The sequence below is a fragment of the Oryctolagus cuniculus genome, chromosome 2 (genome assembly GCF_051225735.1).
Source record: "Oryctolagus cuniculus isolate XC-2025 breed Fujian yellow rabbit chromosome 2, ASM5122573v1, whole genome shotgun sequence".
Lineage (NCBI taxonomy): Eukaryota > Metazoa > Chordata > Mammalia > Lagomorpha > Leporidae > Oryctolagus > Oryctolagus cuniculus.
The window spans coordinates 177,701,470-177,771,681 of record NC_142868.1 but is presented as its reverse complement, the minus strand read 5'-3'; the positions used below and the strand labels follow the sequence as shown (position 1 = coordinate 177,771,681).

The 70,212-nt window shown below is 51.2% G+C and overlaps 1 protein-coding gene across 2 annotated transcripts; it reads left to right on the top strand.

Annotated features, from left to right (window-relative positions):
* Nucleotides 1-31,099: 31,099 nt before the first annotated feature.
* LBH (LBH regulator of Wnt signaling pathway) lies at nucleotides 31,100-61,734 on the top strand. 2 transcript variants are annotated; one of them, XM_070069734.2, is made up of 3 exons: nucleotides 31,100-31,217; nucleotides 38,431-38,533; nucleotides 59,210-61,734. In XM_070069734.2, exons 2-3 carry the CDS (start codon nucleotides 38,456-38,458, stop codon nucleotides 59,396-59,398), a joined length of 267 nt encoding a protein of 88 aa, XP_069925835.1. In that variant the 5' UTR covers nucleotides 31,100-31,217; nucleotides 38,431-38,455; the 3' UTR covers nucleotides 59,399-61,734. The 2 variants fall into 2 exon arrangements, with proteins under 2 accessions (XP_069925835.1, XP_002709982.1); XM_002709936.6 differs by lacking the exon at nucleotides 31,100-31,217 and adding an exon at nucleotides 35,750-35,983.
* Nucleotides 61,735-70,212: the final 8,478 nt, after the last annotated feature.

The following is a 70,212-nucleotide window of genomic DNA, read 5'->3' as shown; positions in this document are numbered from 1 at the left end:
CCAGCCACAGACTTGAGCCCTGGATCCTGAGGCTTGACTTCAACAACAGACACTGGTGTGGGCCCTGAGCTCAAAGGCGCAGCCTTCAGGACTAGGCCAGCTGCCTTGGGTGGTGCAGAAGCAAAGGTGGCCATGGCTGCGATGGGTGGAGAGAGGCTCTGGTGAGAGAGAGAAAAATGTCTGGAGCTGCCTCTTTCTTTCCCTTCCCTTCTCTTTCCAAGATCTGTGCCTCGTTCACATTTCCCTGGGCTCTTGTTCACAGACACATCTTCAATACCCACTCTGTCCCTGGGATAACTTGGTTTTGCTTCCAGGGGGCCTGCACACATAGGATAAGCACCGACCACTGGCCTAAGCAGGCCTGGCTCCCAGTGCCTGGGGAGAGAACCTGCCCATGGCTACTGCTTGGGCCCTGATAGCATCATTGGTGGAACATGCAATGGTGACTTCTTATTCTCTGTTTTCTCAAGATAGGTTTCTCAAAGGGCAATTATTAAAATGGGAGGGGTGAGGGTTTTTAAATTATTATTATTTCCTGCGTGCTGCTCATGTGCCTTCCAGAAGGCCTGATGGAGGAGCTGCCTGGTGGGGTCACACCCAGTGAGCCAAATGCCCCTTCTGGGTGGAGCCACACAAGCCTTTGCACTTCCAGGAGTGACGGTCGGCTGTGGGGCAGGGGCGGTCGTGCCAGCAATGGAAGCTGCTCCTGGGGGACTCCTGGGGGACTAGATGCGGGGACTGCGGTCAGCTGAACAGGATCCCCCCAAAAGTGTCCATGTCTTCATTGCCAGAGCCTGTCCGCTAAATGATGAGTGCCAGATGTGGAGCTGGTGATTACACCAGAATCAGCAGGTTCCTTGCAGGAAGTCAGAGACAGACAAGGGGATGTGACATTGGGACCAGAGACCAGAAGGACTGTAAGTGGAGGGAGGGGCCGCAGGTCAAGGGAGGCAGGGGGCATCAAGCTCCCCACGGAGCACGCGCTCTGTGCACAGGAGCTGTAGCTCAGAGGGAGGCACTGCCGCGAATACGTTAGGTATGCACCACTTGAACTCACATCACACAGCCATCAGTGCTGGCGGCCCAGGCACTGTTGGATCAAAACATAAAAAAGCAACACCAAAGACTCATGCTGTTTAGGTAGAAGTCACCACAGATGTCTCTCAAGAGCCAGCAAAATTACTTTGATAAAAATCCTCTTCTTAGTAATGGTGATTTTCATGAAAATGGTAAATTCATTGAATAAGTACATTGCAGGCTACAAACACAGTCGCTGTACTTTGAAGCTCTTCCCATCCAGAGGCAGAGTGGATTCCCCCCGTGGATCTGGGCCTACCACTTGCTTTGGGACACAGTGGACGTGAGAGCGCAACACTTCCCAGCCTACATCTCCAGGGCCCTGTAGCTCCTGTTCTCTGGTAGAAGCTAGCCTTGCTGGGAGATGGGCATAAAGGCACAGAGACAAGGTGGAGAGAGGCCCCAGCTCACCCCGTCTGAGGCCCCAAACATAGGCGTGTGTGTGGGTGAGAACAGCACAGCCTAGTCCGGACCAGAAGGATCTCTCAATGAGCCCATCACCACAAGCTGAATAAATTATCATTGTCTTTAGTCGCTAGATTTGATGCCGTCATGTTGTGCAGCAGAAATGGCCCAGAGGGAGTAAACACTACATTGAAAGAAAAAAAAGATTGATGATTGATTTGAAAGGCAGTGTGTCAGAGGGGTGGAGGTTGGGGGGGGCGGATAGAGAGAGGTCTTCCATCCACTGGTTTACTCCCCAGATGGTGCTAGGCCCAACCAAAGCCAGGAACCTGGAACTCCATCCAGTCTCCCACGTGGGTGGCCAGGGCCCAAGGACTTGGCCCATTATCTGCTGCCTCTCCAGGTGCGACTGCCTGCCCCATGTTAGATTTTCAGTCTGCTGGATGCCCAGGTCCCTAAGCTCCCCTTTCCAAGGTCTTTCTGCCGGCAGATGGAGTCCTCTCTGACTTTCATGGTGGGTGCAGACAAATCTTCCTCCCCTAACAAACACATATTTTTAATATGGAAAAGAAACATGGAAAATATGGAAAAGATTAAGGAGACAAACAGAACCACAATTAGATTATCTAGATAGGTGCTGTTAGCATTCATGGTTCTTTCCTTTACATAATTATCTATTATCTACTGTATAGATACACTATAGATGCACAATAGTAAGTCTACATAAATTTGTAAGGATATATCAAAAAGTTCATGGAAAATGGGATTAAAAGATGTGATGTGAGTTTAAGTGGTACAAAAAACTTGAAATCCATGCATTTTTTTTCAAACTATGTTGTCCACAAACTTTTTGAAGATCCTTTACATGCATGGACTGCAAATAAATCCAAATAAATGTAACCTTTGAATTACATTTTCCCATAAACTTCTCAAAGTACCTGGCTACATTTACACACATATATTACAGTTTCACATTTGTGATTAACTTGTTTGTACAGTTCTGAATCTCACTTTTCCTCTTAACGTGACTTTTGTATATCCTCAGCCATTAAATGTTTGGAAAACATCACTTGTAACAGGTGCGAGTATTCATCATAAAGCTACACCATCATTTAACCACTCCCCTATTATTGAGTATTTATGCTATTTCCGTTTTTTTTTTTTTTTTTTTTTTTTTTTTTTTTTTGCCATCCTCCGCGGCCACGTCCTGATCACCTTGCCCCTGCTTTGTTCACCTTTCTGGACGTGTCCTCAGGATGACAGGCTGACTGGGTTGAAGAGCGCCACACGGAAAGCCTTGTCCCCCAAAGAAACCCTAACCCAAACGTTCGAGGAGAAGTAGCTAAGGAAAGTCCTGTTTATCTCTGCTCGGATTTCGTTTCGCGGCTGCTGGGTGGGAAATGAAGAGCTGCTGGTCGACACCCAGATCCGCCTCTACAGCAGCCAAGCTCTGGACACAGGGACTCGGCTGAGGTACTCCGAGCCCCTCCCTCCCTCCGCAGACGTGGCCTCGTGGCAGGGTTCAGGGGCCCCTCCCCATGTCCCTCTTAGCGGGGGCTCTGCATCCCTCCAGGCTGGGAGTCCTGCCAGGAGCTGGAAACCGATGTTCCCGAGCCCAGTACATCAGATTTTTTGCTCTTGGCTGGAATTCAGAGCAGGGAGAAGTAAACCCCATCTGGGCCAAGGTGAGCCTGTCTCGTCGAGGTCCTCGGGCTGAATGGAGGAGAAAGGCAGGCAGGAACCAGGGGCGAGGGCGGAGGGGAGGGCTGTGCCGAGCGAGAGAATCCAGGCCATGGACTGACTCAGGAGCTCTGCCCGTCTGTCAGTCTGCTGTGCCCAAGTCCTAAACCACCACCACTGACACTTTGAGGCCAAGGCCGGCCCCTGCATTTTGAAAGGAAGAAGGAGGAGAACCAGGATCCGCTGGGGATTTGCTGTGTGCCAGGCACCTTACAGTACAAAGGAGGCTTATTAGTATTCTCATTTTTGAAAATGACCAAGCTAAGGCCTTGATAAACAAGATTAAAGATTGATTAAAGAGCTGGGACTGGAACTGGGTGCTTCCCACCCCTGTGTATCGAGGCAGGCACAGTAGAGAAAAGATCACCAGCTTTGGATTCCCTCCGAGCTCTGATTCGCATTCATATTCATTCTTTGAACTTAGGGCTGGTACAGCCCCCCTGGGCCTCAGCTTTCCTCTTCTGTGAGAAGGGTGACTGCCTAGCTTGCAGGGTTCCTGTTAGTAACAGGGAGAATGCTTGCTAAACACCTCGTGTCCTGCTTGGCCCACAGAGGAGCCCTCTAAAGCCAGTGCAACATCTGCCACTTCTGCTTCTGGCACCTGTTCTGGGAGCCCTGACTGGGAATCCCGCCCAGGTCCGGGTTGCAGGGATGTCTGGGAGACCTCGGTCCCCGGAACAAATCCCTCTACTTCCTGGTCATGCCTTCCCTGGTGCTGGAGGCGCTGGGGTCCTCCACAGCACTCTGGCTTTTGCTTCTGAGAAACAGCTTGACAGGAACACCAGTGAGAAGGCTCAGGACTAAATCATTTCCTGCATCCCAGACAGCCGGATGTCCAGACAGAGGACAGAAAAGGCCACGGCTCAGAGCTGCGCGCAGGGAAGGTGACTGGCAAGTTACCTGTGCAGGGTGCCCTGCATCCAGGCGACATTTCATCCTGCCCTCCCTAAGGTCTCGGTGGGTAGCCGGGCTCTCGGTGACTCACTCTGCCTTTCCAGACCCTGTGGGGTTTGCTGAGCACTCCTGAGACCCCTCCTCCCCGCAGCCATCAGCCCCAGGGTTTCCTTTAAAGGCTCTGGGTCTTGGAAGGGATCGCAGAGGAGCAGCCGAGCAGCCCGCCTGGGAAACATTTCATTTTCTATTTGCAGAATCATAGATGTTGACTCCCTTTTCAAAAGCAAATCCTTGAACTACAGAAATCCTTATTGGACAGGATTGAAAATCTCTCTCGTGAAAATGAAATTTTAAGGAAGAATCAAAATGAAACTCAGAAACTAGTAGAACAGGAAAGTGTGATAGTGAAGAGAAATCAAAATGAAATGAAGAGCTCAATAGATCAAATGACAAACACATTAGAAAGCCTTAAAAACAGAATGGGTGAAGCAGAAGAGAGAATATCGGACTTAGAAGATAGAGCACAGGAAAACATACAGTCAAACCAAAGAAAAGAAGAGGAAATTAGAAATCTAAAAAATATTGTTGGGAATCTTCAGGATACTATTAAAAAAACCAACATTCGAGTTCTAGGAGTTCCTGAAGGCATGGAGAGAGAGAAAGGATTAGAAGGCCTTTTTAGTGAGATACTAGCAGAGAACTTTCCAGGTTTGGAGAAGGACAGAGACTCCCAATCTGTTCCTCCCTCCCCTTGGGCCTCCAATCAGTGGTGACAGCGATCTCATTGTTTTTTATTTTTCCCCCTTTTCCCTATAAATAGAAAGAGTCAGGAGGGCTCAGAAAGGTTTTGAAAATACTCAGGGGCCGGTACTGTGGCGTAGCTGGTAAAGCCTCCGCCTGCAGTGCCAGCATCCCATATGGGGACCAGTTCAAGTCCCGGTTGCTCCACCACCAATTCAGTTCTCTGCTGTGGCCTGGGAGAGCAGTAGAAGATGGCACAAGTCCTTAGACTCCTGTACCCGAATGGGAGACCCAGAGAGGTTCCTGGCTTCAGATCAGCACAGCTCCGGATGTTGCGGCCATTTGGAGAGTGAACCCGCGGATGGAAGACCTCTCTCTGTCTCTCTACCTCTCTGTAATTCTGCCTTTCAAGAAATAGATAAATCAGGAAGAAAGGAAGAAAGGAAGAAAGGAAGAAAGGAAGAAAGGAAGAAAGAAAGAAAGAAAGAAAGAAAGAAAGAAAGAAAGAAAGAAAGAAAGAAAGAAAGAAAGAAAGAAAGAAAATACTGGAAGAGTTACAGACTGGCTACAGGGGTGAGAAAGAGGATATTGAGCCCTCTCTGCCCAAGCTCGTGCCATTATTGCACATGGGCTGGGCTGGGTGCCCTTTAAGGCAGCGTTTCCTAACTGGTGGTGAGTCTGTAAAACTCCCAGGGCCCTTACGGGGATGCACATCGGGTTCAGTAGATGCAGTGCACTCCCAGAGGAGGCCTTCGCTGCTGGCTGGGGATGGCAGGCAGGGAGCAGGTGTCTGAGGAACAGGCGTGGAGGCCCTTCCATGCTTCCAGTCCATCCCAGTGCTGCAGTGCTGTGGTCTGCAGACTCTTCCCTCTTCCTCATGTGGCTGGGTCTTTCCAGGCAAGACGCTGGCCACCAGACACTTCCATCTAATTAAACGCATACTTTGATTTGCCTCATTCTTGCTGCATTTAAACAGCAGGACTTTCAGCTCTGTGCAGATGTCCAAAGCAGGCATCACGTGATGACTCTGGGGTGAACGTGGGGGCGGGGACATCTGCCTCTTGCCCCAGTCCCTCCCTTTGGCTTTTTCGCCCCCTTTTTTTTAAAGTAACATTCAATTTAATGTGTCTTGTTTTTAAAAATGACATTCAGGTCAGACATTCTAATGTGTCATTGTGACACATGACATTTCACAATGGGCAACCTCTAAATACTCAGTGAAAATTACCCTTTTCTTTCTTTTTTTTTATTTTTTGCCAGGCAGAGTTAGACAGTGTGAGAGAGAGACACAGAGAGAGTTATAGGCAGTGAGAGAGAGACAGAGAGAAAGGTCTTCCTTCCGTTGGTTCACTCCCCTAATGGCTGCTGTGGCCAGCACTGCGCCAATCCAAAGCCAGGAGCCAGGTACTTCCTCCCAGTCTCCCATGCAGGTGCAGGAACCCAAGCACTTGGGCCATCCTCCGCTGCCCTCCTGGGCCACAGCAGAGAGCTGGACTGGAAGAGGAACAACCGGGACAGAATCTGGTGCCCCAACTGGGACTAGAACCCGGGGTGCTGGTGCCACAGGTAGAGGATTAGCCAAGTGAGACATGGCGCCGGCCTTCTTCTTCTTCTTTTTTTTTTTAAGATTTATTTATTTACTTGAAAGGCAGAGTTACTTACAGGCAGGGGCAGAGAGAGAGAGAGAGAGAGAGAGGTCTTCCATCTGCTGGTTCACTCCCCAAATGGCTACAACAGCTGGAACTGGGCTGATCCAAAGCCAGGAGTCTGAAACTGCTTCTGAGTCTCTCACATGGTGCAGGGGCCCAAAGACATGGGCCATATTCCACTGCTTTCCCAGGCCATAGCAGAGAACAGGATTGGAAGTGGAGTAGCCGGAACTTGAACCAGTTCCCATATGGGATACTGGCACTGCAGGTGGTGGCTTTATCTGCTATGCCACAGTGCTGGCCCCCTACCTTTCTAGAGCTCTAAGTTAATTTATTAAAAAAAAAAAAAAGACAAGTTCTATGTGTTTTATACACAGGGGCTGAATATCAAGAAAATGCATTCTTTCTATGATGACTTAAACACGTTGCCATGGATAAATATGGTGCACTAGAAATTGATGTCAGTTCTCTATAGAGATTCATGGCAGTGTTCTGTCAAGGGATGACAGTGAGAGAGAGAGAGGTCTTTCATCCGCTGGTTCACTCTTCAAATGACTGCAACCCCCAGGGCTGGGCCAGACTGAAGCCAGGAGACAGGAATTCCACCCTGGTCTCCCACATGGGGTGGTAGGAGCCCAAGTACTTGGACTGTCATCTACTGCTTTCCCAGGCACATTAGCGGGCAGTTGGATCAGAAGTGGAGCAGGCAGGACTGAAACCGGCCTTGTGATATGGGATGCCTCTATTGTGAGCAGTGGCATAAGCTGCTGTGCCACTTCTTCAACATTTAACCATGAAAACTATCAGAGAATCTGGCTTAGGTGGTCTGAGGAAGAACAAGGGCATTAATATATATGTTTAAGTTTCCAAGATGATTCTTATGTACATCCAGGTGTGAGAACCACTAGATTAAACTACGTGAAGTTTCCAACTTCAGGCTGTTCAGCTGGTGTGCTGTTCATTTCAGTCTGGCACACGTTATTAAACACCTGTCATGTGCCGGGCACTGCATGAGGCTCGAGAAGGATGAGTAGCTGGGTTGCAGTTACTGCCTGCGGGTGTGTGAAGTCAGGTTGGGGCATATAAGGGAAGCAAACACCTGGGGTCGGGGTTGTATGTAGTCACAATGATGCTGGCATTCTGTATGGGCAGGGGTGTGTGTCCTGGCTGCTCTGCTTCCAATCCAGCTCCCTGCTGATGGTCTGAGAAGAGCAAGGGATGATGGCCCAAGTGTTTGGTCCCTGCCACCCACATGGGAGACTGGGAAGAAGTCCTGGCATTGGCCTGGCCCTGCCCTGGCTGTTGCAGCCATCTGGGCAGTGAACCAGCAGATGGAAGATTCTCTCTCTCTCTCTATGCCTTTCAAATAAATAAATAAATCTTAAAAAAAAAACAGAATTAATTATATCTGGAGACTCCACAAATGGTGAAACAGGGAACTATTGCCTCTATGAGGGGTTTCTAAAGGTTTGTGGGAGATGGAATCGAAGCAAAGTTGGTACAGAAAATGTGAAATCCAAGGGTATGAGCAGTCTTCAGAAGTTTCATGGAAAATGCATGTGATGGAAAAACTATTCATTGATAGCAAACTCTGTGTACCAAAATAAACTTATCTTTAAATTTCCTTTTCCACAAACTTTTTTTAAAAAAAGATTTATTTATTTATTTGAAAGTCAGAATTACACATCAGAGAGAGAGAGAGAGAGAGAGAGGTCTTCCATCCGCTGGTTCACTCCCCAATTGGCCACAATGGCTGGAGCTGTGCTGATCCAAAGGCAGGAGCCAGGAGCATCCTCTGGGTCTCCCACATGAGTGCAGGGGCCCAAGGACTTGGGCCATCTTCTACTGCTTTCCCAGGCCATATAACAGAGAGCTGGATTGGAAGTGGAGGAGCCAGATCTCAAAACCGGCGCCCATATGGGATGCCGGCTCTTCAAGCCAGGGCATTAACCCACTGTGTCACAGCGCCAGCCCCTTCCACAAACTTTTTGAAGTCCCCTTATCTACACACAAATAAGAAGAGGAGGAGATGGAGCTCCCTATGCGTATAATGTCGAGGTCCCCCTCACTTTCATCTGTTTCCTTCCCCCCCAGGAGGCACAGACCGTGGGTCCAACAGGAGCATCTGAGCTGCAGGGCAGGTGCTGGGTTCTCAGCTTTGGGTCCTGGAGAGAATGGGCGGGGCTGTGGGTGGCTGGGCTGTGTAGTTTCTGAGGCTACTGGGTGATTTCTTTTCCTTCCTTCCTTCCTTCCTTCCTTCCTTCCTTCCTTCCTTCCTTCCTTCCTTTCTTCCTTCCTTCCTTCCTTTCAGATTTATTTATTTATTTATTTGAAAGGCAGAGTTAGAAAGAGAGAGAGATGAGACACATACTCACACATACACACAGAGAGAGAGAGAGATCTCCCATCCTCTGGTTCACTCCCAAATGACCTCAATGGCCATAGCTGGACAGATCTAAAGCCAGGAGCCAGGAGCTTCCTCTGGGTCTCCCACGTGGGTGCAGGGACTCAAGCACTTGGGCCATCTTCTACTGCTTTTCCAGGCCATAGCGGAGAGCTGGATTGGAAGTGGAGCAGCCGGGACTCAAACCAGCACCCATATGGGATGCCAGCACTGCAGGTGACAGCTTTACCCGCTATGCCACAGGGCCAGTCCCTCCCTAGGTGATTTCTTAACACAGAAGTGCAAACCCAAGCCCGCCAATGGCATGGGCTGAGCAGCAGGTGCCTCTCAGCATCTCCTCTGCACAAGCCATCAGGGAAGCAACTCAGGGCCGTCTCCTGCTCCTGCTCCCTGGCTGTGTGTGTCTTCCTCCCAGGTGCGCTCGGCCGCTTCCCTCCCTGCCGGAAGGCCTTGCCTCACCTGGGCTTCCCTGCCCCAAATGGTCTTCCCCCTTTGCAGTCCTGACCTCGCCCGTGTTAAATGCAGGGGTGGTTAGTGGGCTGCACTCCATGCTGAGCACAAATGGTGTAAGGACTCTTGCAGTGTGAGATAAGAATTCTACTCCCAAAGTGGGGAGAGTGCAGGAGTGAGATATTTTAGGAAATGGACAACCATGCTCCCAGTCTAAATCAATCCACCGAAGAGTAAACGGATCCCTGCCTTCCCTGCCAAAGACGGAAGAGGCTGCTCCACTTGGAAGGCAGATGCTTTGTGGCCGGCCTTTAACTCTCCACCAGTCTTAGGATGCTGAATCTAAGAGGACCTCCTGCAGGTGGAGGACCAGGGACAATCCTGCTAACAGGCACCCCCTGGGATGCTGCTTGGCCCCAGCTCTGGGACATTCGCAGTCCCTACACCCACTGTTAGAGGGAGATGTCAGGATGCCCATTCTAGAAATGAGGACTCCACGGCTCAACAGAGCTAAGAGACTCATCCTGCATCCCGCCAGAGACAAATGGCTCAAGTCAAGGCTTCCTGGTTTTCAGTCGGCTGCTCACAGTCTGACAAGCATGATCTGTGTTCTGTTCAGACAGAGGAGGAGCTGAGAAAGTCCTCAGGATGCTAATCGGACAGAAAACCGCCTGAAAGAAGACACGGATTTGGTGGACTTTGCAGGCCAGCTTGCCTGTCTGGGCAGTGCTTGGGAGTCACCAGCAGGGTGCAGAAGCCTGCTGCTCTACACGCTCTCTTTCATCCTTTTCAAGCCAGTAGAGGTCTGGGCATGAGTGTGGAAAAACAGAAAAGAGCCTGCACGCACTGCTGCGCCTTGGGGTGCATCTGAGAGCAGGGGTGAGGGAAGAGGAGCCCTCCCTACTGTGCCTGCCCCCGCGCCGAAAGCACAGATTTACCCCAAGGCCTAGAGACAGGGTGAGAGCCCAGCCCAAGCCCAGGTTTCAGGAGTGATCTAAGAATCGGGGACTCAGCGTGCTGCATTCTAGCCCAAGACCTCTCTGTCTGCACCTGCTTCTGCAACCTTGAAGGTGGGAACACCTGCTCTTATGAGGACTGAATAATCAGGGGAGAAGCCCTCGGCAGCCCATCAGGTGTGCGTGGAGATTAATCAAGGGGAGTTCCTGGGTTGCTCCCTTGAACTCCTCTCCTTAGCAGTGGGCTGGTGTCAGTGAGGCCAGCTGGACACTGCTGTGTTAGGAGGATGGGGCAGGGGTTTGGGGGCTGGCAATGAGGCCTAGGCAGCTGGGAAAGGGAGAAAGGAACATTCCTTCCTCTGGCTGGCTGGGGTGGCCTTGACCTCAGGGTGTCCACCCCAGTTTCCTGTGCTTCAGGAGGGCTGCCTGTCCCCAAGGGCCCCGTGTCCTCAGATGAGAGCCCTGAGTCCCCTGAGCAGCCGCTGGGGAAACTGAGGCTCAGGGGTGTAGCTGGGCTCCCTCAGCACCAGAGCTGGGTAGGCAGAGTCCCTCCCAGACCGGCAAGTCCAGAACTGAAAATGCCACTGGCAAAACTTGGCAAGCCCAGATGCCCACAGGCCCTGTCCAGCCCTGCCCGACCCTGCTCATGTCACCAGAGCCCGCATTCACCGCTTCTGCCCAGGAGCGCATCAACAGTGCCCGTGCAGTTCTGTACATGAGGCCAGCATTTCTCAGAAGCAGGCAAGATAGAAACTGCTTGACACTCATTTTTTTTTTAAACCAAGACAGATTCCACTAGTTTAGCTGATCTGCCCAAGGTTACACAGTGGCTGAAAAACAAAACTCAGAACCTGTTCTCGTGGCCCTAAAGACAGTTCTTGTACCAATGTTTCCACTGACACCTGCTCTCTTGTGCTCCGAAACTTCTGGTATAGAAATACAGTTTCTCAGTCTCAGATTATGATCCGTTATCATTGCCAACCTGTGTGAACGAAGACCCTCTCTTATTTTGTTTCTTTTCATTTTCCTATCATTCCCAACTTGTATTTCCATGGCCCAAGCCCCTTCTAGCCCCCTGCATGGGCACCCCCTCCAGCTTGTCTCATTTATGTTCTGGAATGCATGTATACCTGTCCTTGAGATATGCTCTTTCTGTGTGGGTACGTGTTCTATATTTACGATGATGCTTTTATGCTATAGTTGTCTAGTATTTTATTTTTTCTCTGGAGTATCTTATGTAATTGTTAATCAGAATAAAAACATATAACATCGGGGCCAGCACTGCGGCGTAGTGGGTAAAGCCGCTGTCTGCAGTACCTGCATCCCATGTGGGTGCTGGTTTGAGTCCCAGATGCTCCACTTCCAATCCAGCTCTCTGTTATGGCCTGGGAAAGCAGTACAAGATGGCCCAAGTCCTTGGGCCCCTGTACCCAAGTAGGAGACTCAGAGGAGGCTCCTGGCTCCTGGCTTTGGATCAGCCCAGCTCTGGCCTTTGCAGCTGTTTGGGGAGTGAGCCAGTGGATGGAAGACCTCTTTCTCTGCCTCTGCCTCTCTGTAACTCTTCCTTCCAAATAAATGAATCTTTTTAAAAAAAAAAACACATACAACATCAAGGTTGTTATTTTAACTGTGTGGGGGCTGCCAGGAGTTGATTAGTGGATATGGAATTTCATTTGTGCAAAGTAAGAGAGTTTCAGAGATCTGTTGAACAACAGTGTATATAACTTGGCACTGCTGTGTTGCACACTTAAAAAGGTTTGACAGGATAGATTTATGGTATGTGTTTTCACTACAATAAAAATGTGCCCTTTTAGCCATTTTAAGTGTACAGTTCAGTATTAAGCATATTCAGTTTTGTGCAACAAATTTCCAGAACTTTCTCACCTTGCAAACGTGAAACTCTATATCCACTAAGCTACTACCCTCCCCCCCTTTCTCCAGCCCCTGGTAACCACCACTTTGCTTTCTGTGTCTTTGTATTTGTCTTCGTGTGTTGGGCTCATTCATTTTTATAAATGGTACAAGACTAGATTCCAACTTCACTCTTTCCATGTGGATATTTAATTTCCTGGGCCTTATTTGTTTGAAACCATTGTTTGTCTTTATTTCACTTCCACACTGCTTCAATTATCATAGCTTTATAACATGTTTTGAAATCAGGACATGTGAGTCCTTTTTGTTCATATTAATCAAAGTTGTTTTGTTTATTCAGGATCCCTTGATTCTATGTGAATTTTAGTATGAGTCTTTCTATATCTATAAGAAATGCTATTTGTATTTTGATAGGGATTTTGTACACTCACTTCAGGTAGCATGGCCATATTTTAAAATTTTATTTATTTGAAAAGCAGAGAAACAGAAGGAGAGGGAAGGCAGGGAGAGGGAGGGGGTAAGGGAGAGAGAGATAGAGATCTTCCATCCACTGGTTGACTCCCTCAAACAGCTGCAGCAGCTAGATATGGGCCAGGCTGAAGCCAGGAGCCAGGAACTCCATCTGGGTCTCACACATGGGTGGCAGGAACCCAAGAACTTGGGCCTTCTGCTGCCTTTCCAGGCTCATTAGCAGGGAGCTGGATCAGAAGCAGAGCAGCTGGAACTCAAATTGGCACTGTGGTGTGAGATGCTGGTGCTGCATGTGGCAGCTTAACCCGCTGTGCCACAATGCCTGCCCCCAAAATTCTCTGTGATATTGTTAGCCTAAAATTTGTGTTGTACCTCTGACTTCTTTCCATATTTAACGCACGGTTTCATCTTTTTCCCCTCCATCAATCTCATCAGGTGTTTGGATATTTTACTAACCTTTTCAGAAAGCCAGATTGTCTAATGCCTTCTTTGCTGTTTTATTGCTCTGAGTTCTGACCTTATGTGTATACTTTCCTTTCTTCTCTTTGGGTTTATTCTGAGGCTCTCTTCCATTAGGTCTCTATATTAAAAAATTAGCTCCAGGGATGTTTCAAAAAGAGGTTTGGGGATAAGCCTCCTGGAGTCTCACACACCTGATAATGTATTAATTTTATTTTTATTGAAATAATATTTTGGGGACTGGCACTGTGGTGTAGCCGGGTAAAGCTGCTGCCTGCGGTGCTGGCATCCCATATGGGTGCTAGTTCAAGTCCTGGCTGCTCCACTTCTGAGCACCTGGGAAAGCAGCAAAAGATGGCCCAAGTTCTCGGACCCCTGAACCCATGTGGGAGACCCGGAAGAAGCTCCTGGCTCCTGGTTTTGGATTGGCCCAGCAGTTGTTTGGGGAGTGAATCAGTGAATGGAAGACCTCTCCCTCTCTCTCTCTCTCTCTCTGCTTCTGCCTCTCTGTAACTCTGACTTTCAAATAAATCTTTTAACAAAATAAAAAGAAATAATATTTTGGCCATAAAAGTCTAGGTTTGAAGCCCTTTTCCATCAACACTTTAAAATACTAAAGTGCTTGGAAAAAGTTCATGGAAATAAACACTATGAAAAAATTATGCATGGATATCAAGAATATTTACACCAAAATACACTTATCTTTCCATTCAAGTTTTTCATGAACATTTGTAAATGCCCTTATAGATATCTTTAGAATTTTCTCTTCATCATAAATGCTCTCAAATTCTATTCTAGTGTGTTTAGTTCTTTGTCTCTCTCTCTTGTTTGACACCAGGAATCCTTTCGATGTGAAGTTTTGGGTTTCCTTTATCTTAAAGAAGTTCTCAGTCAATACACCTTCAAATAGGTCCTCCATCCGTTATCTGTTTTTCCCTCTGGCTCCAAAGCCTGTGGTCTTAACCACTATGCTGTCCTGTCTCTCTGAAAAGAGAGTCCCTGCTTTCCATCAGGGCTGGGAACCTTTCTCCTGCGAGGGCTGTTTGGGAATTTATACCGTCATTCATGGTCATAGGAAATGATCACCTGAAAACCGAACCTGCTACAGATGCATTGAATTTCGAGTCCCATTGCAGTTGCCTCCGCAGGGCCAGACCACGTGACTTCGAGCGGATTCCCACCCCTGGTCAGTACGGCTCCTGCCAGCACAGGGACAAAGGCAGGGGTGGCCCTGTTTGGTGTCTGCACTCTTGAAGCATCAGTGCCGTGCTGCGTGCTGAATGAGCAAGCGAGCGAGCGAGCGAATGGACAGAATGGAGGCATGGAAGCAGACACAGGGTGGGAGCGGCCGTACCGTGTGCCCCACACCAGAAGCGGGACCTCTGTCATGTTCCCGTGAGCAGCACGTGGGACAGCCACGCTGGCTGAGATACCGACCTGGGCAAGTGCCTGCCATTTCTTTGGCCAAGCTCTCTGTGTGGCCCTCTGCTCCCTTCTGACAGCCGTGGACACCCTGATGTCAGGCCGGGCCCCCCTTGTCCTCTTCCTCGGCCCTCAGTTCTCTCTCCCATGTCACATGGGGATGATAGCCCTGCGGCTCCCAGGTGCCAGGTGTGCAGGTGCTCTCTGAGTGCAGGCCGTGCCGTGGTGTCTGGACCAACATTCGGCTCTGGAGTCTGGGGTGCTGCAGGGAAATCCCACGGCGGGATGTGGGCTCCTTGATTTAATCCTGCTTCCCAGAGGGGTGCAAGGTACCCCATAGGTTTGTGGTTATTGGGTTCTTGGAAAAGAACTGAGTGGTGAGGTGGGGGTGGGGTGGTCAGAGCCAGCCTGCTGCCAGGCGGGGGAGCAGCCTCCTGTGGGTGGTCCCGGCCAGCCCTGGGCCCCCTTTCTGAGACTCCATTTCCACACTCGGTGCTTCCTGTGACACTGAGTGTCACAACAGGGTCCCACACCCCGGGCAGAGCCTCCTTTGCTGCATGTGCACCTTACAGCCCTGCTCTCAGCCCAGGCGTCTCCTGGGCAGTGTCCACTTGCTCGTCCTACATTGTACGTGTTTCCTGTCTTAGCCCAAAGCAGGCACTGGCCCTGCAAAGGTCAGAGCTTCCAGCAGCCTGGCCAGCAGGCTATGTTCCCATCCCCTCGCCAGGCCCCTTAGGTGGTAAGGCAGAACCCTGAGAAACGCTCCTGGTTCCCAGGGCACGGACGTTCTGAGTAAGTCTCTCCCCTGGACCCATTTGATCGGCTCCCCGAATCACCACCGTCAGCTTCTCAAGTGGCCACTCCTGGCAATATTTGAACCTTTGCCGAATTGTTCTTTTCTGTCATTGCTTTGGTTTTATTTCTGAAGTCCTAAGTCTGGGGGTCTTGCAATATTCCCACCTTTCTGCCCTTCTCTTTTGAAAGTCTCCCATTTCTACAGAAGCCGTGTGTGGCGAGAGATTCCAGAAAGAAGGTAGGGATTAGGGTGGGTGATCTCGGTGCCCTGGACTCGGTGATTCTGTGACCTTTATGGCACAGTTAGCACTAAACTAGCGTCTCTGGAGATCACTAACGATTAAACCTCCAAGGATCCATAGTGCATGCCCTTCTGATGAGTGAGAAGATATAACACTGGCCAGCAAGTTCTTCATCTGGTGGAACGATTACTGAGTCACTCTGGCTTCGTCTAGTGATGCCTTGCACGGCCTCTGTCAGTGATGACAATGACAGACAACATGTGTGAGGCCCCCAGAATGCCCCAGGCATCTTGGATACCTTCACTCATTTGTTTCTCACAACCGAGATCACGTTTTCTTCTCCATGCTACAGCAGCGGAAACTGAGGCACAGAAGCTGATGTCATGTGCCCAAGTCAGAGCCAGAATCCAAGCACAGCAGACTGGGCTGTTACGGCTGTCTTGGTGCTCGGAACAGAGCACTGTACACTCCTGCATGTGCAGTTGTGTCTCTGTGTCTCCTTCCAGGAGGCTGCCAGAGCTCTCTTCTTGCCCTCCTGTCGGTGGTGTGTGTGTGTGTGTGTGTGTGTGTGTGTGTTTGCCTTTTGCACACTGAGCAGAGTTGGAAGAGATGGATGACCATGGGAGGGATCTTCCCAAAGTTCATAGGGGACAAGAGGAAGATATTAGGAGTCTTATGGACGGCTTAGAAATCACAAGCAGTGTGAAGTAGTAGGCTAAGCCTCAGCCTGCTGTGCTTGCAATCCCATGTGGGCAACAGTTCAAATCCCAACTGCTGCATTTTTGATGCAGCTCCCTGCTAATGCACCTGGGAAAGCAGTAGAAGATGGTTTAAGTACTTGGGCCCCTGTACCCACGGGGGCAACCCAGAAGAAGCTCCTGGCTCCCACCTGGCCCAGGTCCTGCAGTTGTGGCCATTTGGGAGTGAACCAGTGGATAGATCTCTCTCTCTCTCACTCTGTCTCTTTCCTTCTCTGTATTTCTGCCTTTCAAATAAATGAATAAATCTTTTTAAAAAATGAACACAAAAGAAGATTAAGCCTTCAAGATATTGGAACAGGCGAAGAATTCCTCGAGAAGACCCCAGAGGCATGAGTAATCAAAGATAAAATAAACAAATGGGATTACCTCAAATTGAAGAGTTTCTTTACAGCAAAGGAAACAGTCAGGAAAGTGAAGAGGCAAACAACAGAATGAGAGACGTTATTCGCAAACTACACAACAGATAAAGGATTAACAACTAGAATCTATAAAATGATCAAAAAACACCACAAAATCAAAACAAACAACCCAATAAAAAATGGGCCAAGGACCTTAACAGACATTTTTCAAAAGAGGAAATCCAAATGGCCAACAGACACATGAAAAAATGCTCAGGATCCCTAGCCATCAGGGAAATGCAGATCAAAACCACAATGAGGTTTCACCTCACTCCGGTTAGATTGGCTCACATACAGAAATCAACCAACAACAGATGCTGGCGAGGATGTGGGGAAAAAGGGACACTAATCCACTGCTGGTGGGAATGCAAATTGGTAAAGCCACTAGGAAGACAGTTTGGAGAGTCCTCAGAAACCTGAATATAGCACTACCACAGGACCCAGCCATCCCACTCCTTGGAATTTACCCAAATGGAATTAAAGGGGAGAAAAAAAGAGCCATTTGCACCTCAATATTTGTTGCAGCTCAATTCACAATAGCTAAGACATGGAATCAACCTAAATGTCCATCAATGGATGACTGGATAAAGAAACTATGGGATATGTACTCTATGGAACACTATACAGCAGTAAAAAACCAATGAAATCTGGGCATTTACAACAAAATGGAGGAAGCTGGAAAACATCATGCAGAGTGAAATAAGCCAGTCCAAAAGGGACAAATATCATATGTTCTCCCTGATTGATGGCAACTAAACGAGCATCCAAAATGATACCCATTGAAGTGAAATGGACACTATGAGAGACAATGACATGATCAGCCCTTGTCTAGACTGTTGAGGAACAACTTACTATTTTATTCCTTTTAGTATTTTTGTTGTTGTTGTTGTTGTTGCTCTGTTTGTTCTACATAAGACCACTGGTTGAACTCTGTAATCAATGCACAATCATTCTTAGGCGTTTAATATTAACAGAAAAGTGATCTCTGTTAAACATAGGAGTGGGAATAAGAGAGGAAGGAGATTTATAGGTTGGCACATGCTCACTCGGACTTACCTCCAATGGTGGAACTAGAAATGTGCCAGGGGATTTCAACTCAATCTTACCAAGGAGGCAGGTACCAATGCCAGTGCACTTGGTAAAGTGATAAGTATAAATACACAACTGATCAAAAAGATAGGGTATGTGTCGATGAGATTTCACAAATAAGACCAGAGTAAGCAAATAATGAAGGATAGAATTAAAAGGGAGAGAATGATCCTGTGGGGGAAACAGGACACACAGCAGACTCACAGAATGGCAGCACTCCTGCCTCAGAATCAACCCTTGGGACATTCAGATCTGGCTGAAAGGTCCATGAGAGTCTCACAGGCATGGAAAGCCATGACACGGTGGCAAAAAACAATCTAAATGAAAGATCCTGGTGAACAAGACCCCAGCAGAAGGAACAGGCCATCAAGGAGAGAGGCGCCTTTCTCTGAAGGGAGGAAGGAACCTCCACTGTGATACGGCCTTGACTAAACAAGTTCAGAGTTGGTGAACTCAAGGGGCTTCCATAGCCTAGACAGCTCATAGCAAGAGTCTCAGGTGATTGCTGACATCATAAATAAGAGTGCCAATTGTTAAATCAACAGTGGGAGTCACTGGGTACAGGCTCCCCACGTAGGATCTCTGTCCTTAATGTGTTCTACTATGAAACTTAACACTACTAGTCGAACAATACCCTATACCTTGTGCGGTTGTGTGAGTGCAGCCTGTTGAAATCCTTGCTTAGTATATACTAAGTTGATCTTCAGTATATGAAGGTAATTGAAAATGAAACTCGATGAAGGGAGGGATGGGAGAGGGAGTGGGAGAGGGGAGGGCCACGGGAGGGAGGGAGGTTGGGGGGGCAGCCACAACAATACAAAAGCTGCACTTTGTAAATTCACATTTATTAAATAAAAAAACTATATAACAAACAAACAAAAGAAACATAAAAAAAAGAACTTAATACTTTACCCTTTTAGTATTTTTTATGTTCTACTTAAAACTATTGGTTGAACTCTGTAATTAATACACAATTACTCTTAGGTATTTAATTAATGCTATAACTAGTACTCAAATAGTATTTTACACTTTGTGTTTCTGTGTGGGTGCAAACTGTTGAAATCTTTACTTAATATATGCTAAATTGATCTTCTGTATATAAAGATAATTGAAAATGAATCTTGATGTGAATGGAAGGGGAGAGGGAGTGGGAGAGGGGAGTGTTGTGGGTAGGAGGGAAGTTATGGGGGGGGGGGAAGCTATACTTCCAAAGCTGTACTTTGGAAATTTATGTTCATAAAATAAAATAAAATATAAATATAAAAAAAGAAGATTAAGAAAGGTGTCATTTCTTCCCAGATTAGTCTATAGAATTTTAATTGAAATCCAACAACATTATGTTTTGTTTTCACTTTGTCCTGTTTGGTGTTGAACTGGACAACCTGATCTCCGAATTTCTGCGGAAGTGCAAAGGGCCAAGAATAACCGAAAAACAATTTTGAAAAAGTACAAGGTGGAAGAACTTGTCCTACCAGATATCAAGATATATTGTCAAAATATGTAGCAAAAGAAGACAGCGCAGGCTGGGCACAGGAGACACTAATGGAGCAGAATAGAGAGGCACCCCTGACCTGCCCGTGTTTGCAAACCACAGAGGGCAGGGGTGATGTCATGGTGAGCGTGGAAAGGGTGGTCTGTGTGATTCATGAGCACAGGACTTGGAAACACAAGATGAAGATACAGAAAAATTCTTCATGATGCTAAGATAAAGGGCTTCTTTAAAAACCACACACACATGTGCACACACACATGTGCACACACACGCGTGCACACACACACAGGGGTGTCCTAGCAGTTAAGGTGCTGATTAAGACCCTCGTGCCTGTGTTTGATGCTTGGCTCTGCTTCTGACCCCAGCTCCTTGCCAATGCAGTCCCTGGGAGGCAGCAGTGATGGCTCAAGTAGTTGGGCTCCTGCCACCCACGTGGGAGACCTGGATTGAGTTCTGGGCTCCTGGCTTTGATCCTAGTGGGGAGCTGTTGTGGGCATTTAGGGAGTTCTCTATCTGTCTATCTCTGTCTCTCAAGCAAATCTATCAAATTTTAAAATAGACCATGTGAATTTTAAAATAGACAAGGCATAATTTTGGCTACATTAAAGTTAACTTCTGTCCAACAAAGGCACATAAGAAAGTGGAAAGCCATACAGCCTGGGTGATATTTGCCATGAATATAAGATGTAAAGATACCTCTCAATAAGAAAAAGATAACATATGCGGTGGGGGGAATGGGCAAAGAATATAAAATATCTATTCATGGAAGAAGCCCCGAAGGTCAGGAGAATATAAAAAGATGCTCAGTGTCATGATTAATCAAAGAAAACACAAATCACAACAATGGTGCAATACCATTCACACCCACCACATTAGCAAAATGGAATGCCTGCCAGTGCTAAGTGCTGGGAAAGAGCAGGCAAACCCAGCGGTGGCATTCACCACCCGCGGGGCTGCAAGCTGAGCCGAGCACTCCGGAGCACTGCTTGGCAAGGACTGGTGATGCTGCAGGTGATCGTGTCCAGAAATTCCTGTCCTAGGCATAAAGTCAAGAAGACAGGTATTCCGACGTCCACTGCAGCATGGGGACTGCCCACACACCCATCAATGAGAGAATGGAGTCCTTGATTGTATTGTAGTCATACAAGGGAGTACAACCCAGAATGTGTCAGCCTTGATTACAATCTCACAAGTGCAATGCTATGGAAGAAGCACGTTGCAGAGGATTACAGCGCCATGTACATAAATATATTACATATGTGATTATATGCTATTATATAGCGCCATAAAACATTACAACACCATATACGTCAGGTTTAAAAGCTTGCATCACACTTTATCGTGTTTGTGGATACATAAAGAGGCAGTGCAAATATAAAAATGTGCGTGAGGGTGATGAACGCTGAATTCAACACAGTGCTTAACTCTGGGAAATGAGGGGGAGACAGTGAGACGAGGCGTGCAGAGGGCAATTCGGTTGTATTTCTAATATTTACTTTCTTTGAAGTCAAAAGGCACGAAGCAAACAAGGCACAGAGCAAGTGAGGCAGAGTGTTAATATTTGCTGACGCTGCTGTGGCCATCGTTAATGCTGCCCGCCAAGTGCTTCTGCCTCTCTGCCTTCCATGCCCTTGGAGCACTGCGTTTCCCAGTGCACCTGGACGTGAGGGATGGCCTGGAGACTGGCCTTGGCCCATGGCCTGTGAGCAGTGAAACCTGAGGTTCTAGCCTCATGAGCTGGTCTTCCAAAGCTTTGGCCAAGAAGGCAGCCCATAGGTGAAGCGTCTCCCTCCCTCGTCCCAGGGACAGCGTGCACCAGGGACGAGTGGGTGAGAGAGATGAACCTTGTTGTTTTTGGTTGCTGAGATGTAGGGGTTGTCAGTAACAACACAACCAAATCTCCCCTGGCAGAAACAGCTGGGCAGTGCGTCCACAGGCGTCTGCTGTCTCAGGCTCCAGTTTTAGCTATATGCTGAACCAGCACCCTCTTTAGAATACTTCATTTAGTTTTAAAAATTATTTTCATTTTATTTAAAATACAGAGAGACAGAGAGGTTCTATCTGCTGGTTCACTCTTCAGATGTCCACAACAGCCAGGGCCAGGCCAGGTCAAAATTAGGAGCTAGGGCACCGGCACTGTGACATAGTGGGCTAAGCTTCTTCCTGCAGTGCCAGCATCCCAAATGGGGCTGCTTCATATCCTGGCTGTTTCTCTTCTGATCCACCTCTCTGCTGTGGCCTGGGAAAGCAGTAGAAGATGGCCCAAGCCCTTGGGTCCCTGCACTCGCGTGGGAGACCTGGAAGAAGCTCCTGGCTCCTGGCTTTGGATCGGCGCAGTTCCGGTTGTTGCAGCCAACTGGGGCGTGAACCATTGGATGGAAGACTGCCCTCGCTCGCGCTCTCTCTCTCTCTCTCTCTCTCTGCCTCTCCTCTCTCTGTGTCACTCTGACTTTCAAATAAATAAACAAATCTTAAAAAAAAAGAGGATGGGACTGGGTTACCTGTCTCCCAGTTTGGGACACCTTGTCTTGACCGGCCTTTGAGAAGGCCCTTTCCTATTCCAGTAGCCTGTTTTCTGAGTACCCCGGAGTAGGGATGGGAGCTGTGTGCACTTGCAGGGGCCTTATCAAGGATAAGGGGATGGTGAGGGGCCACTGCCCCAGCCCGAGTCCACACTTCCTTCTGAGCGGACCCCCAGTCCACAGCAGCCCCCCCCCCCCCGCCCCCCGTCAGCTCTGGGAGCCTTAGCTCTGCTCCAGAACAATGCAAACAAGAACCTTGCAGAATGCCACTCTTGCTGACTCTGGATGGCTTTGGGAAGGAATTTCACATTTCGTTCCCCCTTCTCGGATGTCGTGGGCAGCATCCGCTCCCTGTTTCCCCAGCCTCAGCTCACCAGGGAATGTAAGAAAACTTTCCCACTGTTCTGGGCATGGAGGCTCCTTTCCAGGGTTACCTGCGATCCCCTTCATCCATCCCCACCCCCACTTCCACCTGGGAAGAAGTGGGGGCAGGGCAGAGCTGGGAGAGCAGGAAGGGAAACTCAGGCCCTGGCTGGCGAGTCTTGTGCGAATGGTGCAGAGACAAAAACCGTGCCTGGAAGTGACCCTGAAACGCGACACCTCTGAGAAGTTCCGTGGAAAGAATGACATCATGGCCAGCCACTCCCCCACCCCACCTTGTTTCCAGTAGGAGTGAGAAATAAATAGACTGACACATTTTCCAGTCGGGGAGTGATTCTGGAGAGCAAGTTTGCCTTGGCATCAGAGCCCAGGTGGGGCTCTGCTTGCCCAGTAAACAAAGAGCCTGCAATCTCCCTGGAGCCTTGGCCACTGAGCAGGTGACTGAGGGAGGCAGGTGAGCAGGGCACCTGGGGCTGGCCAGAAGCGCGGGCAGAGCCAGGCCAACCCAGAGCGCCCCGTGTAAGGTAAATACTGCCCTCATTTGAGTGACGGTCTCATTTACCGACTGTCAGTGGGTCGCCAAGAGAAATGCCATCAAATTCACCGGATTCAAAGGTGAATGTCCTGTTCCTTATATGGACTGTTCTTAGACTGCAGAGAGCTGATGGTCCCCGGGGAGTCTCACTCAAACGCAGGCTCTGACTCAGCAGCTTGGGATGGCGAGAAATGGGCCTCTTAACACACTGCCAGCCGTGCCCTGCTGGGGCTGCTCTGGGTACCCCTCGGAATTAGCAAAGCCTTAATGCTCCCATGATTGTCTTCATTTGGCCCAAATAGTTGCCACGGATGGAGCACCCAGGCCGGCACCAGGTGCTGTACCAGGTGGCTCCTATTGTGTCTGTCTTTGAACTCCTCACACTAGCTCTGCAAGGTGGGTGTTATTATTCCCGCCCACTCCTTGGCAGGCGAGGAAATTGAAGCTGAGAGAGGTTAATTCATGCCTTCTACATGTCATTTCCAAGAGACTTCATTGCTACCTTCCCTGCCTTCCCGGTGATCTGAAGTAACCCAAAGACAAAGGATAATAAACCCCTGCGGTAGAGACGGGCGTTGTCTGCCTGTGCTGATTGGCATCCTCGCCACCTGGGAATGAGTAATTCCTTTTGTACAGAAGCACCAGGGCCAAGCACAGATATCGAGGGAGCCTGGTATCAGTGTTTGGGCTGGGAAGCCCCAGCTTCTAAAGAGACGGTCCAGCAGGAAGGTGGACATGTCTGGTTTTCAAATCGCTTGGTGCTGATGCATGGATACACAGCTGGAGAAAATCCTTCATACCAGGAAGAGTTGCTGTGATGTGTCAGGTTGGAAAGAATGTCTTAGAAAGGCCATTCAGGGTGGCAGGGTAACCATAAAAACCAGTCCAGCATGTGGAAACGCCAAAGCAAAGGCAATTTTCCCCGGCTGACCCACCTGGAGATGTTTAACTACCTGGAAGACCTGTGCTATGCCCTTGCAACACCCAGGCAGCTTCCAGGAACAACTTTGCATCACGTCTGGGTCACAAGAACCCAGGCAGCCAGACTGGCTGATCCTGCCCGAGATTACACTCAGGGAAAGTAGGAAGAATGTGACTGTCCCCATGGCGGCCCTTGGAAGACCTGGATTTTGGTGACCACTCGACAAGCTGAGCCACATCCGTAGTGGCTCCAGGGCACAGCCATGATTTGTGCTGCAGGTGGGGAGGCCACACCAGGCTCTCCTGGAGGCCCACAGCCACTCCATGTCCCAGAAGCTATCCCACAGGAGGCGCTCAGAGCAGCAAGACCCAAGGCAAAGCGAAGGCCTCTGAGGAAGGCCTATCTAATCTTGTTATTCACATGGGACATTGTTCCAGAAAGTACATAAAATAGGCCAAAGTTCAGCAAAATAAGAGCAGACACGGAAGGGAGGGGAAATATAAAGTGAGCTAGGATGAATCCCAGTGTGGTTGCCACGTTATTGTATGCTGTGAGCACCTGTGTGCTTGGACTAAGGTGTTTCTGAACCAACTCAGACTTCCTAATGTATAAAGCAACCTGTAAGACACTTCAAGAAAAGCTGCCTAAGACTCACAGCCCTTCCCAATGCCCAGGTTCCCCGTGGGTTCTCGTAGGGGATAAGAAGAAGACACACAGAGGGACCAGCATTGTGGCACAGGAGATAAAACTGCTGCCTATGATGCCAGCATCTCGTATGGGCACTGGTTTGTGTCCTGGCTGCTCTGCTTCCAATCCAGCCCCCTACTAATGACCCTGGAAAAGTAACAAAAGATGGCCCAAGTGCTTGGGCCCCTGCCACCCACATGGGAGATCCAGAAGAAGCTCCTGGCTCCTGGCTTCTGCCAGGTCCAGTGCTGGGTGTGGTGGCCACCTAGGAGAGTGAACCAGTGGATGGACGATCTCTTCTCTCTGTCTCTCCCTCTGTAACTCTTCAAATAAATTAATTATAAAAGAAGACACATGGAGAATGTCCTCAATAACATCCCTACAGTGAAACTCAAAGGGACTTTCATGATTATGTAGCATGTTTCTGAATACCCCCAATGCAGGCTGGTGGCCATGCCAATGCCCGGGGCCAGGACTGATGGAAGCAATGAAGGAAGATTCCAGAATGATCTCTGCTGCGTTGGCTGAATCCCAGGATTAAAATCAGAGGAAAGGAACTTCTCTGGGAATCTGAATTCAATCTGCAACCCCCACCACCCACCCTGGCTCCAACGCCCCCCTCCACACACGTACCCAAGGTATGTATTGTGCTGGCCTTGCTCACTCAGTGCTTGGGGAGTGAGAACCCAGGGCTCCCAGAAAAGTGGCAGACATGGGATACAGGAAGCATCATGTACATACAGCCCAGAGTACCGAAGCATCATGTATATACAGGCAGAGTCTTCCCACCACCCCACTCGGGGCACAGAGTAGACTCTGCTCTTGGGTCAAGCAGAGACCCGAGGAGCTGGGGGGAGCACACACTGTCCCGGCCTCACCATTCACTGGTGGAACTTGGGGAAGGCATCTCTTCTCCGTGAACCTTCATCCCATCACCCATGATATGGAGCAGTCAGACTAGCATGGAGCGGATCCCTTTCACAGGGATTCTCCCAGTCCCTGTGCTCTGCAATGCCTGGAAAACCACACAGAGGCACCGGAGCAGGCTGTGGCCTTTGGGATCTGTGGAAGACAGGAAAGGCACCCCCCAGACGTCCCTTCAAGGGAGGTGCCTGTTGCAGGCCTAGGGGAGGCAGGCTACCTCCAGCTGTCAGCTCTTTACAGAGAGCTGCCACCCCCAAGACGGTGCCCTTCCAGGACAGCCCACACCGTGGTTGGGTGAGGCTGGGGAATAGGGACCCAGGCATTGTGTCCCTGAGCAGGCCACTCTGCCAGGTCATATCTGCACCAAGCTTCCCCAAGGGGCTGGCCAAGAGGAGTTGCACCCATATCACAGGGAGAATTCTTTCTTGACCCAAGCCTGCCAGTCCTTTCCTCCAAGTTTTGTCCTAGGATTAAGCAGACCCTGCAGGGATCAGTCTGGAGTCTTCCACTGTTGCTGTGGATTCGTTCTGAGAGGAGGAGCGTGATAGGGGCAAGAGGTGCGGTGCCACCACACAGGCCGTGGGAGTCGGGTGAAAGCAGGCCAGAGGCGAGCAGCCCGCAGACTCGTTTATTTCAGTTGGTACAGCAGCTTATATAGCCAAGACAGCCAATCCGGTCAAGAGGCAGTTTATGTCCTAATCAATCACACCTGTTGCCAGGTGGGTTCCAAAGCCATTCCTGAGCAACCGAGGCTTGCTTGCCAGAGGCCATCTTGGCATGGCCTTCTCATTCCACCACATTCCACACTCCATCATTGCCATGGTGGAGTGGGCATTGGCGTGGACATCAGCCTGCATTGGGCATGTTACCAGAGACTCCCTCTGGGTTTCTCTTCAGGGCTCTCATGGAGGGCATGCTCCACGACATTCTGCCATGTCTGCTTATTCTCCCCTTCCTTTCCCAAGCCCTGTCTGCAGAACCCAAGGACCAAAGACCCACCAGGCATGAGACTTCCACGGCGGAAGCCTTAGCGGCTGTGAACCTGGGAGCTCCAGAAACAGTGAGCATGGATGGGCTGGCAACTCTGGTAGCCACAGTGACTGTTCTGTGGATGGCTATGGCATAGAAGCACCGTGTCTAAAGCAGGCATTGCCCTTCTTCTCCCCATACCAGCCCCCTCCTGACGGCTTTTCCAGCAGCAGGTGCCAGCTTTCCAGCCTTTTCTGGCTCCCTCTCCCTGCTGCTACATCCCAACAGCAGTCTGAAGTCCTGTAGCTCTATCTCTGAGCTGCCTCTGGTCCCCACCTTCCTCCATTGCTCCCCCTTTGGGGGCCCTTGAGCAGCCTCCCAGCGACCCTCTGCCCCATCCTATCAAAGGCTCACCACTGGTCCTGCCCCTGCTGCTCCCCATCACTGCACGGAAGGGAGACAAGGATATGCCAGAGTCATGCCCGCCCCTTGCACCTGTTTCCTGAAGTCACTGGGAGGTGCCGGCTGCTGCTTCTGAGAAATACCCACACACAAACAAACGGCGGCGAAACCATGTGTGCTGGATGGCAGCTTTCTGTTTCTATTTGGACAGAGGTCAGTGTTCTTTCCCCAGCTTCACCCCAGAAAGCTGAGCCGTGGTTCAAGTGCTGAGTAGCCACTGGTGCATCAGTGTGTGTGGACAGGTGGGAGCCCATGAACAGAAGAGCTGGGTGAGTGGCTGACACTCCATACTGGGATGTTTCTAAATATTCCTGCTGAACAAATAACTGTGGGAGCCCGAAGAAGAGGCCCCTAGTCCCGTGAGCCAGAGGGAGAGCTGTAAGAATGATGGAGCACACCCGCCAAGGAGGATGTGTTCAGCCTCTCCCAACTGCAACCCACGTGCAACAGCTTGACCTGAGTGCTGGAAGCCAATTTGTCAGCCAGTGTGAGATCCAGTGCACACGCCCCACAAAGGTTCTGGAAAGAGGGGGGACGGCACATGAGCCGTTGCATCTGGCCACATTCTCTTCTAAGCAGACAGGTTTGGCCTCTAGTTCTCAGAAACCGAGAAGAGGTTTTTGCTGCTGCCTTGTTAGGTTTTCCTGTTATCGAGCAACAAAATGAAGTAATCCCACATGGGTTTCACTTTCCCTCCTGTTTCAAGCCGGGCTGATAGAAGATAATTTCATATTGCACATTTTAGACAAGGAAGCTTGTCGCTGCCCTATCTCAAGGGCACCATAAGCTGAGGCAGGAAATATCAGGCCCATTATTCAGATGAGTAAACTGAGGTCCAGCAAGTAAAAGTGATCATTGGTTCTTTTATTAAGAATGCCAAGCATGAGGCAGGCATACAGCCTCATGGTGATGCTGCTGGATGGGAAACCTGCATCCCACAGCAGAAGGCCCTGGTTCAAGTCCTGGTTTTGCTCCTAATTGCGTCTCCACTAATGTGAACCCCAAGAGGCAGCAAGTGGTGGCTCAGGTATTTGTGTTCCTGCTACCCAGTGGGAAGCCTGGACTGAGGTCAGGGCTCCCAGCTTCAGCCTGGCCCAGCCCGAGTTATGGCGAGAATTTGGGGAGAGGACCCACAGATGGGACCTCTCTCTTTCTGTCTCTCTGCCTCTTACGTAAATAAATACATGAATGAATTACAAAAATAGACGAATGCCAGGCAACCTTATATCTGGCGTGTAGCCCATTAGGCTTTTTATCTTCTTCCTTTCAGGTGGAGAAAGACGTTAGCATTGTGGAAGACTGGGGAGGACCCTGGAGATGAAGGCAGTGGCAGGAGAACGCTGCTGGGAGGAGTGTGCTCGAGGGGACCTTCTCCAGGACCAAATTGGAGTGTGCACTGTGCACCTGCCCCCAGGTGGAAGAGCAGGTGGCTGGGGTCAAGGAGCATCGAAGACCCAAACACACAGAAGGCACCTGGGTTTTCAGTGATGTCATCAGGACCATGGAAAACAGCCTTGGGAGCGTCACCTCCATCTCTCTGGTTTTCTTTTCCTAAGAGAAAGCCCAGATGAGAATGAACAAGAGAGCTGGGCCCTCCTGCAGAGGCCTTGCCTCCTGACTCACCCGCCAAGGAAAGGGCAGGAGGTGTGGACTCCCAGCTACTCCTGCTCCGGTGCTCAGTAGTGTCGCTGGTTCTGCCCCAGCCCAAACTGTGCCACCCCGCCAGCCTCCTGGGCTCTGAAACCCTGCCTGTGAGCCTCTGCTACCCTGAGCTTCCGCCCACTGTGAAAAGGCACCTGCTTTTCTCACGGTCATGCCCGGTGACTGCTCTTGTTCAAGTTGAGCAGGACTTGTGTGCGAACCCAGGGCCACCTCCACGGGCGCACATCTGGATGGGGTGCTGGGTGCCCGGGGAAGTACTCAGAAGAGTCTTCCTTGGTCCAAAGCTCCACCCTTGTTTAGTAAGAAGGATGGAAGGAGGAAAACAGTGGGTGCAGACCCTTTTAACCTTCTCTCACTGATCATTGGAATTAATCCACTAAAATGCTGTTGTCAGGGCCACAGTTGTGGCACAATGGGTTAAACCACCCCCTGCAATGCTGGACCCCATATCCAAGTGCAATTTTTGTGTTCTGGCTGCTCTGCTTCTGATCCAGCTGCCTACTAATGCACCTGAGAAGGCAGCAGAAGATGACCCAAGTGCTTGGGTCCTTGCTTCCCATGTGGGAGACCTGGATGGAGCTCCCAATTCCTAGCTTTAGCCTGGCCCAACCCTGACCATTGTGGCCATTTGGGGAGTGAATCAGCAGATAGAACCTCTCTCTCTCTCTCTCTCTCTCTCTCTCTCTCCTATTCTCTGTCTCTATCTTTCCCTCTCTCTCTATCACCTGTCTTTCAAATAGATAAAATAAATCTTAAAACAAAAACAGCGACTGGAGCTTGGGTCAAAGGCTCCACTGAGATCTCTCCAGAAAGGCGGAGACCCACAGAGTTATCCCTCACCTGTGCCTGAGGCTGTACCCAGCCCAGCCTTTCTGAGGGGCTCCCTTCTTTTTCTGTCTCCCCAGGGCCTGGTTCCCTTCAGGCTGCCTTTCCTCCGCTGCAGGGCCGGCAAGGCAGGGCCTGCATGTCCTTCTCACAATGGTGCGAATTTATCTGCTGGATCAAGTTCTCTTGCCTGGCAGCTGCCCACGCCTCAGGAAGAGCAGGGTGGAAGCTTCAATGGAAGGAAACCGGGCAGTTCTGGGGCCTGGGAGGCTGTAGTGCAGGGAGCAGCTGCACTGGCATGGCCCGGGGGTGATGGCAGAGACATGTGAAACCAGAGGGGACGGAGAGGGTAAGTCTCTCGGAAGACACTTGTCACATCAATTGAATCTGACCTACTTAACACTTCTGCGCAGGCCCCTCCTGCCAGCTGGGGAAATGCTCATGTTCGCTCGGTAACTAGAGGTGAGGGAAATTGCACAGATTTGGCTGAGAAATGAACAGGGTTTTTTTCCTCAGCTAGAAATTCTGTTTCGATTCCTTCTTTTAAAAATGGATTGTTTATTTATTTGAGAAGCAGCGAGACAGAGCGAGATCTCCCATTTAGTGGTTCATTCCTCAAATGCCTGCAACAGGTAGGACTGGGCCAGGTGGAAGCCAGGAGCCCAAACTGAATCCAGATTCCTGAACTGGTGGCAGGAACTCAATCTCGAGTCATCACTGCTGCCTCCCAGGGTCTGCAACAGCAGGAAGCTGGAGCTGGGTGTTGAACCTAGGACAGGCTGATGTGGGCCCTGGGCATCTTAACGGGTGACTTAGCCACTGAGCTAATGCCTGCCCCTCAGAGCTCCTTCTGTAGAGAACAAGGTTCTGCCGTTCATCTTGTAGACTTGGAGTCACGGGAGGCCCCGGTGCCTCTTCCCAAGATCCGGATGCTCCTCTGCTAGCTTGTAGTCTCTGCTTGCACCAGCACTTTTGTACCACTGGGCCTTTGCTTGTGCTGCTCTTATCAGCAGAACTGCCCTTGGATGGCTTCTTCCTGTCCTTAGAGACCAGCTCCACTGTCTTTCTTTCCCTTTCTCTTTCCTCTTCCTTCTACTGAGTGCTACTGAATGCTACGGTGTGTGTCAGGCACTCTTCCAGGCGGTGGGGCAGGGCAGTACACAACACACACACATGCACACACACACACACACACACACATACAGAGTCCTTGCCCTAGAAGGGTTCTCCCTAACCCTCTGCCCGGCATAGAACTAATCTCTCTCCACTGGAGGCAGGTGCCTCTGTCGCGGTGGTTATTCGTGGTATTGGAGAGTGCTGGAATCTCAGTCCCCTGTCTCCCTAGTGCCTTACTCTGTGCCAAAAATCAGGGACAGTCCCTCATTTCTATAGAAGAGGCATCCAGGAGTAACCAATCCCATAGGAAGGGCAGAGCCTAGGGAACTTACCTGCTAACAGCAAGTGCTGTTTCCTCTGCACTTGATGATTCTTTGGGGATCCCTAGTGAGCTTTAGGGAACTCATCTTAAAGCTGTGTGGAAAGGAAACACACACTGTGACCATGCAGAGGGTGTGCTGATTTGGGGTGGTCTGGGGAGGAGGGAAGCTCTCCTAGAGCAATTCCGTGGAGATAACACACGTGGGTGGCACATAGTGCACACCGGTGCCCGTTGGGGTTGTTGCTGTGGGGCAGGAAGGCGCAGCAGGGACCCAGCCATCTGATCCCAAGGGTGTGAAGTGCACCAGGGGCTCCAGTGAGCAGGTGCTGGCTCGGGTTACAGCTGCGGAGCAGGCAGAGGTGCCCCAGGAGGAGCAGTTCCCGGGTGCATAACACGCAGCCGCTTGCTCCTGCATGGAGCCAAGGAGCCAAGGGGCGGCAGCGCGTGTGAAAGCAGCAGGGACCAGCCGCCGCTGGAGGAAGCTAGCGGACATCCTGCCCACAGAAAAGAAAACTGAAAGTGCTCTTCTCGTGAGAATCGGTTGTGCTGTCCTCTTTTTCCGTAGTCCCACAGGTACGCTCGACTTTCTCGGGTGCAGGGGTGTGGGTGCCATGGGGAGACGCAGAGTGGTCTGGAGGGGGTTTGCGCTGTGCTGTGGTCCGGGCCCCCAGGGGAAGGTCTGAGCCCCTCCAAGGAGCCCTCCGCCACAGGACCTGCATCCTGGTGACAGTCAGCTCTCCCTTCTGGCTGTCGGGGCGCATTCCTATGTGGATGTGGAGAGAGCGTAAGCAAGATAGGGCCAGAGCTGGCGCAGGAATGTGAGCGTTTCCTTAATTGGACATGAGAGCCTTGAGCTGATTCCAGTTCCAGCGTTGTCTTTTAGGGCCGAGACCCTAAAGACTCCATAGAGCTTTCTTTCTCCGAAAAATCCCTTTGCTTCAAAGGTCCCTTGAGAGAAGAAAAGAAAAAGGGGGGTGGATCTCTTTGATATTTGGGAAGGCGTGAGCTCATGGGCTGCCAGCTGCAGGCTCCTTCTGGGGGCCAGCGGGCTCTAGATGGAGGAGCCTCCCGGGACAGCCCGTGGTAAGAGGATCCTGGGCTTTCAGATGGGGCTGCCGAGCCCTGGTGCAAAGCACTTCTTTGAGCATGTATAGAAGCACTTTGTTGCGGCTGCCTTCGCGCCCCCAGACCTGGAAAAAGAGACTTCCAGTGCCAGCTTTGATGGCTGGAGGACTCTGTGACACCGAGAGGGTGTGCCGCTTGCCAGAGGACAGACAGCAGGGCCAGTCAAGGACTGGAGGATCTGGCCTGGGGGGTGCGGCTTGCGCCATGCTCTTGACTTTTAATGCCCTTGGAGCTGGGGCCTGGGCACATCCTTGGGTCTCCCTGGTTCATCACAGGCCAGCTGGGTACTTCTAAGATGAGAGCAACTAACTGATGGGAGTGAGGGGGGCATTCCAGGACACTGGGAGCCCATTAGTGGCCGCCAAGCAGGGCACCCCTAATTGCCTCTGATGTCTGCCCCCCCACCCCTGTAAAAGCTGGAAGTGTCAGTCAAGGGACTCCAGGGGGAGTGTGTGAATGAAAAGAGTAAAACCTGAAGCAGGTACAATCAACCCCGCCAGCCCCCGCTTTCCCCCAGATACCTTACAAACAAGTCCGGGTCTGCTCCGTGCTTTCCAGTGTACCAAGTGTTTTCATAACATTATCTCATTTCATCCTCACCTCAACCCACACACAGTCTTGCCTTTCAGATTTCTTGTGTAGTCAAATGAGCTTCACCGAAAAATTGGCTAGAAACTCCCCATCTCCTACTCACTTTTTTTTTTTTAAACCCAAGTCTTTGAGTGGCATCTTTAAGAAGCTCCCAGATTCACAGGGTGCACACTTTGTTTATTCTGCCAGCTCTGCCCTACTCGGTGGACACCAGGAGTCCTGGTCTTTGTTAATGGAACTGACACTTTTGCGTTTAGTTCATAGCCTAGCTGTAAACCCAGACAAAGCCACAGAAGCCATGATGAGTGTGGTATCGAGGGAGAGAACAGAGGTGTTGGAACCAGTAAACCCCACAGTCAAATTGTGGTTCAGCCATTTGACAGCCATGCGGCCATGGCCAAGTGACTTACCTTCTCAGGGCCTCTACTTCTCCACCTGTGAAGTGGGGCCAATAGGAACCTAATGTCAGGTGGTTGTGAGGCATAACTGTGAGGGCAGCTCAGCAAATGTCCCTTCCCTTCCCCTATCTTCCTCCTCAAGGTCAGCCACCTTAGGCCCCTGAGAGCTAATCGAAGCTGCCGGCTTCACCACTCCTGGGCAAATTAATGCAACACTGTCTTTTTTGGAAGCCGGAGAGTAGAAAAATGTAGGACTACATTACCAAACAGATTCAGGTGGAGACTTTTAAAAATTAAAACAAATAATTAGCTACAGGTTCTGCACCCCACGGCACAGCTGCAACTGAGGTAACTCTAATAAGATTTCAAGTTCATTACCTTTATTCCTCTTTTTAAAAAATTATTTTAGGTGGGAGAGAGGGAGCTGGGTAACTGGACTTATGTAATGCTGGGAAATAAGGCAATTCTGATTTCACCTGGATTTTTATAGAAGCAGAATCGCATCTCAACTTCGCTGCTGACTTCTTGGCCAATGCAGCTTAAGATGCAGTGCCGTCGCGTGGAAAGAACACTGCCCAGCAGTCTGAGGCCTGTGTTCAGGTTCCATCTGCACCCCTAATAGCCTGTCGACCTTGGCCATGCGATTTAATCTCTCGGATGTCTTCTCACCTGTAAAATGAGAAGACAGGACTAGGTGATTTGGAAGGTCTCTTTTAGCTCTAGGGTTCTGGGGCTCTAAGTAACTTTATTCGCTGGTGTTTCTGTTTCCTCTTGTATTCAAAGGCAGCAGGGATAAAAACCTATCGCATAGAGCGTTGGTCAGTGCGCAGGTTAAAATACTGGGTCTCTCTAGAGAAGAGAAGGAAATGCAGCAAGGCTGAGCAATGGAACTGAGTGGGACCTCTGAGTGGCAGGCCCAGGCCAACCGCTTTCCAGCCCTGCGATCCTTGGCACGTGTGATAACTTATTTCAGCCTCAGTTTGCCGGTTTGTGGACTGGGGACTGCTTTGTTAACCTTATCACACTCTTGAAAGCCAAGATAATGAAAATGCTTTGAAAAGGTGCGGGACGTTATGTAAAGTAGTAGCAGTATTGAGAAAGGGCACACTAATTATGGTTGCATCAGAGTTCAGCATAGGGCCTCCTGGATTTTCAAACGAATGAATGTTGCTCTAGTCCCAGAGGAGAGACAGGTTTGAGGTCCCAGCCCAAGGCCCATTTTCTATTCTAACTTCCTGAGGGAGGTGAGATTCACCTACAACGGCATTTACACAGCGTTCCGCCAAGAGCGGCCTCTGAGAGTGACCCTAATGAGTTTTCCCAGGGGTTACTTCCCAGCCTCTTCCGGAGCTGGGCGGTGTGACTCTCAGGCTCAGGTGTGTGTGTGACCCTGTGTGGGGAGGGGCAGGCGGAGGTCAGCTTCCTGAGTTGGGAAAGCGCCACAAGGCCATCACCGCAGATGAGCAAAGTGGATCTATCGCCACAGCCTTTCTGCCCAGCCCCTGCTGGAGGTGGCTGCTGGGCAGAGCTGGCAGAAGGCTTCGCCCTGCTGGCCCCGGGGGCCTGGCTCAGCACCCTCCTCGGAGGGCCCTGGAAAGTCCCAGCCGGGAAACCTGCCCTCCCAGTCCTGGCTTCTCCTTCAGCTGCCTGGACAAGTCACACCCAGACATGAACGTGGAGGGCACAAAAGGCACCCACAGCCCCCCTGGAAGCAGGAACACCTCTCTGCAAAAGCTCCCCCTCCCCCTCCAATCGGGACACCAACGCGGGGGGAGCGGAAGGCGGCTTCTGGTAGCACTGATGGATTTCTGGTTTAGTGCGCGGGATCCATGGGGTTGGGGGTGCTCCTGCATCTCTCCGGCAGAGGGGGCAGCTAGGGGCTTGTCAGGAAGCAGCGCGTTTCTGGGTGCAGTTTTTACTCCGGTTGACTACAGGAAGGGCTGACAACAGCAAAGCTATCAATTGTTTTTTCTTTGGGTTGGTTTTGACAGGGGGCACTGATGGAATCACGAGGGTCCCCTCCCCTGCCTCTGAGGACCCTGCCCCTGCTGATCTCTTCCCATTCATTCCTGCATCTTTCCTCCCTGAGACGTCTGTGTTCCCACTTTTGAGCACGTACACAGGGGTTCAATATATTCCCTGTCTTGCCTTGCAAAACCGCCTGTCTTCAAGGCAGATTTTAATATTGCCTAGTGTTTGAAAACCGCCTCTGGCGTCACGGCCGCGGAGGCCCCCCAGTGGCCCAGCTGGGCTCTCATCGTCCTGCTCTGCAGGCTGCGCCGCTGGCCAGCCTGGGAGGCGCGGGACCTGTTCCTCCCGACCCCCTTTGTGGCGGCTGTCACGCAGCGAGGGACTCTTCCGCGCCGATTAGGGCGCCGAGGCTCGTGGGGTGCGCTGGTGCGAGTGCGCGTCCCACAGCGGAAAGACCCCAAGCCGACAACACATCCTTTCTCCCACGAATCGGACGCTTTTCGGCTCACGGCAACCGCACAGCCCCTCGCACAGCCAGCCCGGGGGAGAAGGGACGCGTCCCGGGCGCCGCGGAGAAGCCTGGTCCAGGTGTGGATGCAGAAGAGGGGGCCCCGAGGGCTGGGCCAGGTCGGCGAGCGCGGACCGAGGCTGAAGGAACTGCGCCCTCCGCCGGCGCGGAGCGGCCCCGGCGATCCCGCCCGCTCAGCCCGGTCGCCTCGGAGGACCCTGGGGGTGCAGGGACGCGCTGCGGGCGCCGCGCTGACATTGAACTCCAGCCCGGGGCGTGCGTGTGTGCGCGCGTGCGAGTCGCGGGGAGGGGCCGGGCCGGGAGCTGCAGCAAACCACGGCCCTGGGGAGCAGAGCCGAGCGCGTCCCCGAGCCGCCGCCCGCCCGAGCTGCGAGCGCCCAAGCCATTCATGATTTTGGTGACGTTATTCCAGGAGTGGGTGAGGGGGCGGGGCCTCTCGGGGCCAGGCTCCTCCCCCCTCCCCTATAAATGCGGCCTCCCGGGCTCTTTGTGGGGCCGGGATCGCGGTGGTGAGCGGGGAGCTCAGCGCGCTCCGCCGACGCCGCTGGCAGTGGGGCTGTTTCGGGACGGCGGAACCGCTTACGCCCGGCACCTCTCTCGGCCGCCTGCCGCGCCCGTCTGCACTCGTGTCCTTCTCTCCCGGGACGCGGTGACCATTTTTCAATCACGAGGGCGCGGGTCAGCCTCCCCTAGGACTTCATGTCTGTATATTTCCCCATTCACTGGTGAGTACCCGGTGCCCGCGGCGGGCGCCCGTCTCGCTGCCGTGGCTCCGGGGCGAGTGCAGCCGGGGGAGTGCGCGCCCCGCGCAAACCCGCAGCCGGAGCCCGTGCAGGAGTCAACGTCAAGGTTGCGAGGGTGGGGGTGGGGGGAGGTGGCGCTGAGAGCATCCAGACAAAGGAAGTGAACTCGGAGCGCTCAGCGGAGTGACTGCTGGAGGGCGTGTGTGGTGCTAGCTGTGGCGGCGTCGAGCCAGGGGTTGCCTCTGAGCCCCCCTCCCAGCCCACGAGACCCCCTCTCTGCAGAGAGCTGCGGGAGGCGCGCGCCCCCCTGGCGCAGGGGCTCCCGCTCTGCCGGGCCCCTCCCCTTTTTTCTTTTTGTTTGCATGCAAGTCTCGGCGTCGAGGCTGCAGCCAGGCTGAGCTGGTGCAGCCGCCGCTTTTGCAAAGCTCGGGCAGGGGGAGAGACGCCTTCCCCACCCGCAACCCCACTGAAGCCACAAACAGCAGCTCCCACGCAGCACACTTTCGACCCCTGCTCGCTCGGTAGCCCCCCAAACCCGTCCAGCCTTCAGTGCCGGTCCTTGCTGGCGATGAGCCGCCCTTCCCGAGCTGGGCCGAGGGGCGGCGGCGGAGGTTTGCCCCCAGCGGGGGACCCGGGTGGGGAAGGGTGCGGAGAGAGGCCTTGGCTGCCGGGACTCGCGCGCTGGCCGCTTCTTCCTTCCTGCGCTGGGGTTGGGGAGCAGACCCAGGGGCAAGCGCCCCGGAGCGCGCCCGAAGGTGCGGCTGTGGAGAGCCAGGCCCTGGGGTCGGGGTTCGGCACCCTGAGAGAGGAAACGGGCTCAAGTCTCGGGGCGCCGTCCTGCCGAGCCTGGGAACCAGGAAGTTCACTCTTCTTGCCCCAACTTTTCGGGGCCTGCGCCAAACCCTCGAGCGGGGATCAGCCCCCCTACATCAGAAGAGCCCTCCCCTGCTTGAGCATTCCTCTAGGAGGGAGGGGCGCGGCCCGGGAAGAGACTGTGCCGTGGGGGTCCTGGCTCCGGATCCAATCCTCTGCCACATCCTCCCTTGGTCTCTCGCTTCCGCCCCAGCCTGCCTGTGTTCAGAGAGAGGACTGAACTCTCCAAGCAAAGTAAAAATCCCCCCACCCCGAGACTCATCCAGGCCCCCCCCTTCCAGGAGCCCAGGTACACTGCACCCTGTGGTGAGGGAGCGGCCAGGTGTCCTGTGGCTGGGGTTCGCAGGCTGTTGGCCGCTTTTCCCCAGTGGTGGCAGAGCCCATCGGGGATAGTGCCCCTTGTGAAATTGAGGTTTAGGGTCAGCTAGCTGATGAGCAGTAACCTTTCAACCTTTCCCCTTACTTGCGAGACACCCAAGATCAACATACAAGTAACACGCGAACACGGGACACCTGTGACTCTGAGAGATTACAGGACCTGTTCTGTATCACTCAGCTCTTGAGGGCAGCACCCATTGCTTCTGCTCCCAAATCCAATGCAGTTTCTCCACTGTGTATGAACCTTGCAAGGAGTCTGGCGTCCCCGTTCCCTTAGGTAGACTCCCTCTAAAGCCTGCCCAGTGGAAATACTGGGTGTTGTGTAGCCAGGACCCGGGTCTGGGCTGTATATGTGGCATAATGCACATAGGGTCCTGTGTGTGCCCAGGGCTGGTGCTAGGATAATGGGACGTTTGTATCCGGCTTACAGAGTACAAAGCACTTTCACATGTCAGCCATTGGTGGGCCAGCGTGGCCCCTCTGGAAATTTCCTTTGCAATCAGAGTCCGGGTATCCTTAAGGCTTTTAATCCAGGGGATGTTTTTCAAGCTGTGAGCTTGCAGCTGCCGTGGCTCGGGCTGGAGAAGGGGGTTGGATGACAGATGTGGAGCTTGCAGAAAGCTGACCCCTTGGGGCTTCCAGTGGGACATTTTGCCAAAAGGAGCACCAGAGAGATGGAGAGAAATGTAGGCAGGGGGATTCGTGCTGGGCTTTGTTTTCCCCGAGGCTGACCTGTTACCATTATTGTGTAATTATGATTTGCAATTTCCCTTTGGAAAATTCATGAGGGTTATTTTTATGCTTAGTTGGAGGGGAGAGGGAGACCCGGCTGGATTGATTTTCATATAGACAGAGAGATCAGCTGCCTACTGTTTTGGTTTTTTCCTGGTGCTGTCACTTAAAGGAAACCCAGGGTCATTCTGTGCCAGGGGTCTCCCGTGCAGGAGAGGAGGGTGATGGCGGTTTGCCAGGGGCAGCGGGCTTTGTCCACTGGGGCTTGGAGCCCTGTTGCTGTGGGTTTGCAAGGCACTTCCTCAGAGCGCGCGAGCTTGTTTTTCTGCGAATCCCTCTCATCCTGTCTCCAGACGCTCCCCTGATCTCCTGGCAGCGTACGTACCCGAGAGGAGGAACGTGAAAGTGCCTGTGTTTGCTGACTTTGGGTCTGGGTTTCTTGGCAGCCCTGACTATCTGAGATCGGCCGAGATGACCGAGGTGATGATGAACACCCCATCCATGGAGGAGATTGGCCTCAGCCCCCGGAAGGACGGCCTTTCCTACCAGGTAGGTATGGAAGTCCTGCTGACTCTTCGCAGGGTCTCACGGCTCTTGCTGCGGATGGAGGCAGACTTGCTTTTGCTTCCGAGCGCCACTTGTAAAGAGCTGTGTGATCTCAGCAAAGTCCCCGGATGCCAGTAGGCCTCAGTTTTTTCATCTGTAAAATGGGGCAACAGTAGTCCTCACCACATGGGATCATGGGAGAGCCACAGCTTGGTGAGAGGCGGTGCTGAGGCGGTCATGGCTGTTGATTAGCCATCTGGCTCTGTGCACTCCTCCATTCACAGCAGCCAAGGAGGACGCACTTTGTGCGTTTCAGAGCTGCCTTCCCAGCCATGCTTTAGGCCACGGACACATGGCTGTGAGGAAGGATGGTGTCATGGGGCAGGGGCTAGGCCCGCCCAGCTCTCTTTCTAGTGCTGATACCTGGCCAGCTGATTCAGGTAATGTTCCATCTCATTAGAGCTGCGGAGTTGTTTCTCATGGGTGTTGTTGCTGGAATCTGACTTCGGGATCCAAGAGCACAAGGACCACAGAAAGGAGCCAAGGCCTCTTTGCACCCTGGCCCCACTGCTCTTGCTGGCTCCCCGTACCTGGCAGGAACAGAGCACTCTCCCTTACCTCTGGGGCGGTGGACAGATTTCGGATTAGCAGGGAGAATTCCTAGGCTGTTCAGTTTGGGGGAGGGAGCAGTTTGTTTTTAAGGGAAGATGTTGGGGCCAGGGAAATGAGTAGGGTGACTGGCCCAGGAGAGACAAACGAAGGTGTGATGGGTCCATGCGCCAGATGCAGTCGACGCCCAAGCACATTGTGTGTCACCTTATCCACCTTCACTGTAGCTCCCCTCCGGGGGAATGCTTGCCCTGTTTCGTGGCTGTACAAACAGCCTCAGCCAGAGCCGGAGACTTGGGTCTCCAGCCCCAGAGCCTTGTTCCGCTCGTGTATCCTGTGTCTGCTCCTTGGGCTGATTCTTGCTGGAGTCTGCGCTTGCTCTGGCGGGTCCTTCCTCAGAACTAACTGTTCCAGGGGCATTGACTTTGTAAAGAAACAGAATTCTGGGGCGGGTGTGCTGGGGAGAGGCTGGTCCAAGAGAGCCAAGGAGGAAGCTTGGGTTGGGGGCCCGACTACAGAGCAGCTAGGGTGGGTGGGTGGGGCTCCAAGAAGCCCCTTTGTCTTGTGTTGGTGCACGCAGGCCCTGTGCAGGCTGGAACACCAGGATTCTGTTAGCCTGCATGGGCCCAGGGGATCAGGGGAGAATTCTCGAGGTTGGTTTTATGTTCTCCCCCCGCCCCCCCTCCAGAGTGGGTCTGAGAAAGGCAGCTGAGGGCTGCACAGCAGTGGAAATGTAGCGAAGTTTCCTGGCTCACCAGCTGGGCTGTTTTTGGATACCAGTTTCTAAGCCACTGAGTCAGACCGAATCTCTTGGTGGTTACAGGTGAGGTTTCCTTTCAGTTTGGGTTAGATTTCCACCACGGAACCTTTCCTAACTCAGTCCTCACTCTGTCTTGTGTGTGCCTGTTACATTCTCCCAGGACCAAGGGCCATCTTCCCAGACCTTCGGGTCCCTGTCGCCCTTGTGCTGGGCCTAAGTGTTGGGGCAGGCGGCGATGGAGGAAGGGCGAGGTGGGGCTGCAGTGGCAGGAGGAGAATGAGACCACTTCTAGGCTCCAGAGGTGTCTCAACACTGCTGGGCGAAGTCCCCAAATCTGGGGTTGCTGCACTGGGGGTCCAGTTCACACAGCCTCTCGGGAAATCAGCTCTCCTGCCTGGTGAGGGCCACTGAGCAGTTTCAGTGTCTTCCCTGGAACTTCAAACCACAGTGCCACAGGTGATTTCAAGAAGGTCTCTGGGGTGCCGGTTGACAAGAAAGAAAGAGGTCATAGTATCCGGCTGCACAGCATCTACTGGCCATTTTCTGTGTGTGACCTGCTGTGAGAAACCAGCACCCACATACACACCTGGACACAGGCAATCTGGCCTGTCCAGGTGAGGGGATACAGAGGCTGTGGTTGATCTGGGTATGGGTGATACGACAGCAACAGTCAATCCAGGTGCGGGCAATAGGAAGTGGCGGTTAATCCAGGTGTGGGTGAAAAGGAAACAGCAGTCAGTCCAGGTCTGGGTGATACAGCAGCTACAGCCAATGCAGGTACAGGTGATATGGAAATAGCAATCGGTAGAGGTATGGGTGACACCAAAGAGACAGTGCAGGTATAGGTAATTATGGAAGCAACAATCAATCCAGGTGGAGGTGATAAGACAGTTAATCCAGGTACAGGTGATGTAAAGGCTGCAGCCAATGCAGGTCTGGGTAATGCAACAACAGCTACAGTCCATCCAGGTTCAGCGGATACGGAAGTGACCATCCACCTGAGTACGGGCAGCAACACTGACATCTGATGGAGTCTAAGAAGGCTCAGAAGAGGGAGGTCAGACTGGGGCTGGTCTTTGAACGAAAACCAGGTCATTGAGAGGGCAGCTTTATCTTGTGTGTAACTTTTCCAAAATCCCTAGACTGGCCCCTGTGTGTGCCAGGTGCGGGGCCCTGCCCTGAGCTGGTCTGACAATGATCGAATGACAGATGCTGTCTGGCCTCCCTCAAGGCTACTTCCATTCAATTCAACACATTCCCACCAGAGCTCTGGGGCTCGGCTGGGCCCGGCCCTTGGCTGGAGCTTGTCCTCTGTGCGTGCTGGGGCCCGGCTTGGAGCTGGGGGCGGAGGATCTTGGAGCCATGTTCTTGGCTTTACTCCTGAGGATAAGAATAGCACATGGCTTTTACTCAGACCTGCTTTTCCAAGGGACTGAGAGTGGGAAGGAGACATCAATCCAGACTTGGCAGATGAAGTACAATCCTGGGCTTATGAAGTGACCTTGGAACAAGGTCATCAAATAAGTGGTCCGCTGGATTTTGGCCAGGATGCTCTCACCTTGCAGGTCTGCCGACAAGGAGGCTTTCCTGATTTCCCAGTGCCAGATGTGACCTTTTCCTCAACGCCAGTGGCATTTTGTACTTTCCAGTGATGCCAGGCTGGGCTTTGAGGATGCGGGGCCTGCCTTATTTTCCCCTTGCCCAGGTCCTGGAGGGCAGGAGGTGGCTTATTATCATCTTTGCACCCTTCAGCCACCACCCAGGGTGGCTGTGTGCTCAGTGCCTTCCCAGAGCAGGTGCTAAGTGGACAGTGGTCCTTGCAACGCAGTCTCCTGACTCTGAAGCCAGCACCTGCACTTCTGCCCCAGCCTCCTTAGGGAGCTCTGGCCCTGCTTACCCAGGCCTCAGGTAGATGCTCTTTTTGATCTGAAAGATTCAGGCAGACCCTGCGTATTGCCCATTCTGTGAGCATCTACAAAAGTCAGCAGAGCCTGTTTTGTCTTGCCGCCCATCTGCGGAGTCAGTTCAGAGTGAGTGAGATCCAAGTCTGCACATTCACTTGGCGCGAGTTATGACGCCCCGTGGGCTGGGCTAGTAAATGCTTACTAGAAAGTCTGAGCAGTCTCAGGCAGGTTGTGGGCAGCAGCCAGCGTGGAGCTGGTTGTGGGGGGTCTCTCTGGTGACTGCGCTGCACCTGGGACCTCCAGGGTCTGTTGTCCAGCACCGTCTTTCTTTCCCACCTGCTGGACCCTGGCTCCGCGTTGTGCCTGATTTGGCTTGGGCTCTGAATGCAGAAGGGTCCTGGACGGCTGCCTGTGGGCACTTGTGCTGCCACCGCCCAAGGGCCCTGGGACCCTGGCCTTGCCGCGTGACTTCTGCCCACACAGCACGCTGAGGCTGCACGCTTCTGTCACCCTCCAGAAGGCCCAGACACAGGTGTGGCTTCTGCATTTCCCCTTGAACCCCGCTACTCCTCCAAGCACCTGGATCAGGGCTGATACCTTTCTCCTTCCCACAGCTCTTGAAATTCCTCCCCAGCCCCTCCCCTCTGCCCTTTGGACCCCCTCTGCTGTGACTCTTGGTCACATAACCCCTGCCCGGGAGGGCTCTCCTTCCCAGGGAAGCCAGGGAGGATGCTGTGTGGACCAGAAGGTGTGATTCCTCCCCCCACGCAGTGCTGAGGCAGGTGCACTCTCTTTGATCAGCAGAGCTGCAACTCTCCAGAGCCTCCCAAGGAGGAGCCAGTGAGACCCTGGTGGGCTGATCTCTCTTCCCTCCGCCCTGTTATTTGCCTCTTGCAGTCTGGGAGCCTTAGCTGCAGCCCTGCTTCGAGGGGTTGGCAGGACTCCCAACCAGCACTTGCTCTTCACTCCCTCTCCCCTGAGCTGGGCTCCCCCATGCCATTCCACCCATGTCGAATGTGTTTGACACACGGGATGGGTTAAGCCCCAAGCCGGTTCCTGCTCAGGGTCACGCCCCCTGCTGCCCATCAGCCCCTGTTGGTGAGGACATTCTGGACATAACAGCAACATTTGTGTCATGTCCTCAAGAGCTTGGGAGGCCCTGCTGAGTGGTGTGCAAGTCCCTTTGTCATCAGGAAATCATGTGCACAACTTCAGCCTTAAAGCCTGCAGTCATCCCCAGAGAGACATACAGCTGAAATTCCAGAACACTGGGCAGGAGACATTGACTGCAATGGCCTGAGCATCGTGTGTCCTATCCCTCTCCTTCCCTTTGCTATGAATCTAAAATGGACCACTGGGGCCCCAGGGCTCCGGGCTCCTCTGAGTGACATCGGCCTGGTCTGCCCGTGCTGCTCCTCCATGTGAATCCTCCCCTCACTGTGTCCGATCAAGTCAGCTCCTCCCCTCCCTCACGCAAAGCCTTGACAGCAATGCCACGTTCAGCATAGTGGGAGGCCCCGCGGAGGGTCCCCCGTTCCCTTGTGCACCCCAGATCACAACAGCGAGTCTGTAGCCTGGCCAAGGAGAGAACAAGCATCCCTCACTTCCCCAGCCACGTGCTGCACACTAGAACCTTGCAGCCTGGCCTTCTCTCAAAGGGTCTGTGTTGGGCCCGCGGGCTCCCTCTGCCAGAGGCTGTGTGTTCGCCCTGCCACAGAGCCTGGGGCTGTGTCTCAGACCGCTCTTTGTTCCTGCAGTGCTGGGCACAGTACCCTATAAACAGTTACTTCATGAGCGTGGAGTGATGGATTGGGCCCTTCCTCTCTCCTTTTCCTGCCATGAGAACCACCCCCTTTACCCTGGCAATCCCATAGCGTGGATTTTTACAGGATCAGCGTTTTTCAGTCTCCCGCGTTGGAGAGAAAGAAGGATTGTACAGCTCGGGAGAGGGGTGCGTTTGGGTGGCTAGTCTTGTGACTGCAGCCAAGAGCTATTCCTGGGTGTCTGGTGAGTGTCCTGGAATGATCTTGCGGGAGTGAGTGCTGAAATAAGCCTGGGAGGATGTGAAGACAGGCCCTCATTCACACAGAGCTTAGACTTGCTGGGGCCCGGGAGCCGCTGTGCTGCCTCCGCCGGCCTGGCCTCTCGCCTCGCTGCCTGTCCTGCCTGTGGCCCCAGGCCTACCTCAGAAGGATCACACATCAGTGAATCCACCCCCACCCCCGCGCCTGCTGCTCCACTCCTCTACAGGCGCGGATTCATGCTGAAAGAAATCTAATTTGCCCCAAGTTTCTCCAAATTGTTGTCAAGCTGGCATTTTGACCTTGAGTGTTTTGAGCCCCAGTCCCTCCCCAGTGGGCTGCATTGATTTGCACTGTCCTTAGCTCATGTCGGGCAGACCATATAAGAAAGGCCACTTAGCATTTTTGCTGAAACAGTAGCAACTGCTTGCTTCTTGGCCGGAAGTTTCATTGGAGCCAACAGGAAGGAAGGTTCTAGATCTCTCACATAATGTAGACTTGGCCGGTGCAGAGAGACTATCACATGTTGCAGTCCAGAGGAGGTTTGCGTCTAGGCCTGGCTTTTTCCTAACTTGATTTGGGGGAAGGGGCAGGGAATTGTTCTCCAACAGAATTTAAAATAGACTTTGATTTCATCATGCATCTATTCTGGAGAGCTCAAAGCACTTGTCCAAACTGGATTGAAGACATGTCCTTAGCTCTCCCAAATTCCTAAATATCTGTTCTAGACACAGTCCTATGTGAGGAGACTTCAAAAAGTTCATGGAAAAATTGGAATTAGAAGATGTTTATTTTGGTGCAAAAATTTTTTGCAAACCATGTGTAGATTTTTCATCATACAAATGTTTTATAATTGTGAAGACTCCTATAAGCTCTGTTTTGTTCATCTGAGAGGCAGAGAGACAGAAAGAGATTGACAGAAATCTCCCATCTACTGGTTCACTCCTTGAAATGCCAGCAATGGTTGGCTCTGGGCCAGATCTCAGCTGGGAGCCAGGAACTCAGTCTAGGCCTGCCACTGGCAGAGACCCAACTACTTGAGCCATCACCTGCTGCCTCCCAGGCTGTGTGTGAGCAGGGAGCTGGAGTCAAGAGTAGAGCTGGGACTCAAACCCAGGCTCTCTGATGAGATGCAGGCTTCCAAAACAATATACATATTTTTAAATTTATTTATTTGAAAGTCAGAGCTACACAGAGAGAGAAAGAGAGGCAGAGAGAGAGAGAGAGAGAGGTCTTCCATCTGCTAGTTCACTCCCCAATTGGCCGCAACGGCTGGAGCCACGCTGATCTGAAGCCAGGAGCCAGGAGCTTCTTCCAGGTCTCTAATGCAGGTGCAGGGGCCCAGGCACTTGGGCCATCTTCTACTGCTTTCCCAGGCCATAGCAGAGAGCTGGATTGGAAGTAGAGCAGCCAGGACTAGAACCAGTGCCCATAAGGGATGCTGGCACTGTAGGCAGTGGCTTTACCAGCTGCACCACAGCGCTGGCCCCAACCCAAACAATATCTCAATCAATATGCCAAATACCTGCCCCTAGAGTATCATAATTATGAAATAGTTTTCCCTTCCCTCCTCTCTGTTAATTCATATTTCAATGATTAAGTATGTGTTTTATTATCTTTATATTTACTTTTCAAATGTTTAAAAGTAATACAGCCTAGGGCTGGCGCCGTGGCTCAATAGTCTAATCCTCCGCCTGTGGCGCCGGCACACTGGATTCTAGTCCTGGTTGGGGCGCCAGATTCTGTCCTGGTTGCTCCTCTTCCAGTCCAGCTCTCTGCTGTGGCCCGGGAGTGCAGTGGAGGATGGCCCAACTGCTTGGGCCCTGCACCCGCATGGGAGACCAGGAGAAGCACCTGGCTCCTGGCTTCGGATCAGTGCGGTGCGCCGGCTGCAGTGGCCATTAGGGGGTGAACCAATGGAAAAGGAAGACCTTTCTCTCTGTCTCTCTCTCTCACTGTCCACTCTGCCTGTCAAAAATAAAAATAAAAATAAAAATAAAAAAGTAATACAGCCTATTGTGGAATTTCTATTTTCTTCTTGACATTTTTTCTTCTCTAGTAGTGATGTGATCAGCATGTACGTAAATCACAAGTTAGTGTTTTAGCATCTTTTGCCTTTCTTTTCCAATGCACTTACACTCTTACATGCCTAACATCATACATCATGTGCCTGCAGTCTTAGCAGCATTTAAATCATCGGTATCAGGTCTTTACAGTTCATCTTAAAAATGCTCCCAGGGCAAGTGTTGCGGCACAGTGGGTTAAGCTGCTATCTGGGACGTCCGCATCCCATAACCAGGAGTGAGCCTTGGCCGCTCTGTTCTGACCAGCTTCCTGCTCGTGCATCCTGGGAGGCAGCAGATGATGGCTCAAGTATTTGGGACCCTGCCACCCACATGGGAGACCTGGATGGAGTTCTGGGCTCCTGGCCTTGGCTTGACCCAGCTCCAACTGTTGCAGGCATTTGGAGAGTGAATCAGTTGATAGGAGATCTCTGTCTCTCTCTCTCTCTCTGTCTCTCTTCTCTGCCTTTCAAGTAGATGAAAATAAATGCTCCAAAGCTATCCTTTTAATAACTTTACAGTATTGTCAACCAAAACCTAACATTTCTTCATCCTCTAATTGCTGAAGCTTTTAGTTCCGATGTTTTTTCTCATATATATAATGTGATAATTTATATAGAATTTTAGGTATATGTTTTTGCATGATTTATGGGAGTCTTAGGAATAGAATTTCTGAGTCAAAATGGGACAGGGTAAGTGTCCATGTGTTGTGTGTTTTCAGTATACACTTGATCTTAGCCAAAAGACCAACAAGAAATTAGATGTTATTGTTATAAAGGCAGTATTTATTTTAGTGGAAATTCAGGAAAATGAGAGAAGTACAAAGAGGAAAAAAGAAACAGCCATATTCCTCTCAATGACACAGTTTGATACGTTTGGTTTCAGCATTCTTAATGCATTTATATTTAAGAAATAAAATCGATTACACTGTGTATGCTCTAGTGAATCCTTTTCCCACTGAATATGATGTTGTATTCATGTTCTTGTCACTTGATTTTCTGTATAAAATTGGGTTTCTTCTTGTTATGCACCATTTATTATTGCTGAATATTTAGGTTGTATAATATTTTGTTCTTACAAGTAACACTTTCAACATCTTACATAAATCTCTGCACAAGTCTGGTTTGTTTCCTCGGACTAAATTCCTGGAATTATCATTACTGCCTCGAAGAGATTCGACATCATCAAACCTCTTGATTATACAGCACTTAAAAACAGAAAAACATCGATAAGAGAGTTGATCAAACATGAGCTCCCAGCAGTGAAAGCTGGAGCAAATAGAATCAGGGGTGTCAGCTCCACAGAGGGGATAATGGAGGAACTTTAGGGTAGAGCCAGAGAGGTTTTGGTTATGTTGACAAGTTTAGGAGATGTGGATTTTAACTGGTTACTTGAGCATGAAAACAACAATTGCTGATGCTTACCCAGCACTGCTAGTTAGCTGGTGATCATGTACCTGACACACCTTCGGGATGACAAACCTGTATGGGTCAGTGATTGCTTTCTTTGTCTCCTTCATTCTCTTAATGACATTGGAGAACTATATGACCTTGAAGACCATGAAGGTTGGCAGGATGCATTCCTAGTCCCAAGAACATCTTGGTTCTCCTGGGCTTCCGGGTGTGGCTCGTGGCATGTGCATGGTTGAGGAATACTGCTTCCCTGGACTTTAGGGGCTGAGCTCTAGATGTGGATCTGAGCATCCTGCAAGTCTCAGGCTCAGTGCCCAGGGGGCTTCTAGCCAATGACTCTACAAGACTCCAGGGGCCTTGCAGCATGCAAACAGCCCAGGCCAGTGTTCCAGGGAGGTCCACACATTCATGGTGGTTTATGAAGTTAATTTAGGTGTTAACACAGACAACTTGAAGAAGTTTGTGCATTTCGATGGTCACACCTATGGCATGTAATACAGGTTCTCTATTCGTGGAGTGATAGAATTTCAACACACGAGTGGAGAGAAAATGTAACATGTACGTGGATTTCACAGGAATGATGCAGACAGCAAGCACAAGCTCCACAGTGTGGCTCTTATAGGCGACATCCCTGGCGTTACCCCGAAGGAATTTTTTTGTTCCAAAGTTGAGTGTGTCCTAGATGGAAGCATTGTTAAAGCTCAGCTAGCACTGAATTATAATTTCTGTATTTCTCTGGATGTTTGTTCCCTCAAATGTGGCACTTTAATTATCAGGATCCTTCCTGGCTATTTTCCTTGGCACTTTGGGACTGGAGATTTTCATGCCAAATTACTTCTTAATAACGCTTCTGTGTGTCCACCACTTCCCATCTGAACAAAGCCTAACGCAGGAGTACAGCTGCCCCTGGGGCACCCAGAGACTTTCCAAGAAACGTGTCGGTGGGGAGAGTTTGCAGGAACTCCATTTCCACATCTTCAGCCCCCTTCTGCAGCTTTTCTTACGTTGCCGTCCCTGCAGGCAAGTCTCCCGTTTCCTCTTCCTGCCTTTCCACGGAGCTCACCCTGTTTCCTCTCCACAAGCGAAGGACCTGCCCACCTTCCCAGATCTTTAAAGCTGCCTCCCCCAAGTATAGAAACCCTGGGAGCCTCAAACAAGTGAACTGTTCCAAACATAACTCTCTAGGAAGCCCCATAAATCATCCATCTATCCTAGCGAGGAACCAAATCAATAAAATTTTACCTTTGTGTTTTGGAACTATTTCTGATGCATGTGGTCCTCGGAGCTGCAATAAGCCAATCTAGAATTGTTTTCTTTCATTAACAAAGCCTTACAGTCATGGGACATTTTTTATAATGTTAATTTATTTACATAAATGAGTCTTTTTATTGCAGTGAAGTAGAAAAAGCTAGTGACTAAAAATTTTAAAACATAAGTGTTATATTAAGAGAAGTAGAATGGAAATATAGCCTCAAATAAAGAAAGGAATAATCTAATATTTGACTTGAGCTTGTTCTTTTTTTTTTTTTTTTTTTTTTTTTTTTTGGACAGGCAGAGTTAGACAGTGAGAGAGACAGACAGGAAGGTCTTCCTTCCGTTGGTTCACCCCCCAAATGGCTGCTACAGCCGGCGTGCTGCACTGATCCGAAGCCAGGAGCCAGGTGCTTCCTCCTGGTCTCCCATACAGGTCCACAGAATCCCGCGCCCCGCCCGGGACTAGAACCCCGGGTGCTGGCGCCACAGGCAGGATTAGCCTAGTGAGCCGCGGCGCCGGCCAAACCATGGGGCACATTTAAGAGTGCCATAAAGGTATTATTTTAAAGTGTTACTATTCATAATATATCAGAAGGCTTAGCACATTCAAAAGGAAGGCATAGTTGTTCAAAATTCTTTTAGGAAGGACACAAACAGGAAGCTTGGAAAACACAGACATTTACATGGTCCTAAGAATCAAAGCTGTGCGAAAGGGCAGCTCCGAGATTGGTCCAGGCACCTTGATGTGGTTGTCCTCCTCAGTAGCATGATATTGGGTCACTCAGGTGTTCTGTGGACACTGCCAGTGACACCAGGCTCAGAACTCCTCTGCATAGGGGGCGAGTGTTTGGCATCTCCACTTGGGATGCCTGTGTTCCATATTGGAGCACATGGATTTCAGTCCTAGCTCTGCTTCCGATTCCAACTTCCTGCGAATGTGCACCATGGGAGGCATCAGGTGATGGCTCAAGTGCTTGGATCTCTGCTGCCCATGTTGGAGATCTGCACTGGGATCTGGGCTCCTGGCTTCAGCCTGGCCCAGTCCTGGCTGTTGCAGGCATTTGGGGAGTGAACCAACAAATGGGATATCTCTCTGTCTCGCTGCCTTTTGAATAATAATAATAATAATAATAATGCCCCAACACAGAGAAATCATGGGCTGAGAGCCTGGATAACTACGTTCTAATCTTCGCCTTGCTGTTCTCTGTGTGATCTCAGCAGCTCTCATCAGCTCTCCAGGCCTTGGCTTTCCCTTGTTAGAAAGTTGAATAGTGGGGTGAAGTCCTCCATCCTCGACCCACTGGGGTTAAACACCTGCTTCCCTTCCTCATTTCAGCCTCTCAGATTTGTGAGGACATCGTTTGTGATCTCAACAACACATCCTCCTCTACAGTTTTAAAATATGAGGGTGCTTCAGAAAGCTGGTGGAGGAGGGAGTAGAAAGATAAGTCTATTTTGGTGCAAAAAATTTTCAAAACCTAGGTGTAGTTTTCTTATAGTACCATTTTCATACAGTTTTTGAAAACCCTTTGAATGCATAGATTTAAAACTTTTCTGTACCAAAATAAATTTATCTTTTCATTCCCTTATGTATGAGTCTTTTGAAGTATTGGCTGTTATCTTTCAAACTGGACTTACAAGTTTGTCTTCCTAATGATATTTCTTTTTCTCCAGGCCAACGGTTCTTGAACTTTTTAGTCTCAGCCCCTTTTACATTCTTAAATTAAAATTATTTAGGACCACCCAAAGAGTTTTTGTTTATGTGGATTAAATCTTTTGTATTTATTGTTTAAGAAATTAAAGCTGAATTTTTAAATCTTATTAATTCATTTTGAATAATAAAGCCATTGCACGTTAATATAATTTTTTGTATAAAAATAGACATATTTTCCAAAACAGAACAAGTTTGGTGAGAAGAGAGGCACTGTTTTACATTTTCTTGCAAGATGGTTTTATGTCTGGCTTAGGAGATGTCTAGACTCTCATGTGCCTCTCTGGTCACTCTGTTGCCATGTGTGTTGGTTGAAGTAAATTAAAAAAAGCTGGCCTATACAGACCTGTAGTAGAGAGGGAAGAAGCATTTTAACAGTCTTGTCAAACATTTCTGTGATACTTCACTAAACATCGGCTCAGGGGTTCTTTCTCGATTGTCAGTGATAATGTGGTATCTGAAACCTTATGAACACCTATTTTTATGCTCTTCTGTTAAAATCCATTAGCCTATCTTACACATCGAGTGAATCTTTTACCTCTGCTGGGTTTTCTGGGTAAGGCACTGATCATTTGGAAAATGTGAGTTCCCCGAGTGTGCAGCTCTTCCAAGGGTTGACACATTTCATCATACAAAATTTTTAAACGATCACCTTGGTTAATGGCTCCAGTGGACACATCAATGTCTTCAAGTATTAGGAAGCTGTCATGCTCATGGTGGCCAATACAAGTTTCCCAAAATTCTATTTTTCGCTTGAAAGCTCTATTTTTATCATCAGTAACAAATACTATCAGTTATTTGCCTTGAAGTGACAGACTCAATGTGTTCAATGTTGAGAAAATATCTACTAAATACCCAAGTCGGCATAACCATGGTTTGTTGGCCAGTTGTCCTTAGGGGTGAGAACGGTGTTCACGCATCAAGAGGTTAGTTCAGCCGCCAGCTCAGTGCCACCAATGCTTGTCCTCGAGGCACCCACTACACGTCACTGCGTGCTGGCTGCCTTTCCACTCCACCTACCACACGTGGAATCAAGTGTCTGTGTCGATATCTCATAGGTACAAATTTTTACCGCTTTATCAAGGACATCAAGACTTTGTTTTCATTTTAATCATGAGTGTGACATGGTGAACAATACAAGGACAACAAGCACACTTTGTAGCCCCTGAAATAATTCTTCTGAAGGTGCCAGCAGCAAGACTCAGTGTTGTCGTGTCATTGGTGCAGTGCCCATACAGTGGAAATGCATATAAGAGCTTAGTGCTCTTATGACAAAATTTTAACTCCATGGATACTCTCTCCCTGAAGGGAACCCGAGATCCCCTGCTCCAGACTGAGAATATGTTTGATGAGTGCAGGCAGCTCCTCGGTCAGTGCCCACGGGCTTCCTTGCGTGGAGTGTAGCTCTAGGAACAGGGAGAGCCCGGCTCACTTAAGTTGTCAGCATCATTGCTATGACTGGGATCAACTAAATTCTCCAGGCCTTCCACAGGAGTGAACATCAGGCAAAGCTTCTTGTTTGGGGGAACCTTTTTTATTTTAACTTCCAATGGGTCATGAGCTGATGGGTCTCACTTCAGGGTCAAGGTGAGCTGGTCTGGTGGTGTGCAGAGGCGGTACTGACTGACAGCCAGGCAGGGTACAGGTGTTTGCACACAGGGGTGGGTTGTTTTGGAAGCCATGTGGTAGGAGTTAGGAAGGGGACTCTAAAGATGGGAAGGCTGTGGGACCAGGCAAAGTAGTCACGATGTTATTTAGTTTCCAACGCAAAGAATGAGGGGATGGTTGGCAATGGCCTTGAATGTCAGTGGCAAGGTGGTATGTGAAACCTTCTCAATAAACCTTATGTGCTCTTAAGTTAAAATGGAATTGCCTGCCTTGCAGTGTAAGTGAATCTTTTACCTGGATCCTTGGGGGCTTCCTGAGAGAGACAAGGTGTGTATGTGGGATGTTTGTGTAGTGGCAATGGAGGTGCAGAGAGAGAGAGAGAGAGAGAGAGGCTTCTGCGGTGCCCAGGAGCCCTGACTTCTTTCAAGAGGGCATTGATGATGCAGCTGGTGAGGCACCCGCTGTGAAATCACCTATTCTAGATGATTGCAGTCTCTTCTCACCGCCCCCAGAGACCTGAGAGAGTTCTCTAACCTTCTAGAAGCCTCATGGATTCACTGGGCCCAGAGTTATCAGTAGCAATTAGCACTAATGAATTGGCGTTTGGAACTCCCGGCTTGCAGGATGGGTGTGTGTTTGAGAGATGTTTATGAAAGATGGTGTTTATCTGCAGGATTTCCTTTTCTTTCAAGTTTCAGGGCTGGAGGCTTAAGCACCTTTGATCCAGAGGAAGGAGGCCCAGCTGTTGTTGTAAAGCCCCAGACTCCTGCTCAAGGCCCCTGTTGGATTAGAGGCACCAGGGATGGGCAGGAGAGGGTGAGGTGGGCGTTCCACAGCCCCAGTCCAGGGAGCTCTGAGCGAGCGGAGCATCTCAGAGATGGGCAGAGACAGAGAATGTTCATCTGTCCCGGAGTCCGGCCAGTAGCTCCCCTGCCCTTCCTCCAGTCCTGTCTGTTTTACCACCTGCATTTCACTTTGTGAAGTCAGTAAAATGCAAGTAATCATAATAAAATTATAATAAAATAGCAGGAGGCAAGTATTTCAAAGCCGGCATTTCTTGCCTGCACATGGCGTCAGGGGGCAGGGTTTTCCTGTGCACTGGCTGCTGTGCAGGATGCAGGGGGAGATCTGCCCATTGTTACAAGCCAGCCCCTCCTAGGAAGGAATAAACACGTAAGGCCGATCCATTGTTGTTCTCCAGGAAAAATAAGAAACCCAGCGTTTGGGAGGCAGGAGGGGTCTGACGTACCAGGTGCAGGCCCTCGGAAGAGCCTGCGGCGGGAGGGAGGAGGTCTGGAGTGGGAAGACCTTGGGCTGCAGGGCCATCCCTGGGAGATCTAGGGGTTCTGCTGCAGCTGACCTGGCCCACGCCTTCAGAGAGGGAAGTGAGGAGGTCACAGCCCTTCCTCCAAAGGACCTGGCCTAGGGTTTGTGAGCACGAGCTCAGGAGAGCTGCTCATGTGCTCCTGTCCTGGGCTGCAGCTGTTGGCTTCGCAGGCCCGCCTGGAAATGCTCCGTGGGGACCCCAGCTTTGCGGAATGAGAGCTAGCATTAGGAACTGAGAGTTTATAGAGCGTGTTCACACATACCTGTGCTTGATTCTCTGCAAAGCCCACAGGATCTGAATTAGCATTAATCCGATTAACCTGAATTTACAGATGAGGCGAGGAAGGGGCTGGGCCAGACGTCCAGGGGACCCCACCACCCCCCACCTCCTCTGACGTCAGCGTCAGCACCACGGGACCGCTCCAGCCACGTCTGTGAATAAAGGCGTCCTCGCTTCAGCCGGAGGCAGTGAGGTTGAAATGACCACAGCAAGGTCACAGAGGCAGTCAGAGATGGGGACTGGGCAAAAGCCGGCTCTTCCAGACTCTGGGCTGCCTGTGGGTGCAGCTGTTTTCCATAGCAGCCCTGGGGTTCTTTTCTCCTCTGTGCAACTAGAGAGGGCAGGGGCTTTCTGGGCGGCTTTGTGCACAGAGCCTGGGGAGCTAGCTTGCTTATTTCTCTCGGACCCTCTGCCCTCACCCCCCAGCACTCCTCCTTGCTGGGTTCCCCCCCAGCTCCGGAGCTCTCAGCTTGCATTAGCCCTTTGTGTCCAGTTAACCACCTTTCATCTCCTCCACCTGCCGGTGTCCGCTTTCCCCATTAGCATTAGCATCTCTCGGTTCTGTGCCGTGCCCTCTGCCCTCTCTGTGGTCAGCTCGGCTGTTTGTCAGAGGGGCTGGCTCAGGGATGCACACGCAGGGCAGGGCGGCTCCCGCCAGAATCGCTCACATTTTCCATGCCAGGTGCCAGCTCTCCCCTCTCCCCATCCCAGAGGCAGCCAGGTTTAGGTCACCTGGCTTAGAGGCAGACAACTGATAGCCAGGTCCCCAAATTGGGGCTTTGGAGGCCCGGTGTTGCCTTTCAGTTCCCCTCCGTGGGTGAAATGGGAGCCGATTCACGGGCAGTGTTTCCACGTAAGCATAAAGCCTGCTGACAAATCCCTCATCACCAGAATGAGGCTTGCCCCAGGCTCAGTTCTCGGCTCAGGGGCTGCCTGTGTTGGTCAGGTCACCAAACACCCCGAGTCGGCCCAGATGGGCCTATTTTCATCATTGTCAGGCTTAACCATCCATCCAATGCCATAGGTAGCCATTTACATTTATATAACATTTATGTTCATATGCTACTTACATATACATTTATGTTAACAATATTTGGGGCCGGCGCCGTGGCTCAATAGGCTAATCCTCCACCTTGCGGCGCCGGCACACCGGGTTCTAGTCCCGGTTGGGGCGCCGGATTCTGTCCCGGTTGCCCCTCTTCCAGGCCAGCTCTCTGCTATGGCCAGGGAGTGCAGTGGAGGATGGCCCAGGTGCTTGGGCCCTGCACCCCATGGGAGACCAGGAAAAGCACCTGGCTCCTGGCTCCTGCCAGGATCAGCGCGGTGCGCCGGCTGCAGTGGCGGCCATTGGAGAGTGAACCAACGGCAAAAGGAAGACCTTTCTCTCTCTGTCTCTCTCTCTCACTGTCCACTCTGCCTGTCAAAAAAAAAAAAAAAAAAAACAAAAAACAAAAAACAATATTTGAATATGATTTAAAATGCCAGCCATGTTTTAAGTGCTCAATAGCCATGTGTGGCCAGCGGCTGCAGGTATGGGATAGCACAGACAAGGCTACCATTACTGCAGAATGTTCCATTGAACAGCACAGAGCTAACCAGCCACAAACTCTGGCCTCTAAACTGCATCACACCAACTGCTGCTTTCTCAATGGTCCTAAAGCTCCCTTGACCTTTCAAGTCAATCCACGTGCGTTCCTGAACCGTTGGGGCTGGCTGGAATCGGAGGCCACCTGGCAAATCTTCCCTCCGAAAATCCCATCCATCCCCAAGACCTCCTGCTCTTCCTGTGCAGCGGGGCCTCTGGCCCCCGGATGATCTTGGTGAGCAGCTGTTTGCCTTCGAGGTGCAGACGTCCACGTCCCACATAAAAGTGTCTGGCCTGAGCCCTGGCTCCACTTCCAATTCCAGCTTCCTGCTGGTGTGCACCCTGCAAAGCAGCAGGTGGTGGCTCAAGCATTTGGGTCCCTGCCAACCACATGGGAGACCTAGATTGAGTTCCTGGTTCCTGGCTTCCACTTGACCCAACCCTAGCTCTGGCAGGTACTTAGGGAAGGATCCAGTGGATGGGAGCTCTGTCTTTCTGCCCACCCCCAAGTTAAAGATTTCATTTTATTTGCAAAGGAGGGAACTTGGTGTTCCTTAGTGTCATAGCAGCCAACAGTCGAGGCAGCCTGGTGTGACAGGTTGCAGAGTGAGTGTTGGCAGAGGGGGAAAGGTGTAGAGCTGATTGATCTCAGCTGGGGGCGGTGCTGCCAGACCTGCCCTGCCCTGGAGTGAGAGTGGGAAATGCCTCCTAGAGGCTTTTGCTACAGAAGGAAAGGGCTTTGTTGTGTTGTGTTTGAGCTTTCTGCAGTCCCAACAGAAGGGACTCTGTTGGACAAGAGGTCTGCCAGAAGCAGTTTCTTCTGGGGGGGGGGGGGGCAGTTTTTTATTCCCGGCCAGTTCCTGCAGGCCAGCAGCGCGCCAGGCGGCCAGCCACCTCAACCCTACTCGTCATGCGCGTGGCGAGCTGGACTCCAGTCTTTTTTTCCACAGTCTCTCCCACCCTGCAAATTGTAGTTGCAACCTCTCATTTTTCTGCTGCCTACATGATTAAAAAGCATGACTTAGTGGAAAAATCTTGACCTCCTTGGGGTCAGCCTCTTAGGCAGCTGTCGGAGATAAGATTGTGCTGGCAAAATACTCAGCAACATTTTGCAAAGCTTTCTGTCTCTTTGAAAGGAAACCAGAAGCTGTTTTGGTTCTGGGTGCTTTTTATTTGTTTTTGGAGAGAGCTACAATTTTCAGAAGCACAAATGGGTATAATCTGATAATAAAATCTCCCATGGGAGGGCGAGATTGATTATTACAGTGATTTTTAAATATACAGTTAACAAGCTTTGTAAAAAAAAAAATTGTTAATGGTGCCTGCTTTGAGAATTTGGGAGTCAAAGTTCCCTGGCAACTGAGCCTTACCAGAAGTTCAACTCAGGCTTCCCTCTGGGGACTTAAAGGACCTAGTGGTACAGCTCTCCATAGCAGAGGCATTGTTTGGAGCAATTGTAATGACTGTGTTACTTGTCCCTTGCTTGGATAGGGGACATACACTGCAGTCTTTTTGAAACGGTGCCAAGGAAGACACTGGAATTTGAATTTAGCTTGTGTCCTCAAAGCATTTTGTCATCCTTGTGTTTGCCAAGAACTTGTACCCATCTCGTGGGACAAGCTGCTCACACCATTCCTGGAAGGGGGAAACTGAGGCACGGGGACTGCAAGTCCTTGCTGTCATAGACAGGGAATGAGGACCCGTGTATTACCAAGTGAACGCCTCAGCCAACAAAAGACTGACTTCCAGCCCGAAGCAAAATCCGATGCCTCCCACCCCAGTTGTCCTCTTCCTCCTCCTGCCAGCCTGGCCCTGCTTCTCTCCCTCTCCCTCTTCCTGGGCTTGGTGGTCATAATTCCAATGTCGCTTTTCACCTCTTCCAGTCATGAGGTCCACAGGCAGGCTCAGCCCTGGGCTGGTGCTATCAGAGGAAGGAGGCAGGGGCCAAGAGCTGTGCAGGGCCAGCTGTCAATCTCCTTGTGACATCTCACTGCTCTGCCTTGGGGCCCTGAAAGTTTAGGACACGCTCCGGATGGCAAACTCATCTTTTGAACCTGGGTACCCAGATGCCCTTCCTGGCACCTGTAGTAGCTAACTTGGCCCTAGAGTCTCCCTCAACCTGCTTCATCAGTTTTCTCTCTGTGAAATGCGGACATTGACCCAGGGGCATCCTTATATTTTCCAAAAGGCACAGGTTCCCCAAACCGCAGAGCGAGGTTTGAATACTGGCTCAACCATGTGACCATCAGAGACCCCAGGGTCTTGTTGTCCATAGGGTGGCAGTGAGGCCGCAGCAAGTTGGTGTCTGAAAAGCTTTGTCACCTCTTCTCTGCCTTCCAGTCTGGTTTGCCTTGCTCCCTCCCAGAGCTCATGCTTGGGACACTCACCCCCAGGGAGGGACTCCGACCCCACGGAAGTGAGGAGGGGGCCCAACCAGCCCACCTGAGCCGCTCCCCATGCAGCACCTGCCAGTCTGTGTGCCCGGCGTAGTCCACGGCAGAATCCTTGGGCTGGCTGCAGCAGGTGGAGAGAGCCCAGAGCCAGGGTCAGCTTCCCCAGCCGCCTTTGACCCACCCTGGTCCAGCTCCTCCGTGGCTTGTTTTCTGTCTGGCTGCCATTACAGTACGTTTTATGAGCCTTGTTAAGTCTTTAATGATGCCTGGTTGTGCAGCTGGCTTAAGGCTTAATCCCCAGCAATAGGCCTTTATTGGATAAATGGTTAATAATCACTTGTCTGCAGGGATTGGGGTGACGTCGCAGAGGCCCATGACTCCCCGAAGCCCCACGTGCCTGTGACGTGGTCAGAGTCAGCCAGGCAGCATTGCAGGGGGCTTGGGTGCAGTAGGACCAGCACCCTCAGAGCAGCATGAGAGGTGGGGAGGCCAGGCTCGTAGGAGAGCATTTCTTTCACCTGCTGATTACGGACGACACCTGTGGGCCGCCATGGGTCCGTCTTTATTGGGGCAGCCCCAGGTTCTCTCCCCATGTTTTCTCCACCCACCCCAACTCTTGCTTTCCTTTCCTTTGCCTTGAAGAAACACTACAGCCTTGGGCCAGTCTTTGACCCCTGTGGGCCTCAGTTTGCCCTTGAAGTTGCTATGTCTGGGATTTCGTGAGCCCTGGCACTCTAGACAGAGGCTCTCCTCTCCAGCTCTAGGATGTGTCGCCGCGGGCCGTGGGCTGTGAGTGGCAAGGGACCAGCAGCCCAACAGATTAAACACTTAAGCTGCTGGGCAAAGAATTGGGTCAGCTGTGGCCACAGGGCAGTGCACAGTGCAGCGGGAATCCACAGAGCAGACCTGGCCCTTGGTTTTATAGCCTGGCTTGAGGTTTCTGCCAGCTCCGGGCAGGACACACAGTAGGTATTAACAAAACGCCGCTATGTTGACAAGACCCTGGAAAGAACTGCAGACTCTTCCAGGCGTTAAGCCGGCGAGAGGCTGGGAGGTGCCTGCAGGTGGAGAAGGTAGGAAGGATTTGTTCCCAGCTGATGGACTGTGGCTGGCGGCTATGCCTCTGTTCAATCTGGCTTTGACTTCATAATGACACCGGGATCATTTCTCACCCTGAGGGGCTGCGTGGGGTCGGGGCACAGCCGTGGAAGTCAGACTGCCCTGGGTTTGAGTCCCATTCCACCCCTCGCTCGTTTCCAGCCTGTGTGGTCTAGGATACTCAGCCTGGTTAAGCCAGGGAATCTTTGTGGTAGCATCAGCAGCACCTGTGTCCAGCATGGCCGTGCTGCCTGTGAGCACCTGCTAGCCAGCTCCCACTGGCCACACTGAATGCCAGGGCGCCTCTTTCAAGCTTTGGCCAGCTGCAGAGACATAACTCACTGTGATGACGTGATTTGGAAGTCTTTTGTGTGTAAATAAAACAAAGAGTACAGTCACTCCCACCAGCAAGACTCAGTGGCACTGCCCCCAGACGTTCAGCTTCAAGGGTGGGAATCAAAGCCCGGCCTTGGACAGTTTCCTGTCTTGCCCTAGCCTAGAACTGACTCCCCCAGCTCCAGCCTCAGACCCGCTGCAGTGGCCGCGGGTGTGGGGGGGTGCCCCTGGCCGACCCCAGCGCATGCGTGGGAGGCGGGTATTGCACCTCGCTCTGCAAGCACTGACTGATCGGGTGCCCGCTCTGCTTGCCTTCCAGATCTTCCCCGACCCGTCAGACTTCGACCGCTGCTGCAAGCTAAAGGACCGCCTGCCCTCCATAGTGGTGGAGCCCACAGAGGGGGAGGTGGAGAGCGGGGAGCTGCGGTGGCCCCCCGAGGAGTTCTTGGTCCAGGAGGACGAGCAAGACAACTGCGAAGACACAGCGAAGGAAACCAAGGAGCAGTAGAGTCGCTGCGGCCTCCCACGGGGCGGTGCCCGCCGGCGGCATCGGTCCCTGAACTGTGTTTTTCCCATCGTGGAAGGCGAACGTGAGCCCCGGTAGTTCTGAAAATGTCAAAGGAGGCTTCCGTTTTGCACCTGCGACTCCCCGAGTGGGTTTTCTTTCGTCTTTTCTTTTTCTTTTTTTGAACTGTGGCGAGCAGTGGAGCCCTCTGACAACTTGCAAGGTCTTCTGAGAAAGGAAGCTGCTCAGAGCCGGGGTTTGGGGTGTGGGCGAGCGATCGTATCAGGGCTCCGGCAGCCAGGGGCGGTGCGGGGTCCCTGGGGGGGCCTGGGGTGGGTGTGGGGGCTGGGCAAAGAGAGCAAGGAGCTTGTGGGGTAAGGAAACCAACTTGGGGCTAAGCGAGAAAATGCCTGACTTTAGGAGACATCGGCAGAGAAGGGCAGCCAGGAGCAGCTCGGGGAGCCATGGCTCTGGCTGCGGGGGCAGCAGGAAACCAAGTCTTCATCTCTCTCCAGCCTCACCACTGCCACCCTGGGCTTCGACTACAGGTGTGCTGGCCTCTGGTGGGGGGGGGGTGGGGAGCAGGGGAAGCCCCTCTGCAGGGAATATGCAGGAAACCAACAGCACCCTGCCATCCCCCTCTAACTGCTCCTGCCAGGCTGGCTCATAGAGCCCAGGGCTGGCCTTTGAGTAATTCACCTCTGATTTGTCCTTTTGGCCTCCCAGCCCTCTGGGAAGTAGCAAGAACACACCCTGTCCTTGGATGCCCTCAGGCAGACACCCAAGCAGGAATGTCCCACCCTAGAAGGCCCCCTCCTCTCCCCAGGCCTTGCTGTCAGAGTTCGGCAGAAGCAAGGACCAGGTCAGCTTCATCCACGCCCTTCCCTCTCCTTCCCGCCATGCTGCAGCCTTAGCCACAGTAGCCAGCAGAGCTGTGCCTAGCCTGCTGTGGATGGCAGCCCGTCTGACCAGCTGCAGCTCCCACTCCCATGTGGGTTCTTGGCCTCTTTCTCTTGTGGAGCTGAGTGAAGAGTAGAGGTGGCTTTTCCTGGTTCTTGCTGGGCAGATCCCGAGAGCTGGCACAGCCTGGGAGTGGCTGCATAGTGGTGACGAGGCTCTGATGAGACAGACCCCTGCCTTCTGTCTGTTGTCTCCGGACACAAGTGGGAAGCGTGATGAGGGAGCACTTCTACGTCCCTCCCCAGTGGTGGGCTTCGTCCCTTCCACTTGCTTCCTGCAAGGGCATCAGGTGCATGAGAAAGTTCGCCTTGGACTCAGAGCTGCTTCTCATGGTTCAAAACCACGTGGAGCAACAGGCTGCCGGACAAACTCTCCTGCCCTTCTCTGTGTCTGAGCAGGGCGATGTGGCCAAGAGGTGGACTTGGAGCCTTCCTTGGGCTAAACGCAGCCAACTGAGGCACCCACGGTGTCCCCTCAGGTCTCCAGTCGGTCCAGGTGGACCCCCGGATTGGACTTGTGTGTCTAGCAGTATTTAATACCTCAAGGTTAATGGGGCTCTGGGGCGTGTGGGGCGGGGTGGACGAGGGTGCACTGTGGGTGCCAGTGGAGTTGGCTCTGAGATGCTAGAGTCGCCCTCACCCCTGCTTCCTCCCTCTGTCGCCTGCCTGTGTCACACACATCGATGGCAATAACTTCTTCCGGCTCCTTGCAGACGTGGGAGAGGCCGGCAGCCTGCGCCACGAGGGGGCTTCTGTCTCTTGTCCCACTTGGCTCTGTGCTGGCTGGGACGGGTTGCTCAACCTTCCTCATTCCCACGTGCAGTTTCTCTTCCCTCTCTCCCTTTGTTGGGGGGGGGGGGTGGGTCTTGCCTTCTCAAGTCCTGTGTTTTGGTGTCTCCTTCTCATCTGCTACCCTGTATCATCTGTCCTGGTCTTGCTGTGTGGTGGGAACGTGCTTGTAAACTGCGTAACACATCTACTCTGTGTCTGTGTATGTTTGTGGGGCTGGCTTATTGTCCCGGCTGCACGGCCGTTTGCAGTCTGAGCAGGCCAGGGCTGGCAGCTCCAGTCAGGCCCCTCAGCAGCTGAGCCTGTTGGGAGGGACCCAGCTGCTCTTGGACAAGTGGCTGAGCTCCTGCCTGGCCTCCTCTCTCTTTTTCTTTTTCTTTTTTTTTTTTTTAAAGTAATTTGTGTGTATTTCTAACTGACCGTATTGAAAAAAAAATCCTAGTATTTCAGTAAAAACGCCTGCCATGAGATGAACCTCCTGTAACTTCTATCTGTTCTTTTTTGAGGCTCAGGGAGAAACTAGCATTTTTGTTTTCCAAACTACTTTTTGTCACTGTGACAGTTGTAAATAAAGTTTGAAAATGCTTTCCACTCTGGTCTGATTTCCCACTTCCTTCTCGCTCTGAAGCAAGGTGACCCTTCCGAGAGGCTGAGTTGGGGGTATCCGGGTGAGGTTCCTTGGGTATCCCACCTGCTGGCCTCTTACAGGGAGTCCACCGTGGTTTTTCATCATCTGGCTGCATGACAGCAGCCTTTTCGTTGGTGTCAGTGGTTCTCCAGTCTGGGTGCTCGGCAGAAAAGCACAAATGCCAGGGCCTTACTCCCAGCGACTCGGTTTCAGTGTTCTGGGATAGGGTCCAGGCACTGATATTTTCTAGAATCTCCTGGGGAGATTTTCACCCACAGCCAGGATTTGAACTCCCCTTAGAAAGGAAGAGAAGAGGAAGATACCCTGTGAGGTCACCCACAAAGGTGGAGGAGCGAGTGGGTGAGTGGCTGGGTGTGTGTGTGCAGCTATAGAGAGCTCCAGCCCCCATTCAAACCGTTGACTGAGTGCCTACTGCTTGCCAGGTAACAGAATGGCATGGGCCTGACTGTCCTGCTCCTGCTTGGGTACAAAATCGAATGACGAATGCGGGGAGCGCAGGCAGGTGTTCTGAGAGTGGTCACCGGTAGGGAGGGGTAGGAAAGGCTCCGGGAGAAATTACGAGGGGAGTGAGCAGAAGCGGGGCAAGGGGCGCCGGTGAGGCCTAGGTGCGGGGTCTGGGTTTTAGTCGCGGTGCAAGGCCTGGCCTGGCACGATGTGCACTTTCACACTGGCCCAGCGGAGAAAGGATCAGAGCAGGCCACGGTGAGAAGCCTCAGAGACCAGGAAGGAAGCTTCACAAGGTTTGGGTGAGAGAAGGAATTTTCTGGAGACTGTTCCAACCAGGAGAGACAATCGTTGCCTTCACCCAGCTCTTAGGCGTAATTGAATGATCCGTGCTCAGGGTGCACCCAGTTTTAATAGACCACTGACCCACTTCGACTTTAGCCTCAGTGAAACCACCAGGTCTGTGGATCCGCTGCCCTGAGGCCAAGCCCGCAAGACTTGACTGTCCTGGAGTCGGCTTTTCCTGTTCCTCTACAGCAGCTTGACGATGGAACTTTCTAGAATGTAGCCTTCTTGAACACAGCCCCTCAGAAACCTATTTTGATTGAGTCATCTGTGCAGAAAATCCCATGAAATCTACCAAAAAAAAAAAAAACCAAAAAAATAAAAACTGTGCTACTAGTACTAACAGGATGAGTCTTCAGATGTATGGAAAGCAAACATCTTTGAACTCCATTACCATAAACTTTTTGAAATCCCTTTGTGTACGACTTTTGCAAGGTTGCAGTATTTAATCTCAATATACAAAAATGGATGTCATTTCTATATACAGGAGGTCCACAACTTATAATAGTTTCACTTTTGATTTTTTGACTTTACAATGGTGCAAAAGCAGTATACATTCAGTAGAAGCCACATTTCAAACTTGAATTTTGATCTTTTCCCAGGACAGTGCTACGTGGAATGATACTCTCTTGCAATGCTGGGCAGCTGCAGTGAGCCACAAGTTTAGAGGGTTAGCAAACAGCACTGCACTGTGTGTTGCTAAGCTGTGGTGTTCATTAGGTTATGTGTATTAAATGCATTTTCACCTTACAATGGACCCATCGAGGACCCAATAGCGAACAATTGGAAATTAAGCTTTTAAATATTATTTCTGTTAGCATAAAAATATAACCTACTTAGGGATGAATATGAAAAAGATATGCAAAAACCTTTGGGATTAAAACTATTAAATACTACTGAATGAAATTAAAGAAGGCCTCGTAAATGAGATATACCATCTTCATGAATCTGAAGTCTCAATGTCATTAAGATGTTGCTTCTCTTCAAACTGATCCATAGACTCTACACAATCAAAATATCAGCAAAATTTTTGTGTAGAAATTGGTGAGCTGATTCTGAAATTCAAGTGCAAATGCAAAGGACCAAGATCAGCCACAATAACTTCAAAAAGAGAAAGTTGGAGGGTTTGCAATTCTCAACTTAGAAACTCATTATAAAGCCATAGTAATCAAAACAGTGTTGTGGCATCAAGATGAATGAACAGATCAATGAAACAGAGAATTCAGAAATAGACCCACATATGTATGCCTACTGATTTTTGGTGAAGGTGACAAGGCAACTCAATGGAGAAAGGGATAATTGTCAACAAATGATGCTGGAGCCACTGGAAATCCTTAGACAAATAGCTCCTGGGGGTGGAAGCAGGAGGCATCACCCCATCTCCCTGTGACCTTCTCAACATGATAATTACTTGTTGGGGGAAAAAAAATCCTTCACCTTCTTTCATAGTTGACCAATTGCCTCAATACCATCCCAATTCACTCCAAGTTGCTTCCTCTCTCTCGAAGGAGGAGGGACTTTAGGTGGCAACTCGTGAACTTCACTGTCTCATTCAAGTTCTGCTCAACCACTCCATATGTGCTTCAGGGCCAGTTTCTTCATATCTAGGAATCTCATCATTTTGTCTGTGAAATGGAACAAGACCAATATCTCCTGCAAAAGGGTGTGACGATTTAGTACTCAGAATGGGCTCCACAATCCAGGATTTTATCTGTCTTTCCCTTAGATTTGGTGGCTAAGGAACCAGCTCCTGCCAACTCACGGTAGCTTTTTACTGCGTCCTTTGTGCACACTAGATTCAAAGGGGGCTTTGGGGTGAAGACACTCGGCCCCTAAATGAAATGTCCTTAGCTGCTCCTCCTTGTTTATCACTCTGAGAGGCAAAGTGATAAGGACACGTCACTGCTTCCTGCTCACCAGTGTGGGAAGGAAGCAGGAGACGTGTCTCCACTGGCTGGATCTACGGCTCTGCCTGGCTGCAATATATAAAGGTCATCCTTGGGCAGAGGCCTGTCTGACGCAATGGCTGAGTTTGGAGAGATTCCAGGTCGGGGAGATGGAATTGACAGAAATCGACTCCGCCTTTCTGAGGAGTCTGGAGCTAGCGTGGCTGGGGCAGAGAGACAGAGAAGCAACGGAGACCAGCTAAAACAGGGAAGGGCCTTGTGGGTCCTAATGCAAATGGCTTTAGGGTCATGATTGCGGGTTGGGAGAAAGCCCTGGGAAGGCAGCACGCGCAGCAGGCATCCCAGCCTGTGTGAACCCATCAGTCTGCCCATCCAGGTTGTCTGACTGGGAGCAAATGGACCTGAGTTACTGTCACACATCCGGAAGGGACCCCTGGATCATCAAGGGGGGAGCAAACCAGGCAGAATTCAGTGTGTCCAGCAAGGTAGTGAGGAGTGACAGTGGCTCTGAACTCAAACCTCCACATCTGCCACTCAGCCCTGTCTCTAATGAGCTCTGAGATCTTCTTTATTGTTTTAAGGAAGAACTAGTCTCCTGGTGTTTCCTTCCTTCATTCATTCATTCAAGAGGCAGAGAGAGAGACAAAGACAGAGCCTCCACCTGCTGATTCATTTCCCAAATGCCTGCAATGGCTGGGACCCGTCTTGAAATTGGAAAATCTGCTACACTTCTCTCTCCTCTGCTTCACTGGATAGAAGGCCCTATCTGGAAATGCAATTCATCTGCAATATTTCCTTCACTGTTTCTGTCAGAAAAATGTGGATTTGCTCTTTTCTGTCACAGGCTGCCACTTACGTAGTGCTGCTCCCATTTGTCCTGCCAAGCGTGGGTTTTCATATGCAGTGTTTTTGTTTTCACACAAACTACATTTAGCAGCACCAGAAATGACCAAATATGGTGGAAGAGTCACGGTAGCAAATCAGCGATTTGCATTCTGGTTTCCTTCTAGTAGCTGTTGTCCCTGGAGCTTGCCAGACAAGCTCGATGGACGGCGCTGGTGAGCGTGGAACAGCCGGCTGGGAGAGAAAGAGCTGGATTTGCAGCACTGCCGCTTCCCCAGGTGAAAATTCTCCCACCGCGGCTAATACCACGAAGTCTGGAATCCCAGTCTTCCCCTTCTAACTACCAAAAACAGCCTGAGCCTCAGCTTCCTTCCCTCTAAAATGGGCATAACTCCAACCCAGAACTGTGCCTACAGGTAGGGCCTCCGAAAACTCCAGAGTCCTTCCTTGGTTTGGAAGAGAGAAGCAGCTCCAGAAAGGTATCCGGCACAACATTTTCCTTTTCTTTTTAAAGATCGTGTGTACTTCGTTGAGAGGTAGAGTTACAGACAGAGGGAGAGACAAAGAGAAACGTCTTCTATCTGCTGATTCCTTTCCCAGATGGCTGCAATGGCAAGGGCTGATCCGAAGCCAGGAGCCAGGAACTTCTTCCAGGTCTCCCACACAGGTGTAGGGGCCAAGCACTTGGGCCACCCTCTGCTGCTTTCCAGGCCATAGCAGAGAGCTGGATTGGAAGAAGAGCAGCTGGGACATGAACCAGGGCCCATATGGGATGCTGGCAATGCAGGCGAGGCTTAGCCTACTATGCCACCGTACCAGCCCTGCAATATTTTTCAAACTGGGTTGTGAAATCACTTACTTTGCAGCTTGCAATCAGATTTTTTAAAAAGAAAGTAACTAGAAAAGTCTAGAACAGAACAGAAAAACCAGAGTGCAGCAGATATAGGAAGAGTAAATATTATTCCCCGAATGGTTGTCTCAGCCTTTCCTACAGATGAGTATGTCTACTGCGCCATGAAACAAACACTTTTCTTGCTGCAAGTCACAGGCAGAACAGTTTGAGGGCCACTGGGCAGTGTGAATCTGGCATTCTAGAAAGCAATCCTTTAGTTAGAAAGAGGCAGCCAGAAAAAGTAGCTTGATACCCCTCCCTGCAGAGGAAATGGGGTCACGGCATCCAAGGGTGGAGCCCAAGGAGACTGGGAAGGCCAGTACACCCTGGGTCTCCTCCAAGGCCAGGGTTAGGCCGTGACAGCCTCAGATTGTTGTCTGGGCTGCACAGGAGGAGAAGCTGCACAGGAAACCTCCCCCCCTTCCCGTATGCTTGGTGCTACTGGAACCCGGCAGCTTCCAGCAACCCACAACAGTACCATCAGATAAGAAGAACCCCAGGGTCTCAGCGCTGGTGTGCAGGGGCAAGTGTATTCTATCTACAGGTCGGCAATGTCTCTGGGACAGAGCCGGGGTCGTGCAGTGTAGCTCAGAGCTGAGCCTTGATTTCCTGATTGCTAATTAGATGGCAGTTTTTCCTATCCAAGGTCATTTGGGCTGTGGCAGGAATGGGGCCACTTGCCTACAGGGCCTCCGCTGCCCTCTCTCTCTCTCTCTCCCTCTCTCTCCCCCTCCCCCCACCCAGACTTATTTATTTATTTAAGAGTTACAGAGAGAAGGGTAGAGGCAGCGAGACAGAAAGAGAGAGAGATCTTACACCCACAGGTTCACTCCCCAGATGGCTGCAATGACCAGTGCAGCCCAAACATGTGGGCCGTCTTCCACTGTTTTTCCTAGGCCGTTAGCAGGGAGCTGGATGGGAAGTGGAGCAGCTGGGACTTGAATCAGCATCCATGGTGGCAGTTTTACCTGCTATACAAAACCGCCCCTACAAAGCACATTTCTTATTCACTTATCTAGAATTCCTTAACCTGGGGTCCAAAGTGTCGCTCCCCCTCTTCACGGAGGAACGACACTAAGCCCTGCCTAGGCTTCATATCCGAGTCACGGCACCATTATGTCGCTCCCCCTCTTTGTGGAGGAACAACACAGGATTCTGCGTTGTTCTTTCGTCTGCTCGGCCCTTCCCGGGTTTGCTGCTGGTTCTTCCCGGGTTGGCTGCTGGTCCTTCCTGGGTTGGCTACCGTCCCTTCCACCTCCGTGGAAGGGCGGTTCCCCCTGCCACATTCCCCACTTCCGCAGGGGAGCGGCACACCGCCGGCCGGCTCTCTCGGGGGCTGCACAGGTGTTCCCCTTAGATGTTCCTCGTGCATGCCATCCCTCTCCTCCTTCATAGTCCTCCTCCGCCAATCCCAACTCTGCTACTCACACGCCGAGTACGCTGCTCTCCTCCAATCAGGAGCAGGTCCTACAGTTTATTGGTTGAACTGGAGGCAGCTGTGTAGAAGCTGTTTCCCTTCTCAGCGCCATATTGTGGGAGAGCAGATGCATAGAATAAGTCTTAATTCCAGTAACTTAGTCTAGTCTGGGTTGCTCCCCACATAAAGAATGCAGGGGTGCATGTGAAGTCATCGGTTGGGAGGAGATTGACATCTGTATTTTCATCAACTACCAAGTGAAATGTCACATTTTCCAAACTAGGAATACAAGAGACAAAGCACAGGAGTGCCAGCAGCACTAAGAGTGGCCTCTAGCAGAAACCACAAGTATTGTCATTTTTGTGGTCCACTTGTTGTGGGTATCAGCAGATACCACTTGTAGTCATGGCTGCCTCAACTTCGCACCTGCTGCTCGTTAGGCAAAACTTTAATAATAATGCAGGACATTGATGACGCCGCCACAAATGCGTGTTTGCAAAAAATCTCTTGATGGCTGTATCTCAGCATTGCTGATTTTCTTGGCAACCTGCTGTATGATGTTATGCATTTAAAGCACTTTTCTGAGAAGGATATGAAAACTTCTTCCAGCTGCCAAAAAGATTCAGGGCACAAAAAGATTTATGAATCCCCTGAGAAGCTGGTAGAGTGGCCCTGAGCAGGGCTGCTGTTGTGTGCAAAGGTGAGGAAGATTCACCTACATCCTCAAAGGGCTTGAAGTCAGACAGAAATACCTACAAGCAAATAAGGAACTCCTCACTCACCTGATGGGTGCTGTGGAGGCAGAGGAGTTGGGAACAGAAGGCATGGCCGGGACAGCCTGGGGGCAAGTAGGATATGAATGGGAGAGACACTGCCCCATCACAGCCCACCTCTGAGGGGAGAGGAGAGAGCCCGCCCACCTAAACCACCCTAGGTCCCCCCCTCTACCCTGGACAGTTCCGTAGCCCTGGTTGGAAGTGGCTTCCCCCGGGCCTGTTCCATTTCCTTCCTATCACAAAAGGCCACCCACAGCCCAGGGCCTAGGAGCAGGCTGACCACTGTCCTCATTTATCTTGGCCTGAGAGGTTTCTTGGGACATATTGGGCAGGGTTCCAAGGCAGACCAGTGTGGTTGGTCACCCTGTTGGGAAGCCAAACCCCACCCTTTCACCGAGGACTAATCCAACTGAGTCTGGGTCAGGCTGCTCCCATAGCACCTTCCCTGTCTGGGGTCCAGCTCTGTCTGCACCTGCGTATTTGGGTTTTCCTCCAGCTCTCACCTTTCCTCCAGCCCCCAGTTTCTACTTTCACTCCCAAGCTTGCCAACGTCCCCAAACCTGCCTGCCACGGGCATCAAGGACTTAGCTTCACCCTGGTGGCCTGTCCAGCTCTACTCACTCTTTATAAGTGAAGCGCAATTTTCACAAAATGCTCAGTGGCCAGGTGACCACGTTCATATGTGGTGCAGCCACCAGCTAGGCTGTCACACCCCAGAGGCTCCCAGAGCCCTTCGCTGTCCACTGCTCCCCGCCAAAGCGCTGCCCAAGGGCTGCCCCGCCTCTTCATCCTTTCCCCAGCACTGGCGGAGTGGTTTGAGCTGTGGGCTCCTGGCCTGGGAACCCCATGCTCAGTTGTCCTATTCATTGCTATTCCCAAATGCCAGCAAGGAGAATGTCCCCATGAAGTGAAGGCTGAGACCCAACAGTGCTGTGATGGCTGTCTTTATTTGTCAACTAGACTGGGCTAAAGAGCACCAGAGAGCTGGTCCAAGGTCATGTCTGGGCATTTCTGGGAGTGTTTCTGGAAGAAACCAGCATTTCAACTGGTAAGCCATAGGGAGCCTTTCCCCACGTAGGTGGCATCGTCCAATTCATCAAGGACCTCATGGACTAACAATTGTCCTGCTGGCGTGGGAACTTGCATCTCCTGCCCTTTGACGGCTGCGTCCCTGGTGCTCAGATCTAGACTTACACCTTTAGCCGGGGTCCTCAGGCTGTCAGGCTACAGCTCATTTTCACCACTATATTACATCTGGCTTTCCAGTTTACAGACAGAAGGTTGTAGAACTTCATTTTTACTTTTATTTTTTCAAGATTTATTTATTTCGGGGCCGGTTCTGTGGCATAGTGGGTGAGGCTGCCGCCTGCAGTGCTGGCATCCCATATGAGTTCCAGTTCGAGTCCTGGCTGCTCCACTTTCAATCTAGCTCTCTGCTATGGCCTGGGAAAGCAGTGGAAGGTGGCCCAAGTCCTTGGGCCCCTGAACTTACGTGGGAGACCGAGAGGAAGCTCCCGGCTCTTGGCTTCGGATCGGCGCAGCTCTGGCTGTTGCAACCACCTGGGGAGTGAACCAGCAAATGGAAAACCTCTCTGTCTCGCTGCCTCTGCCTCTCTGTAACTCTGTCTTTTAAATAAATAAATAAATCTCTAAAATATTTATTTGTTTGAAGTGCAGAGCAACAGAAAGAGGGAGGAGAAACAGATAATAAGGGATCTTCCATCCACTGGTTCACTCCCTAAATGGCTGCAACAGCCATGGCTGGACCAGGTTGAAACCAGGGATTCCGTCCAGAT

What these genes read in the sequence shown, in the direction of transcription:
- LBH (XM_002709936.6), top strand. Translation starts at nt 35,958, where the DNA reads ATGTCTGTATATTTCCCCATTCACTG. An exon ending in GTATATTTCCCCATTCACTG is followed by an intron (nt 35,984 to 38,430) that starts GTGAGTACCCGG and finishes GTTTCTTGGCAG; the next exon opens with CCCTGACTATCTGAGATCGG. An exon ending in AGGACGGCCTTTCCTACCAG is followed by an intron (nt 38,534 to 59,209) that starts GTAGGTATGGAA and finishes CTTGCCTTCCAG; the next exon opens with ATCTTCCCCGACCCGTCAGA.